Here is a 67,901-nt window from a genome sequence, read left to right as displayed (position 1 = left end):
AGAATTACAAGGTATGGTAGTTTGTAGAGCAAGTGCCTTTAAGTGTCACTGTCTACAGCAGGAAAGTGGTGTTAAGGGCTGTTTTATTCTGCTATGAATTTCAGAACAATGTTACATTGTTCTTGAGCATTACTTGAAATTTAAATAATTCCAAGTGATTTGTGTGAGCAACTGGTTTTGTGTGATAGTCATGGTATCTGTCAAACTTTGTTCCCTACTTATGAGAATAACGAGTTAGAATGGGAGAGAAAGAATTCCTGATGGGACTCTCATCTCTCCTGGGACTTCCTGAATGGAGTTATTCAAGCACAGATGACATGGGCACAAGAATAAGTGATGCAAACTGGCCATGAATAAACTTACACTGCTTTCTAATCACAGGTGATATAAGTTCTGGCATAGCCTCCAGCTTAATGCAGAAAGCCATCTGCTTTCAAAGAGGAATTTTTAAAGTGTAGGGGTGGGATAAGAGAAGGTAAGGAGGTATATCTTCTGCCCTACTTGCAATGACATCCTGTGTTGGAATTGATTTTTCATGCAGTAGTCTGAGTCATGATGTAAAGAACACATCACCATGTTCTATGTCAGCAACCCCCAAAGCAGAGCGGCGTGTGCTCTGGTGGGGAGCTTTACCTTCATCAGTGACCAGGGAATAAGGTATTTTTTAAGGATTAGTGTTATAGGTTGAACTGGGGAAGCCAGGGTTTTAAAACCATGCTTCTGTGTGTTGGGTGAGCACCTGTGTCTTCTGCTTGGCTCAGCAGAGAGGTTCTGAGACAGTTTCTTGGGTGTGTAGGATCTTGAAGACAAGGCAGGTAAAGAAATAGCTGGTTTGAAATCCTCCCATTGATGAGATGGGACATAAAGCTCTGAGCAGCATAGTGGCATCAGACTCTTTCTAGCTGTGCATGAGGTTCCCAGAGGAAACACATTCCCAATTCACCCTGGGGAAGGTGAGATAGTGGTGGAGACTGCCTGTGCCAAATGTGGTGGGGACAGGAGGTTGGGCACCTCTGCTTTGGGGGTTACATCTGCTGCACAGTCCTGCATTCAAACAGCCTTTGGAAGGAGATATTTTTATTATTTCACATAATTGCTCCAGAAAAAGGTCTTTCCTTCACCTTCTGGCTGCTCTTCTGCTGACAACATTGGAAGAGCATCATCTGAATAATTAAAGCATCTCAGAATCCCAAATCAAAATAATGTCAGTATTTGAGGACTGGAGATAGTGGTCAGGTTTTATCCTTGGACTGGTGTGTAGTTCAAGTCCCTGGAGTTTGCTGCAACAGTGTGAAAACATAAGTGTATGTATGCCTTTTGTGGTATATTTCAAACATCAAATAAATAAGATATAATCATATTTCTTTTATGTGCTTTTAAAGGTCCTAATCCCTGAAGGAATAAAAGAAATTATTTGGTGGATTAATGTAAACACTTCTTTATACACTCAGAGTTTTTATGTTTGGGCCAAAATATTTATGTTTTCCATCAGCAGAAAAACACATAACAGATATCTGCCTAATATTAATCATCTTTATGTAAAGAACATCGTTCATTTATAGTTACTGAGTATATATTGTGTGATTAAGCTATTTTAAAACACGATGAATGGCAATTTTACTTCTATTTTGCCAATGAGGCAATTCTTATACTCAGATGATATTTACATTATAAATAGCACAAGCTGACTGCATTAATGCTAATAGAATCATTTGTTATTGCCCGCTCAGCACTCCTCCTGGAAGCTGGCTTCATTGGATTTAAATCCAGCCAGTACTTTTGCCGAGAAGGTATTTATGTGCCTTTAATATCCACTCCATGCTGGCAGTGAGAGGAGCTGTGTCCCCCCACATGTGAGATTCACATAGAAACAGATCAGCATTTTTCATGACTTAGAGTATTTCTGTCTTCCTCCCCTCTCTGATTTGAAATGTGGTTTTCACATTAAACTTCTAAATAAATCTCAGAGGCACCTGTATGATATTTCCTTGATCATTTTAGATACCCAAATTTCTGTGTGAGGTAAATCAGGTCATCTGGCTCACTGCAGTCAAAACAGTTTTCTTTCCCCCCTTCATACAAACAGTGTTTCCAAGGGAGAACTCCAAGTCTAATAAAATGCTGTGGTAGTGAGACAAAGGCTGCTGGGTAATAGTGCAAAGTATGCTGCTGGCATGATTAACTCACCATGAGCTCTCATCATCACAGAAATACATTTCTATGCTGGAATTCATTTCCCCACTCAGTCCCTTCAGCAAACAAAACACTACTTACAGCATGAAGGCTGAAATTACCCTCTCTTGTATGAGTTTCCAGCAGTGCTTAAGGCCATGTGACATCCCTGATGTGAATGGGAATACAGAGAATCCCAGTGCCAGATCATGCTGTGGACCTCCAGCACCATCTGGCACTGTTCCCTGGCTTGTGGGGAGTGGGAGGTTGCAGCATCATCTCAGCAGCTTTGCTTTACTTCTCCTTGGGTAATTCCGTCACACACACACTCCCACAGAGCCACATGCATTAAAAGCACTCCGAGGAGATGTTGTGGCCCCTCTGGGGCAGAGCTGCTGCTTGTGCCAGGCCCTCAATGCTCCTGCTTGGTGTTCCCAATGGGCTGCTGCCTGGTTCTGAACTGAGGAAGAACCAGCCCAGCTTTGGGACCAAGGTGCTCAGTCCTTTGTTTCTCCTTGCTGTTGAACGTGTGGCTCCAGGCTCTATTTACTGCTCGCCAGCCAAGCCCTGTTCTCAAATGCTAATTTCCTAATTCTTTTTTTCCTGTGGCATGCATTACCTCATAATGTGCCTCCTTCACAAACACTAATTAACTTATCTTGTCGGATGACCTTGCTTCCAGCCCTTCTGAGGCAAAGAGTGTTCCAGCATCCTACTGGGGGCTGGCCTGAGGCAAGCTTGCTGCAAGGGCAGGAGAGGGGAGGAATCTTGCTCAAGTGTGTGTGCATCTAAGGAGCCCCCCATAACCCGTCAGGCAGTGACAAAGTCCTGCCCTGCCTGAAGTCAGAAGGAGATGCTCTAACTGGGTATTATTCCCTGTCCTTTCTGACATCCAAGGACTGGGACCACAGCTTCTGCTTCTGGTACTTTGGGTTCAGTATCTCAGTGAAACAAAAGGGTTCATCTCCATCCTCCTTGTAAATCCTGCAGCCTGCTCAAAAGCATGAGCACAGTGAACTAGATTTATGGTGGCAGAGGATGGCTTCTCCATTGCCTGGAATGAGACCCCAAACAACACAGCAAAACCAAAACGAGTGAGTTGAGATCCTAACTTTCTGTTTTCAAGTAACCTGCTTTATTAATTAGTAGAGAAATAAATATGAAGCAGACACAGTAGTGGCTGTAGTCACAAAGGGATCTGTTCAGGCCACAGAAGAAGATAGCAATGGATGATGTAGACTCTCTGCTTCCTTATGCTACCCTACAGAGGGAGAAGGGCAAGTTGGGTCAAACATCCAGGCAAGAGCTGTGTGACATGTTCCCTTTGTCCCTGAACTGCAGAGGTCAAGGTGTGTCCACCCTGGGTTTTTGCAGGTCTTATTCACTTAGTGCTTTCTGGTGTGAAAGGTATGAAAACTTGACCTTTGTGGCATAGCAGACAGCTTGGCATGATACGATCAGAGCCATGGTGCAAAGCACCATCCCTCTGTAAAGGGAATATGTGTGAGCAATAATGGGAAGGACACTGCAAATGGAAAACAGCAACCCTGAAATCAGCAAAGGTGTGGTGGTGTGCTCCTGCTCTGTAATGCTGTGCATACCAGAAACCCATCCTTGGATTATAGGGCCTCTCGCATTTGGACTCCAGACACTTCTCTGCATTTAGTATTTATTTCTATGTGCACAGATGCAGAGTGACAGTCAGACTCTAATTATACATCCCTATTTAGAAACATACTATTTCCCAAAAGATGGCATTTCAAGTGTCTTGCTATAGTAATTGGTGGTTTTGGTCATTTTGAGATTACAGATGTTACAATTATCACATATCATTTTTCTGCTAGTTGGAAAAAATACATTTATTTTCTTTTGGAGAGAGAGTGATTGGCCGCTTATTTATATATTTTGGCTTGTTATGCTGAGGAAAAAGGACATACAATAACACAGGGTCCCATTTCACTTATTCTATCTTGTCTTAGGGTATGCATTGGCGGCTGCCACTAACCAAAGGTCCCTTTCAGGTGTTTCAAAATTTCTCCCTCAATATAGCTTATATACAATCACCATACATTTCATAATTAATACCTTGATATAGTTTCTTTTAGGGTTATTTATTTCTTAATTAAACCTGCCATTTTTCTAACACTGAATCAAACTTGATGTCCTTTGCAATTACATCTCTAACCTCATTTGTACTGCAGGTAAACTTGGAGGATTACTTTGTCATAGAATCATGGAATAGTTTGAGTTGGAAGGAACCTTGAGGATCACCTAGTTCTACCTCCCTGCTGTGGGCAGTGATGCTTTTCACTAGACCAGGTTGTTAAAAGCCCCATCAAACTGGTCGTGAGCACTTTCAGGGATGGGGCATCCACAGCTTCTCAGTGCAGTGTGTTCCAGTGCCTCACAACCCTCACACTAAAGAATTTCTTCACTATTTCAATTTGAAATCTACCCTTTTTGAGCCTAAAGCCATTTTATCAAGCAGCATCTCTAACCTCTCTAATGTTATTTTTTAAAGCTCTGTTAGAGCAGCAGTAACAAAATACCCTTTAAGTTGTTGTCTTTGTTCTTTAAATCATAGTATACAATGGAGCTGAGATGAGAGTATGTGGACCATCATTCCATGCAACATTAGATTGCTCTGGGGGTAAGTTCTGAGCAATGAAATGTTCAAATAAATAAATTGCAGCCCAAAAAATCCTCTTATCCTTCTACTGTGTTATTCTGTTCTAAACCTCAGCTGACTTCACGGTCACAACTGAAGTACCAAGATGTCTCCAAAGCAACAATTACCATGTTTTTTGCAGCTGCAAAACATGGTTTTTACTTTTGTGCCACTTCACACTGCCTCACAATTGCCTTCATCCCTTCTGTACCCACAGTTCATACAAAATCTCTGGGAATTAATTTTTCTGTGATATGTACATCTCTTATAAATTTTGTATCTCTAAACACGAAGATACCTGCATCATCATGAAGAAAATACCTATACATAAGCAGTCAGGCTATGACATATTTTTGAAGAGGCTAGTGGAGATTTCAAATATTTTTAATGACAAATCCTTGGGATTTAAGTAGAAATCTAGCACTTTATTTAAATCCATTAATTTTAACATATTGCCAACCTTCATAATTTGTCATTAAAGCGTACATCATAGAGGCTCATCTGTCCAAACATTTCAGCTGTGGTTTTGTTGCCCATTTTATCACTGCCCAGCATGTACAGCAAATTTTAGAAGCTTAAAAATTAAGGTTCTTAGAGATAGGTAATACTAGCTCTTGTCATAAGACCTAAGCAACTGTTTTGAAATTGTGCCATTCCTTGACACTAATTCCAGATAACTCCTGGAGACGGTCCTTTCTGCAGCCTGCAGTGAAGGTGTGGAGGTGTTAAAAAAATAAACAGGTAAAATACAGTACCCCAGCATTACAAAAGGTCTCCCAGTTTCCCTCCCTTAGCTTTGAAGGTGATGAGAGCTTGCTGTTGTCTTTGTGGAAATGCAGGGCTAAGTGAGCAGGTGTGTCTGTTCCCACACCACTCTTGTGGGAAATTGGGAGCATTTTCCAGGGACTCCCAGATCCAGTGGCTGTTGTCTGTCTGCCCATCCTATCATTGGCTCTGTGGGATGAAGGTTACAGGGTCCCAGCTGGGACCCATGGTACTCCCCAGTTCATTATTGGGGGGTGTCCTGGTTTTGGCCAGAGGAAGCTGTCCCAAAGCTTCTTCCATAAGCACATCCCAAAGAGCCTCTTTCAAGTGCCTCTAAATTGGGCTGGAAATTACAGCTGAGAAAAACCTCTAACACGGACTCTTGTGGGCTGTAACCAATGTCAGGCAACATGGGGAAAGATGAAGTGGTGAGGGCCAGCCTAAGTCATACAGCTAGAGGGCAAATCACAGCAGTACTTCTGCATCTGGGGCCATACAGTGAGCCACACCGAGGAATCCATCTGCCTAAGAGAATCCATTGAAGAAGGTTCACTGAAGGCCTGTATCAGCATCATTTTATGGCCCTACAAAAGCTGTGGAGGCACCACTGAGGAGGTAACATGGGGCTGGGATTGCCGAGAGACAAGGCAGAGCAGGAGACAACAAAGGGAGCTTTTGTCAAAAGGCAGCCTGGCAGGCAACATAGCTGATGTTGTTAGTATGTAAATCAGCTGATAAGTTATGATAATCATCAACTTAAAATGTGCTTTTAGTAACCCTACACATCTGTCTAGTATATGCTCAAGCAGTTTGACTGTACCTCAGCTTGTGACTGGCGCAACCAAGCCTGCCAAGGTGTATTACACTGGGAAAGGGTTTGGGATTACATGTTACCAAGTTAAGAGGCAACCTACGAAAGGGAAGCTAATCTTTATTCAGAGCCAACTATAATTTGTCCAAAATAACACAGGTTTTAAGTTCTTAAGGCTCCTGGGTGTTTAATTTATTTAACACATTTTAATAGCTTGATGGTGCATTAAAATTCAAAGATTTTCCCTTCCTCATGGTGATGAGGGTCTGAGAGGAGATTAAAAGTTAGATCTGAGGCCATTGTTATGTAATTAGACTTGTTTGCCCTTTTGTTAGCCAGTGCAATTGCTCCCTTGCACCTGTCCATGCAGTGTGATTTATAATTCAGCACAGAATACACAGGTTTTCTTGTCTCCACGTAATTGCTCAAATTTTTATTTGTCAAGTATTGTGGATCACAAGCATTTTCAGTTCTGCACAGGCAGGCAAATGCTGCTTAAAATAACCCACATCCTGCAATTCTTCCCTCAGGAGCTTATCCATGAACATTTTCAGTGTACCGATTAATGAGACCAACTTGCACTCATCTAATTAAAATATTTAAAGGAATACTAGACAAATTCAAATTGTCTGGGTATGTTCTTCTATGTCTTAGCTAACTCTTGTTCATCTTGATAAAAGATGGTGAGGAAATCTCAATAAATCAGAAGTCTGCTACTGTCTAAGTCAGGAATGCTCTTCTCCATTGAAGGAGACAAGCTTTACCAGGTAACAGATAGATGTCAGATCAGACCAAATATTATGAAATAAGCAAAGAAATCGGCAGCAAAGCTTTTATACAATGCAAGCCAAAGAAGTATCAATTTCAAGAGGATTAAAAAATAGAAATAATTGTGTCTGTCAAAATGGTCCAAAGGTATGTGATTCAAATGGAGACTGGGAAGACCCAGTGTGAGAATGCCAGGATTTGACATGAAACCCTGTTAACCCACCTTGTTTTGTAGTGATAAGCATGGGAGATACTTGGTAATGGGATGTTAGAGCAGGCAACAGGTACTCCCCATTTCAGCTGCTCATATGTGTATCACACAGATTCTTCTTGACAAAGTCAATGGTCTCTCTTCATCTGCTCATCATTTTTGATACCAACTGCACTCTTAAACCCAGGACTAATCTATTTATTCCTAGGAGTGTTACAAAATTCATGAGGGTGCAGAGTGAGCTGCATCCAAATGGGCCACTCAGGATAATAGTTAATAAAGAAAAACAGTTCGTCTACAACTATGATTTAGGAACCCCAGTATTTATATATATGAATATGAAATCAATGGGTAGATATGTCTCCTCTGCTCAGGACATGTAAGCAGGTAAGGGATGAATACAGTGACTTCTTTTGAAACTACATCTCCCAGAAATACATATCAATATCCTGACTTTAAAATAAATGGATGTGCCTCTTCATCCTCTACAACCTTTAGCCTCTTGAAATTCTGTGATCACCATCCCTCTGTGAAGCTGTGAAATGCTGACAGTGACCTTTTGGAAATGGGTAAGAGGAAGGCTGGTTTCTGAGTCTATAGAGGCAGGCTGGAGCTGAAACACAACTGCTGATCCTGTCAGCAGCACCCATGTCATGTCCCAGGTTACAGAAACAATCAGGAGCTTCCTGAAGCCCGAAGCACCCCCTTGGCAGAAAGTAAAGTGCTGGACAAGCCTTCCTGTGCTGCATTTGCAAGCAGATTGTACAGCTTTGCCCCAGTCCTAGTAACCTTCCTATGAGGATGGGCTGGGTCTGAGGGGGGGCTCCAGCTGCTTTCCAACAGCCAAGGCAAAAGAGGTGAGGCTGGAAAAGCGAGTGGTACAAAGAGCAAGAACTAGACTTTCTTATTGGGAGGTTCTTCCTTTGTTTTAGATATACATGTAAATATTTGGTACCTGTAGTAAGAAAAGGTACTGTGGGGTCTAAGAGTGGCTTTCAATCCCACAACTTTCCTCTGATTTTCCTGCTAAGACAGAAAAGTGGCATATGGATGGGAGGTGTTTCTGATGGAGTCAGTAGTGATCAGAAGTAGGATGCAGCTGCTCAACAAAAACATAATTATTTAATCTCACTATCAGGAGAAAAGCCTGGTAAGACAATACTGACCAAGGAGGGAAAGTTTAGGGCACTACAGATGAATGCTGAGTGGGAATGAGACAAGCTGCTTGGAGATCCCCATGGAAGGAGCCACATGAGATGACAGTGACATCCTGGTCTCACCACACCTCTGGGGGCTTCTAATCATCCTGTAGAGATATCCACTCTGCAGTGCAGCCCTGGCACCTGTGGGGCAGGGAGGAGGCAGGAGGACCATTGAAAATGTGGGGTTTGATCACAGCTATTTGAATAGGAAAGTGAAAGTACTAATGATCCTACCAGGTTTGGGAGCTTGAGGTGAGAACCTCTGCCCTGTTACCGTGGCTGGTGGGACACTGAGCCTTTGCCACCTGCTGCTGGCTGAGCTCCCCTGCAGCCCCTCAGGCTGCCCTGGCTGGGCTTTCCACACTGCCCATCCAACCGAAATGGGTGGGAGGAGGAGAAGGGAAGGGAGAAGGAAGACGAGAAGGCCAGGAGAGATTCCTTGAGGAGGAAGTGCAAGGCAGGCAATGGAGTGATATGGTCACAAATGAGCAGGCAACTGAGCCACATGCATGCAAAGTGCCTGGAACAGCTCCTGTCCTTCCAGATCAGGAGAGGCTGCTCTGAGTGATGATTTTGCCACCATGAGGGGGACATGCTAAAGAAGTTTCTCTTTAACCCACAAGCAAGGCACAAATAGTTTCTGGTGGAAAACAATATTAAAATTGTTGATTTTTACAGAAAAAACCCCAACATCATTAATCAAACAAATGGCACTCTTAGGAACTGAGCAGTGTGGGGCTGCAGATAAATTGCAGGAGTTGTCTGTTCCCCCTATATCTTTTAGCATTTCAGAATGGACATAATACCGAGTTTTATTATTTGCCAGCCCGGTAGCTTGGACTTGAAATGCAATTAAAATAGCACTTGAGAGAGCCATACATTTTAATTAATGGCCTGCATTGCTGAGAAGTTGGAAAACAAAGAGAGCATTGCCCACTAGGAATGAATAAATCAAGACGGATGCATTCCTGGCTGTCCATACATCAATATGACGACATAATCTAGTAGAGCAAGAAACCCATCTCTGCTGTAATATCGCTTGTTTTGCTTCAAAAATTCAGTGCAATGGGCGTGTATGATAAGAGGAGTGCCAGTTTAACAGCCTCAGGTTTTAAAATTGGGACAAAATATATCTAAGGGAATGCTGTTCTGCTGCAGAGCTCCAAAACCAACAGGAGTCTCCACAAGATTCTGCCTGTCCAGCTCTGCTTCTTCTCCTTTTTGTTTCCAGATCCTGGAGCTCTGGCCCTGAGCTGCCAAACCTGTAGCTAAGATGTAGCAATCCCAGGTGTGGGTGACACCTAAGAGTGGTGTGAAAAAGGTGTGAGCACTGTGGTATAAAGTCTGGGATTTGCTCCAGCTCAACACCTTCGTTCTCTCCCAAAAGCAAGGACATTGCCAGGAAATATCTTGGCTAATCTCTGCTACTCCCAATGGCACTGCTCCCGTGGACAGTTGGGAGGCAGTGGTTCTCTTTTTTTTGTATAAAGTGTGAATGTGTAAATATATGTGTGTGTATTTATGCCAAAAACTGGTGCCAGACATGCTTTAAGCATAGATTTGGCCTTCCTTAAGTATTTTACATGATGATCATCTTGTACATAACATTTACTGAGAAACATATTGAAACACTGAAAAACAAGCAATGCTAGTAAGTTTTGCTAAAGAAAGAGTAAAATGGGAAGTGGTTCACATGATATAAGTTACAGAGACTTTCAAAAGTTTGTATATCCACTCACACATCACATACCAGTTATGATTTTGGCTAAGGATCAGGAGCTATGTAGAAGAGATTTCTTCAGCTTTTTACAGGGGGAAAACAAAACTGAAGCAGAAAAAAAAAAAAAGGTGACACACATATTAGCAAAAGCAGAAATGGAAATAAGAGACAGGAAAAATGAAAACCTGTCGACATTTTAAACCACATTTAGAGACCTTGTAAGCACAGAGTGCAGAGTTAAAAATTTGAAGAGGGCAGTATTTTTTAGGTAAATCTGTCTTGAACTATGGAAATACCAGGAAAAACTACCAAAAGAATGGCACTTATGAAACAAGATAAAAGAGAAAATTGGCTGTTGTTAGTATGAAATAATGAACCTTCACAGAAATATGTTGAGCTGTCTGTCCCCTTTTTCATCTCTTTGTGAATCTGCCTTTTTTGGACAAAAATGTGGGCAATCTTTGGGACTATAATCAAACAGCAGGCTCTGATCTAGGAATCTTCAGCAAAACACGGAAAGGATTGGGATGGAGAAATGAGAAAATGCCACTTCATTAGTCAGTAGTTCTTCTGTATTCAAATGCTTTAGACAGTCTTGGTTACCTAATCTTTAAACACAAGATTAAAAATTATGATCTTCAGAAAAGGATCAGCAAACAAATGAACACAGGGAAAATCACTTCTTACTTCTACCTCGAGCTAGAAGTAGCTGGAGGCTTTCCATTCATGTTGAAAGAGCAGTCCAGCATTCAACACTTGTTCTGTCATGGATACCCAGCAGAGCACAAACTCACCTTTCTTCCACCTTTGCAGAAGTGTGTCCTCCCCTGAGCTGCATCCCAAGAGGGACACCAACACAGATCAGCCACATCCAGAGCCAGGGACAAAAAGGGGTTTGAATGCTTGTGCAGCCTTTGGTAAGACTGTGCACTGGTAGAAACCATCTCAGAGAAGAAACTGCAAGGTTCTGGATATAAGGAAATATCCAAAAGCTACCAGGAACACCCAAATATTGAAAGAATCATGGAATGTGCTGAGTTGGAAGGGACCCATGAGGATCACTGAGTCTTACTCCTGGCCCTAAGCCATCCCCAAGGGTCACACCATGTGCCCAAGAGTATTGTCCCAATGCTTCTTGGACTCTGTCAGGCTTGGTGCTGTGACCCCTTCCCTGGGCACCCTCCACCCTCTTTTATGCAACCTAAACCTCCCCTGACACAGCTTCAGGCCATTCCTTCGGGTCCTGTCGCTGTCACCACAGAGAAGAGATCAGTGTCTGCCCTTATGTTATACCCATTGTTTGAGATGTATGGATTTTATAGTGGGCAATTACCAACTGTCTGTTTTTCTCCTTAACCCTGAAGATAAAAAATCAGATTTTTATTTGTGTTTTGTTTTTTTGTCTTCATATATTCCCCTCTTGGAAATACCCAGGCAGTAAGTTACCAGTGCTGGCTGATGGCTGATGGGACAATGGACTCTTCCTGTGGCCATTGCTTCTGCAGCTCACTCACACCACGTTACTGAGCAATCCAGCACTGTCAGCCCATTTAGCACAAGTGTCTACAATGAAGTGCCAGAGGGGCTGTGGGCAGGCATAAGCATCCCTCTGCCTGATCTACAGGTCTCAGCTAGTCAGGAGATAGAGACCTGTCCCAAGGAAGTTGTTGGCACACACATTTTTAGAAGGGGAGTTACATGTGCACTTGTTGGAGGAACTGGGACAAAGTAAAAAGAGATTTTTGCAGCCTGCCTTCTATCCCCTCTGCCTTTTCATTAAACATGACTGGAAAACATTTCCCAAGTGGAAAACACTTTTCTGTACTTTTTTTTCCTCAGCATTTAATAGCTGTTTAAAATTGCATCACTAAGGCTTTTAGCAACTGGTAGTAAGATGTGTCCACTTCCATTTATGCCTGGGATCAGAAAAGGGTGGGTGTCCATTAATCCACACCTGTGTATTCACTGGAGAAGAAGCAAAGATTAAGTTTGTTGCCTTCAGGGAAGTCTTCTTGAGTGTGCAGATTTCCTCCTGCCAGAATCTGAGCAGAAAGGGAAATATTGTGTTGACACTCAAACCTGTGCAACAAAGTCCAGACAGGCACCTTACCAGCCCCATTTCATTTTCTGAGGCATCAAAAAGCAGGAAGGAGGGAGATGCACATGAAAGATGATTAATGCTGAAGCAAAGGGACCTAATTAGAGTGAAGGCAGGGAATCTACATGAAACAATAAGACACTGTGTAATTACTAAAATAACTAATATGTTGCTTTATAAACCATGACGAGCCACACATTTAGTGTTATTCTGTATTCTGAATTTTGATTGACTAACACAGTTGTGTCTTTATTGTCAATTTTTATAGCAAGACAAAGCAAATTCAGTCAATCTGAGCCTCCAAATCTACATACAATCATTGATGCCGAGGAGAGAATCCTCTTCCCTATTGATCAAAGAATGAAGGTGAACTTGAATTTCCAAGAACTTGAGACAGTCTGGATGAGAATTTCCAGTGAAAGTGGCATGAGCTTTTGGATCGAGTATCCAAGGTGACATACAGAAAATAAAGATATGTACTTACTAGACAGCTTCTTTTGTCATCTGTCCATACTGCTGTGGGCATCAGACCTGACTGTGTTCCACCTTAGAGCATCGTGCCACTGGCCACCTTCTGCATGTTCCTGGCCTTGCCCTGCCTGTTCTGCAGGTGAAAATCATCCAGGAGCATAACTGGTAAAGAAATGACAAGTACACACAGCCAGTGTGCTAGAGAAATGGGGAGATTTCATTATCCTGAGCTAAAAGTAGATAAAACCTATTCACCCACAATTACCCTTGGCCATACCTTTGCTTTATCCCTGAGTTTTGAATCTGATCTGAAGGTGTATTTCAATAGAGTGTTTGCAATGGGACAAAATGGGGACCAAGGTAAATACTGGTGAGGGGGAGAAGATTTCCTGTTTTCTCATTGCTAAGGAGGATTTCAGGGGTGCAGGCAAGCCTCCTGCATCCCCCCAGGACCTTTGGGCTTGGTCCTCTTGACCCATGGCAGAGAATCAGAATTTCTTCACCATTCTGCAGACAAATGTTAAAGCAGTCAAGGCTTGGGCTGTCCCCAGGAAACTTGGACTTTTGGGAAAAGAAGAAAAAAAGGATGCCAGGGTGATTTAAGCAATGCCCTGGAGGACTGACCCATTGCCAGAGCAGAGGATCCCTTTGCAGGAGCATGAACTATGTCGGTGAGACCTGAGGCTTTCCTGTGGGAAAGTTCAGGGCCTGAACAGGTTAACTCAGAAAAAACATATTAGATCTTAAGAAATAGAATTGGTGGGCAGCTCTGCTTTGTGAAACAGAAAGAATACCCAGCACATGGCTGGATAATCCTGTGATATTTTGAAGAAATTGTGCCCCCTGCTGATTTAATTAGTTTTTTTAGCCTCAGCTCTAAACCTGGTGAGAGCATTCAAAGATACTGATTAGCAGTCAAGGTCAGTAACTCAGATGTCCTGCTGGATAGTAAAAATCTTCTCTTTCAACACTGAAATAAGATGCTTATTATTGATTTGTTAGAAGCAGAAGGCAAAAGATGAATGGCATATCCTTGTACGGCCAGCATTCTGAGGCCATGCCTGGCATTTTACATGTCCTTTGTAGCATTTAATGGGGAAAAAAAGAGCTTGGAATAAAACAAGCAGAAATTTGTGACCAAGGATTTGGTGGGTTTATAAAGCCTCTGTTTGTGTCTTATTTGCATGGTAAAATTATCTCATTTTCTAGCAAAAAAGGATAGCCATTGACTACCCATTTAAGCTGATAATGACTGATTAACAAAAAAAAATAAAAAAAAAATAGATCTCTGTGGAACAATAGTCACTGCTGTTTTATGCGATGGGTGGTTATACCACAGTATCCCACTTCAACTCTCTCAATGGCCAGCAGTATGAAAAAATGCACTTTTTTTTTCCCAGGAAACCTCTTCTATGCCAAACCAACTTGCACAGAGGTCACCCCAAATGCAGAACAGACAGCAAGAGAAGGAAAGAAAGGAAGAAATCCCAGCAATGCTGTGTCACAGGTATGTGGATTGCACTCTAGCCAGCCCCACATCCAGCAGAGTGGGGCTGGATATGAGCTCACATTTCCCAGGAAAGGGCAACAAGCCCCCATTTCCCATTGTCCCATTTCCATCTGGGGCCACGGGAGCTGTGGTACAGATATGGTCCGGATGGATTTAAGCTCGTCCAACACTTGGTTCTTCTAAAGCCCTGCTTAGAAGAACCCTGCTTTCGGTGCTGCCCTGAGCTATTGTTAGTGCAACCATCAGGGACATTTCCTTTCGGCTTCCCTTTCCCAGCCGCCAGACCGCGAACTGTCTCCGCTAGGAGGTCATTGAGTACCCTCTAGTGGATATTTTGGAAAATCTATCTCAGCTCTTTATTGGCCCCTGGAGCCTCGGCAGCAGCCCTCGGGAAAGCCTTATGTTTATAGTTAAGGCACACAGGGGATGGATTACAGAAAGCACAGCACATGCAAACAGTTGCAAACCCCTGCAAGAGCTCCTTCTCTTTAGTTAAATCAATCATGAAGGGCAAACATGATTAAAAATCAGTACTTCCAGACAAACTGCTTGATTTTTTTTTTTTAAATCTAATAGATGTGTTCAAGGCCTAAAATACCTGTAAGGAAAATCAATCTGCCCATAGCATTCAATTTCAGTTTTTGGATTAGGCTGAGATGGCAATGGGTCCCTGACCTGTGGCATCCAAGGACAGGCTCCTGGGAGGAGCAAGAATATATCCCTACAATTGGTTTCATTACTCTTTATTTACTAGCTTTATTTATCATCTGGGTTTTTTTCCTACATTAGTTAGTGCATTTGCTTTTTGCTTCTCATGATCTGTATGTGGTGGGTTAACCTTCCCAAACAGCCTAAATCCCTCCTGGCTGCTCACTCACTCACACCCCCATCCTCAGAAAATGTGTGAGAAAGGTCTTGTGTCACAGGAAGGACAGGGAGCTTGGTAGCTTGACAGTTAGCATCACAGGCAGACTACAATTGGTGGAGGTGGAGAGAAATATTTTAAGTTATTGCCAATTAAAATAGATTCAGGTAGTGAAAAACAAAGATAAACAATAAAACAATACCTTTCTTCTCACAGGCTCAGCTTCATCCCCAACTCTTCTACTTCCTTTTACCCCCCAGGCTGCATGGGGAGATGTGGGAAGGGAAGCTGGGGTCAGTCCATAGTGGCTGCTATTTCCTCCTCATGCTTTTCCCCTGCTCCAGCATGGGGTCCGCCCTGGGCTGCAGGTCTTCTGCACAAACCTTCTCTGGTGTGGCTCCTCCTCAGTGCAGTGGATATGTGCCTCAGCTCCTGGAGCACCTCTTCTCCAGCCCCTTCCTTCTCCTCCTCTGCCCTTGGTGTTCCCTCTGCTGTTTTTTCTCATTTTTTCCTCCTCCCCTGCCCATCCACAGTTATCTGCTTTTTCTAATACAGCTTACCAGTAACATTTTCACTGGAGTGTTGAGCAGCATCAGTTTCTGTTTCCATCATTTGTCAGTCCAGTCTTGTCGGTCAGCAGTCCTGTCAGTTTGTCTTGAGCTGATGTCAGACTAAATGTTGTGCCATTAGCATGCTCACCTTTATGCCTTTTATCAGTGGCTTAATGCTAATGCTCTGTAAGACTTCAGGAATTTCCCAGGTACACCAGGATGTTCTCAAAATGAAGATGAGTAGGTCAATTACATTGCTGGCAGATTTGCCAGGCCTCCTGAGTATGTAGCAAGACTTAAACCTGCAGATTCTTAATGTCCTCACTTATAACTTAGCAGCTAAAAAATATCACTTCTTTCATTATGCTTGAAAATACCATAGTGCTTCTTTCTAAATATGTAAGAGAAATCTCTGTTTTTCTGTCTGCCTTTTCTTACCCTTCTTCTTGGTAGGATGTCACTGCTGCCTGCTGTTTTTCAGGTTTCTCTCAGGCTTTCCCCTTTGTATGTCCCATTTCCCTTCTGAAGCACAAGTTCTGTGCTGGTCTGTTGGATATTTCATAAAGAATACAGACCTCTGTATGCACAGCTTAAAAGGCTTTGCGGCTCTCCTGGTGGCATGTTGTAAATTCGCCTCCTTTTTAAACATCTTTTCTTGTGGAGCTTTTGGCCATGGCTCCTGGAGTTGGGCCTCATATGCCCTGTTCTTATGCCAGATTCTGAAGTTTCAATTTCTGAACCATCCTGGTGGGTGAGATTTTGTTTTTGTTTTCAGAATCCCAATTATTCCCAGAAAGTAGCTGGCTCTCAGTTTGTCATGTTTTAAAAGAAAACCAGACTGTCTCTATGTGCAGGTAGGTAACAGATGGGCCAGCTGAGCCTCAAACCCTCTCCCTAATCTCTTATTTCAGATCCTCCAAGGTTCACCCCCTCCACTAACAGCTGAGACACCTCCAAGCCCTGTCTGCCCAGTCCCTGGGTTAGTCAAGGTGTCCAAAGAGTGAATGTTTGGAAAGGCACCTTTTCAGTAATGAAAAGGGGTTATCTGAGAAGCTTCTTGGTCATTAAAAATTGGTGCTGGTCTGAGCAGGAAATTGGGTCAGAAGGTCACCAAAGAGATCTCCTGGGCTATATTGTTCTATAATTCCATGCAAAAATATGGTATATCACTTAATAAACTGGCTGAAAGTATTAAAGAGGCAAAGATAGGGTACAGGATGAAACACATGACAAAATTACATTGTTGAAAAAACGTTATTCTTTTAAATTATATTTCCTGAAGTAAAAAGTCTTGAGGAAGTGTGTAACCATTCTCTAAAAATGTTCTATTCCCTAATCCAATGATAATTTCAGTTGCTTTGAAGGTTTTCAGTTGATGACAGTCTGCAGGGCTGGTGCCCAGGGATGCACCCAGCACATGATGACGTACATTTCTTTGTGGGCTCCTGTGTTACACAGAACCTGTCCTCTCTGGTAAGTGAGACACTGATAACACTGCTGTTTTGGAAGCAGTGACTCACTTGCATTTGCTAATAATGCATTCAGAAATCTCTGCCATTTCCGGCTGGGTTTTAGCCAGGGCTCTGAGACACCTACCAGACACTGTGGGGCTGCAGGAGGAAGTTGTCCAGCACCAGCACATGATAAAGGTGCTTTTCTAAGCAGCAGGCCTCAAAATGCACACAGCCTTGGCTTGTCAGAGAGCTCTGTAAGTGCACATCTCCCACCTGTGCTGCCTCTCCAGAGTTACTGAGTCCGTGGGTTTGGCTGTGAGAGTGTAGTGGTCAATATGGGAGGGTTTCTTTTCCCTTTCACTTACTCCACTTTCTTGTGGCATTGGAAAACAGGATGTATGGTGTTTGCACAGCGAGGTTTTGGTAGCAGGGGTCTGTTGTCCTGTTTTTTAAAGTTTTTCTAAGCCTTCTGATGTTTACATTCTTGTAATGAACTTTCTCCCACACTTTATGTAAATAACTTATTGCTTTGCATTCTTTTATGGAGGAGGAGAAATTTGATGGACTGTTGCTTTGTCCAGTGTCATTGGAGAGGTGGCACTGGCACCCTCCAATCCACTGTTGCTTTTGGAAATCTATAAATGTTGGAGTCAGAAATTAAATGTCCCTCTTTTTTGCCTTGCAGAGCTGCGTGTCTGCGTCATTTTATTTTGTGTCCTATAGCAACAGGAGTCTACACCAGTGGCTTCTGTGAGAAGTTGCTAGAAGCCTTCCCCATGCCCAGCAGAGCCAATGTCAGCCTGCTCCAAGAGGGACCTGCTGCTGGCCAAACTGAGACCATTGGTGACCATGGTAGCTCTGCTGCAAGAACACATTTAAGGAGGGGAAAATTTACTGCCCAGGAGCAAATTTTGGCCAGAGAGGAGTGAGAATATGTCAGAGGAACAACTCTGCAGACACAAATATCCATGAAGAAGTGGGGGAGAAGATGCTCCAGGTGCCAGAGCAGATTCCCCTGCAGCCCCTAGTGCATACTGTGGTGAGGTGGCTGTGCCCCTGCTGCTCATGGAGGTCCATGGCTGGAGCAAAGATCCACCTGCAGCCCCTGGAAGATCCCACACTGGAGCAAGGGAAGAGTGTAAGGAGCCCCGTTTTGAGGAGGAAAGAGAGTTAGAAATCATGTGATAAATTGACTGCAGCCCTCCTTCCCCGTGCCCCTGTGCCACTGGGAGGAGGTAGAGGAATCAGGAGTGAAGTTTAGCTTGGGAAGAAGGGAGGGGTGGGGAGAGGTGTTTTCAAATTTGTTTTTATTTTGCATTTCCCTACTTTGGTGTTAACTAGCAATAAATTAAAGTAATTTCCCCAAGTTGAGTCAGTTTTGCCCAGGACAGGAACTGGTGAGTGATCTCTCCCTGCTCTTATCTTGACCCATGAGCTGTTTATTGCATTTTCTCTCCTCTGCCCCAGCAAAGAAGGAGAGTGACAGAGTGGCTTTGGTGGGCACTGTGCATCCAGCCAGGGTGAACCCACCACCAGGGATGTGCCAGCTCAAGCACACAGGCTATTTTACAGAGCAAACAGAAGTGGGGTTTTCCCTGTGTGATTTCAAGCATGAGCAACAAACATGTATGGCAAAAAATAAATTGGCTTAGCCAGCGCTGCAAAGGGTGTGAGCTGCCACCCATGGTAATTTCAGAGTGATTCCTGCAGACTTCCCCTTTGCAAAAGGTCTTTTCAGCGAGTCATGCTCTCATCTACTGATGTTCCTGGCTTCTTAAACCACACCACTAACCCTTTGTCTTGGACCCAAAATTTTCAAATTGCTTTTAAAGGGTGCTTGTGCGTGTGTGTGTGTGTGTGTGTGTGTGTGTGTATTTGAAAGACAGGCAATCCCAGCCTGTACCCCAAGAGACAGATCTGGCAGTGGAAAGTCACCATCCTCCCTGGCCTTACTCACCTCCCTCATGCTTGCTTCTCCCCTTGAAGGGATGGAGCGTGTCCTCCCTACCCACAGGCACAAGATGAGACAGAGCTGCCAGGAACTCTCCATCTCTTCCTGGGAAGAGATGCCTTGCCCTTTCCTGATCAGACTTATGATACTGACTCAAACAGAAAGCCAGGATGAGCAGGCACTTCCTCCTCCTGCTCTACTGCTGGCCAGAGGAGGGAGGCACCATGTTTCCAAACTCTCCTTCTTCTGTATCCCCCCCATACTATCTCAGATGCTCCCCATTCAAAAACTTTCAAAATTTTTTCTAAAATGCACCACCATTTTTGGTTTTCATTAGCACCGATGGCAATGATTACTTTTGAAGAGGCACAAGGAGCTCCCCATGTCTCCAGGCCTGCAAGTGAAGCTGCAGGCACTGGCATGGTGGGTGGCAGTTCTTCCCATGGCAGCAGCCTGTGAAGCCAAGCTTTCCCAATACCTCCAGTGACTGATCCACTTAGGAAAGCAGCTCTTCTGGTTACATTAACTCTTTAATCCTTTTCTCTCCCTTTCCAGAAGTGACAGCTTTTCTGTTTGCACCTCCATTGCATCACCACTCCCCTCTACAGCTGCCCTGCATTTTTTTTGCCTAACAGCATGTAATTAATCAGCTCAGGTTTATAATAAAATATGACGCCCATTTAATAGACTGAGTCACTGGTAGAGCCAAGCAGAAAGAGCTGATGGGAAGGATGGCAGGGGAGATAACACAGGGCTGTCAGCAGGCCAGGGGCAGGCCTGCCTTGCACTGCCAGTGCTCTTCAGAGGCAGTCTGGGCGACACCAAGACCAAGCCTGCTCATGTTTCCCTGTTGCTTGGTGAGGCTCTGGCATGTTTTCCTGCCCGAGCCAGTGCAGCAGGAGCCAGACTGGTCGGTCCTTTCCATAAGAGGGGGGCATGAGCTGAGGGTTAGGCTGGGAATGAGGAAGCACAGAGAATGGGTGAAGTGGAGAGGTGATTGCCAGCCCTGTGGGGACACATCCTCTGGACAAGGTGAAGGGATTGGATCCTATGTGCTGATAAGCCACCAATCTTATCCCTGAGCTGTTGCTGGCTTTTCAAAACACTTCCATATGTAGTTTTTTTGTTGCTGGCTGTGGTAATATCACATCATTAATCTTCATTAGAGGGTGATAAAATACTTACATAAAACACCTCATAAAACCAGCTGATCACTGGCATTGCACTATTCCAAGTGCTCTGGAGTTTCAGGACAGAGGAGTTCTGTGACACTATAGAAATCTCCCTTCTGTGGTTCAGAGACAGTCAAAGCTAAGGAAGAGCTGTTGTGCAGTTGAGAAAGGCTTTTGGGCCTGAACATAGGCAGCTAGACTGGTGTATCTGGGAATGCTTGTGAATAACACCAGAAAGATGCTGGACATTTTACAATTTACTTTGCAAGAACTGTAGAAAAAGTAAAAAGTACAGCACGATGATTGGGAAGGTGAGTGTCTGTGTGTGTACATCTTGACATACATAGCAAAAATAAACTCTTTCTGGTTTTCTGGCTAACACAACTGCTGCTATGCTAGAAGCTTTTCAAGCAAAATGGTTTTAACTCCATTTCCAGTAATTATGAATATTTCCATGTGACTGCTTTTCAGCTGTTTGTTAGAAAATGCTTACCTAGACTTTTTTAATGATGTAAGCTAATTACATCCCAAATTAAAAAAGACCTTATTAATGAATAAGATACAGGGATTTGGCATTTGATTTCAGCATTCAGCACAATTCCTGTTTAATGCTGTGCAAACTGATTCAGTCTCTTATCCCAGACCAGAAGCTGCAAAGCCGTGACGGTACAAATCACGCGTTGCAGCACGGTCGCCGCACTAGAAGATTCAGGGTGCTCTGGGCATGGGCAGGAGAGCAAAAGCTCTGCCAGTTCTCGGTGTTTCTCCACACCACCGTGTCCCAGGAGGCAGCAGTGGCTGCAGGATCTCATTTCCAGCCCCGCAGTGTGACAAGTCCTGCACTGAGCCTGCAGATGCAGCACTAGCCCTGTATTAGCCTGCCACACTGCAGAAAGAACAGGATCAAAAGAGAGAGTCATCCTTACCCAAGTCCTTGCAAGTCTTGTTTCTGGTGGTTTACCAGGTATTCCAACCACTTTGTAAATGTCTCTTTTTTTTTTTTTTTTTCCCCCTTGGAAAAAAAAAAAAAAATTAACAAAGAACTAGGGCTAACACAAATTACCTACTGTGCTTTTTACAGTTGAATTAATAATCTCCTTACTTTATAGCCCTGCCAGGAGGGATAACACTATTGTTAAGGCATGACACCACATTGCAGAAAGGGTGTCTACTCAAAACTTCTTCAGTCCTCTCATCCTTGCCTGTAATTCACTGGAAAACATACAAAACCTCTCACAGCTTGCACAGTGGCCATTCAAAGTAAACTGTAAGTCTTCTTATGGTCTCCTTTCCCTGTTAAGGTAAGGCATACCCCAGAGCTAAACAACTGAGAGTGATCTTTTACCAGTGTTGAGGAGCTCTGGAAAGATCATCTTTTGCTTTTGTGGTAGGTACCTGCCAGAAAAGCCATTTTAAGATTGCCCATCAGTTAAAGCTCTAAAGCCGTGGAGGTGGAGCTGCAGAAACGCCCTTCCTATTGATGCCAGAACATTATTTAGCTCTTCCTTAGAAAACATCAGCAGTTAGGAAGGGCTCCAAGTTTTCCCAAGGAAACACTGTAATGAAATGCATCATCCAGCTGTCTGTGCCTTCACCACCACTCACCTGTGTTCATCCCTTCATCCTGCAATCTGGTGACAGCTCATAGGTTGTGCAAACCTGCTGAATTCAAGTGCCACCCAAAAAATGTTTTGCAAGTAGATGCAGTTTCCAGCTACGGAAATCTTCCCTTTCCCCACTAAATCACCTGGAACAGATATTCAACATCTGCTATTTTTATTTATTTACATATTTAAATTGCTCCTCAGTCAATCCCATAAGTCCTCAAAGGTACACCAGACCCAAGAAATAGGACTGACCACTCATGAGAATCTTGAAATTTTAAAAGTGGTTCAGGGCTGAGTATTGTTATGATTTATGATTTCTTATTCTTTCAACTTTCATAGGACAGCAGGGCCATACCACTGGGAGTGGATTAATTCCTCCTTGCCAATATAAAATGCTCCTTTTGCTATGGAATTTCCAGTTTCAAGACCTGAAATTCTTGCATAAACATTCAGATTGCATTATAACAGCTGAAAAAATAAATTAAGAAATATAGTTAATTAGCCCACCCTCACCTCTGATTGAGTGTATCATCAATCTCTCCTCTAAAGCATTCTTCACTACTGTAATGGCTACTTTGTCTAAGCATCAAAGAGAAACAAGCTCCAGCAGGGAATTAAAAACCTGATACTTATTTTCTTAATATAAATAGCATTAATAAGCAAAAATGAGGACATTTCTTAATTCAGTTGCTTTAGCTATTGAAAAAGAAGAGGGCACAAAAAGAACAGTAAGTAATATCGTCAATGAGCAGAGCTCAGGGATTTGTCTTTTTTTTAACTTATTCCTAAATGCTGAAGAAAGACATGACAAAGTTGTATCGAATGAACTGACTTTTAAAACTTACTTAAATCAGGAAATAGAACACAAACAATCTGTTGATTTTTTTTCATTTATATTTCTGAATTCTTAGTTCCTAAACATAGCTTTGGCAGCTAATAATTTCTATGTCCTGGCCTAGTAACTGTGCTGAAAAAAAGCTGTTAACTATATTGACTTTGTGGCAGATTATGGAATCCTTTTAAATTTCTAATTTAGATCCAGAATGGACTGCTCACCAGGTCACAATGATGTTGAGAACTAATCTTGGTGTCTGGCATTATGCTTATAATGGGAAATTTGCTCAGTGAAGGAGGCACTGCACAGAATTCTGCTGCTGTTTTCACAAACAAAGAATTACATTGCCTCAAGATGTCATGCTGCCAAAATTGCTACGCCAAAAATTAAATTGAGAACAGAATCTCAAATTCTTTGTCAGGCTGAAGCATCATATTGTTTTCAGCATCTTTGCAATGCAAAAGCAAGTAGACCGCTAATGCTTTGTGCATCTCTGTTCCTAGAGCACGTTTCTACTCCCCATGAAAACACGCATCAAGAGGTAACGTGAAGAAAGTATCAAGAATATTTTTGTCAGATGAAAATACCCACTTATTCTCCAGTCAGTTAAAATTCCTAACAAAACACATTACAAAGTAAATAGATTCCTTCTACTTAGTGCATCTCCTACTGAGCTCAGCAGCCATCTTCTAATACTTGCCCTGAATTGCAGAGAGTCCAGTGCTGCTCCCTGGTAGCCAGTGGCTGGACCAGAGTCAACTCAAGGTGTTTGAGAGAATGAAAAATTGTTTCACTGCCAAAAACGTGCTGAAATGTATTTTGAAAGGCACCCTGTGGGTCTGAGTATAAAAAAATTACATTTTTAAAAATTACAAAATTACAAATTACAAATTCTTAATTTGAAATTGAAATTGTTCAGCTCAAGGATTTTAGTAAATCAATCCCTCTGTAGCTTTCAATGGGCTTCAGACAACACCTCCTAGATCCAAGAGATTTTATAGACTTGTGAGACAGACAATTTATGCCAAGTGCTTATTAAGATGGTACTACAGGGGATTCCACAGTGCTGGTGCAACTAGAGACATTAAGGAGAGTTTGAGTTACAAGCATTGCACGTACAAGTCTCATATCTCACCCCTTATCAAAACCAGACTTAATAAAGTGCCATAAAGCCAGAAAAAAGTCACCCATGCACTGGTCTGCAGCACAAAGGGGAGCTTTCTCAGGCAACACTGTGTAAGTTCAAAATATGTTGCCACTTCTAGTATTTTACTAAAGTAATTATACCTTCATTGTAAAGTCTTCAAAAAAACCCCAAACAAACAAACAAACAAACAAACCCCAAAACTAATGAAACCAAAACAACAACTACCAAAAAAAAAAGTGAAAAAAAAGGTGGAAAAAAATTAAAGGTTTTGGTCCTTATTTTTTTATTATACTCCAACTTTCCTAGTGTGCAATGTGAAGTCTAGATGGTAATTAAATTAATAAATTCTGTTAGCATCATGGACTGCCCTTGGTGAAATTCTCACTGAAATAAGTGAAACTTCACCTAGAGAATACCAAAAAGCATCTAAACTCACAATGAGGGATTTTACCTCTACAAGAAAACTTACCTGACTTTAAAGCATAAATACCCAAAAGTCAGATTTATATAAAAATCTGATATTTATTAAATTGCCATCACAGAAGAGCTCAGTATAAAATCTCTAACAAGGTGATTTTGTAGCACAGCAAACTCTCTGTTTCTCACAGCCAAAGCTCTGGTTATGAATGCACAGTGTGCCTCCATATCATAGAATACGAAACTGGAGTTTGTCCTTGTAGCCCCATATTTGCTAAGCAGGAAGACATAATTTAATAAAAACTGTCCCTTCTATTAGTTTCTTGTATCCAGAACACCCAGTTTTGGGATCATTAAATGAAAGATATTGTTACTACTCAGAATGTGCAGCTGCTGTTTGGCATTTCAGACTGCATGAAAAGACAGTTCACATGCCCCAGTGACAAATCACAGCAGTAAACTATTCTCTGAACACATTACAGTCTTCACCCAAGGAGCCACTCTAGCACAGCAAAAAGACATGCACAGAGGAAGTGATTGAAGTAGGCAAAGAGGAAAAAAGGGGAATTTTTCAGTAAAGAGCTACCTATTACCTAAAAATCTCATTTTCTGAGTAAATCCCAACAATGTGGTGGTTTTTCCTATTTAATTGAAGCATTTCCAACATGTTTGGTTTATGTCAAGAAACTAAGAGCTGAAAAGTATTCTAGGCTCTTTACAAGTACTGCATCCAGGGACACATTTTCTGCAACTCTGTACCTCATGCTGTCAGCAGAAAATGTTCCGACACCCCCTGCCAAATTTGATGTTTTGAGAATAGGTAGAACAACAACAAAAAAAACCCCATTCCTCATTGGCCCAGGGACTTCTTCAGTGCCATCTGCCAATTGTGTGGAAACCAGGTCAGACACCAATTTCCAGGTGAGAATCTGTTGTTCAGTAAGGAAAATTCCTATCAGGCTGGGTAGACCCAGGCTGCAGTACCCTGTGCCCAAGAGCAGCATTTGAGGTGCACCCAGAGTACCAAATGATGCCAAGGACTTGAAGCCCTTGATTGTAAAACACCTCAAAGTTTATTTCAACATTTTACTTACTTGCAGATACTATAAGATCTTCCTATGACATACATCCCACTCTGGAATAATTTAGTAAGCAAGCACCTGACCTGAAGACACATGCACAAAAAAGAAAGCAGCAGCAGAAGCTCTGCAAAAAAAAATTTTTAGCAGTTATACATCAATTTTCAGCTTTTTTAGGACTTTGTGTTACTGCAAGAAGCTACTCAGAAGCTCTGAAGATTATCAATTAGAAAATACAGAGTGAGTCCTGCCAATGCAGGAGCATGATGTTCGTAATTACTTTCACTCCAAGCATTTGTAGTTAGATAAATCACTCTCAAGTGTCATTTAAGACAAAGCAAATTTTCATGTACTTCAGAGAGTACTTACAGCATCTGTAATGAGTACACAACAGTAACAGCTACAGTCATTTAACTCCTGCAACATCTAGGGGCAACAGCAAAAACTAGAGGAGCAATTACCTCATGTTCTCCAGCTTTTGGCCCAAGTTGTTTCTTGTATTTCTCTAGTTTTCTCCCATAAACACACATAAACTCCAAAAAATACTACCATAACAGTGGTTTTCTCGTCAAAAAAATTAAGGTTATTCAACTGCAAGAACAATAGGTCTCTAAAGATAAGGAGGACAGAAAACACTTTGAATAATTTCAAAAATCAAAGATTTCTTTTTGTTTAGCAGACTAAACCCTACCTGATTGATTTGACAGATAGCAGTGATGCCATATGAGCTTGCATCGATTCCCACCTACTGAATGAAAATGCAAACAGCTTTTCCCCCAAAAGCAGCACTGGCTGTGTGGTGCTCTGGCAGGAACTGCTAGCTCTGTTTTATAGGTGCACTAATCAGGCCCTGGATGATCAAGAGACATAAACTTACCCATCAATAAGTATCTTTGTAATTAAGTCAAATGTGATGTCACTGACATGTCAGGCAGCCAACAGAAAAGTGTGCCTACATTCATCCTAGGTCACTTCCAGGTGACCTAGAAGTCCCAAGCATAAAAAAAGACACTGAAAGGCACTAGTCCATAGAGGAACTGCCTTCATAGCTGCCTTTGAGTATATGCTCCATGTGTGTGTCTGAGTAGCCCACGTTCACCCACATTCAGTGCTTTGAGCTGAGCAAGAGAACAGGTAATAAAACCCTTCCCCCACCAAACCCCAACTTCCCAGATGTTAAGAAGCAAGTGATAAAAAAAGAACATTGAAGTTCAGAGGATCCAGTCCATTCTATCCAATAATCCAATAAATCTGATTTGAACATGTTAAAATTATTTTTATTACTGGCGGGGAATAGAGTTGTGAGAAGGATGCCTGCAGAGAGAGCCTACCCCAGCACATGTCAATCATCTAAAGGACAAATCTTGTTCTGAACACAGTGTATTTTCTGATTCCAGGGAGGATGCAAGCAGTGGATTGAAGCAATAGCTGAGAATTGTGCAAGACATAATTGACCACACCATATTTTGCTATGATGGCAGGCCTGATTCTCTACTACTTGACATCTGGAGTAGCTATTTGCACTGAGGTTCTAGGAGTGCAACACAGGTGCAACTTGATATTATAAGGCTGATTACAGAGATCATACTTGGCAGACAATGAAGGAACTTACTGTACCCAGCACATGTAACCACAAATTGCATCCAATGCCAAAAGTGCTCCAGATTCCCTGGGATGAGAGACTTCATTAACACCACACAGTGTCCAGCAAATGCTAAACTTCATGGCTAATTGTATTCCTAATTGTTAACAATTCCAAGACCAAATAAGGAAACTTAGGGGATTTTTTTGTTTGTTTTAAGTGGGCATCCTATTTTCAGTTAGTTCCCTAAGGGTGATTTCAAAGTCACTCTACTATTATTTGGGGATAATATGCAAATTTAGGAAGTTCCTGTAACCTTAAAAGAGGAGGATGTGTCACAAAAAAATGGTTTTCTCAAAGTCCTGGGTTATAAAACAGATTACATCACACAATCTGCACAACACTAAAATTAGCAGGAATCCTGAGGCAAGATGGGACACAGAAGAACATACTGCAGAATGTATAAAACCAAACTCAAACAGCATGAAAAAAGTAATATTTATTTTTAATGTTTACAAAAGCATGAACACCTTATGCAAAAGCAGCACCCTGAACCATACATTTCCCTCAATCCTCCTGGGATATTGGCAGAAAACAAGTATTTTCTCTGCTCTTTAGTGCTCAGCACACTCTGCTGAGGTAAATGGGAACCAACCCACTCATTTCCATGGAGCTCCCTCTGCTTGCATTAGCAAAGGGGCATCAGACTGCAGTGCAATGAGATGTCAAATGGGTGTCTTGCTTTAGGTATCAAATTAGATTAGTCTGTGTTTCTAACCAAGATAAATACACTATCCAGATAGTTAATTAGCTCCCCATTCTCTTCAATTTTGACTGAAATACATCTCAGCCCACATTAGCTTCATGCTTTATGCACCATGAACAGTTTTATTCAAGTTTTTAAGAGATAGCCAGTGCTTGTAAGCTATTTTAGGACTGAGATCTTGCATCACAAAAGCTATTTGTACTTTCTTACCTCCCTTCCCAGCACATGCAGTTCAAGTGTTTACTCTGAAGAAATGTGCCCTTTAGGTTAACCTGAAAAAATGTGCAGCATTTTCATTTTGCCTTCACCTTTTTCTCCTGATGCGAGCTGGAAGTAACTGATGGTCCTGTAATCAAATAGGCCACGCTTCTGAACTTACAGGGAAACATTTGTTTAATAGTTGGACTCAGTCATCTTAATGGTCTTCTCCAACCTAAATGGTTTTATGACTCTATGATTTATTTTTAGAAGTTTTCTGTCAAACAGAGAATATGATTGCAATGATTTCAAAGACTCACCTGGAGCAAGTTACTCATACTAAAATGATCCCTACCATAATACAGCATAATTCCTCAGCTACGTTAAGTTGAGATCTCTCCCCTCAGAATCTACAACTGATGCCTCAAAATATTTATTACATTGGTAGAAATGGCTCTGTCTTGTCTGCCATCCTATATCTAGAATAACTGACAAATACTATTTATGTTTGCAAGACTGATATTGGATCTGTGGAAAGAAAACTGCTTCATTTTCCTGCTGGAGCTAGGAATCATTCTATTAGCTCCTGCCAAATTCACATTCAAGAAATATAATTTACTTCACATATTGAAAGAATCTGCTAAGAACCCATACATATATACACACACACATACACTATGTATGTGTACACATATATACACACATGTATAGATAATTTGTATTTAATTTTACACTGAAAAAGTGCTAAATAATCCAACAACTGTCACTGCTAGAGATGAGGCTAGATGAAATGGTATTACTTATATGGCATCAAATAATTAGAGACTCTGGTCCAAGAACTTCAGAACTCTTAGCAAAAAATTAACATTCGTTGGCAAAAAAAGAGAAGTTTCTAATTGTTTGAATTTAATTTTTCAATAAATTGAAAGATTTAGAAGAACAAAACCCCAATAACCCTGTAAAGAATAATTCTACTGCAAAAGATTGTATAATTTGAATTTCAGAACTGTGTATAGAAAATACACATTTATACATACTTTCATAGCAAAATTTTAAGCTTCCTTAGATTCAAAGATGACTCTAATGGATCTGTCAGTATTTCACATGTGCATTATTGCCTATATTTTGAAAAAAAAAAGCTGTACAAGTTGAGCCCTGTATTCTGTGAGTCTGGCTGCATAGTCAGAAACAGAAATATTGCACTCAAGGTCATGCCTACAAAAATGCACATTTAATAAGGCCATTATATTCAAGATTGCAATGGGACTTGAATTACATGAACAATCAAATATAAATAGACCTAGGAAAGTCATACTGCAAAAGATGTCCTCAAAACAGCAGTGTTCCAGTAATTTTATAACTGGGGTTTTTTCCCCCATGAAATGGCAATCTCTCAAACCAGTTTTATGCACAGGGCCAGACAACATGATGTGTATGTACACATGCATTCTCACAATGAGTTTTTCATGTTTTTTTAGAATTTAATGATTACCCCAGAATTTGATAGTAGATTTCTACTCAAGTTCTGTCAACAATGTTCAAGTTCCAATCAACTTTAATTCCCTTCCATGCATAATGAAGGAGAAAAATTTTTGACTTTCAGTTATTTAAATATTTACCATCATGCAAGACATAATTCTTAAGAATTAGTCAGAAAGTGTAGCAAAGACACAATTGAACCTGTACTGGAATACTCCCCATATGCTGTTTCAGAGCTAGATCACACTAAGAGTATCAGTTTAGCTGATCTGGCTTGTTGAATGAATGACAGAGCAAACAACCAATCTAACACAATTCAAGGAATGATACAGACTTTGAAGTTAGCTGCCCACATCCCATGGCAAATAGAAAGAAGCTACCTTTTAATCAAAGTGGGGTAAACAACCTTGAAATTACAGCAGGATAACTGCATTCACACCAGTCACTACCTTGGAGTAGCAGGTGTGCTGTAAATCTGCTCTTAGTTATTTACTCCTTTAGCTACTCCAAAGTTACTGAGCCAAAGTTACACAGCCAGCATTTTGGCTTGGTTAAGGGTAGTGGCATCTGTCCAAGAAGGAAGGGTAGATCCCCATCCCTCTTCCCCATGCCACACCACGCAAATATGCAGTTATGCAAATGCAAAAAGCATCATTACAAAGGCTGCAAGAATCAGAAGACACAGCAGATAAGAAACTTAATGGTCACATGCATTTGAGTTCAGCAGAGACAGTTTTTCACAATTCTACATTCTGCCCAAAAATCCAAAGTGGTGGTGATTAGGGATGAACCACCTCCCAGCTGAACCAACTCCAGCATTAGGAATTATTTTTTAATACAACAGACTATATCCAAAACTCTTTTTCCTAGGACCTGTTTTCTGGGTTTAGATTTTTTTAAAAAATAGAAACAAGACAAACCTGAGAACCAGAATATGTGACCTGCTTGCATATTATAAGCAGTCACTGGATGATTGCGATATAAAAACCTATTAACGTGTCACTCACTTTATACTCACAGTTCCGTGTACTCTTTCTGCACCAGTGGTGCCACTTGCCAGATACACGTTTGTTGCTACCTCTGGATATGTTTTTGACCAGAGCTGGGGGGGGAATGCATTTGGACAGTAACAATGCAGCTCTTGCAGTGATGGCCAAGGAACACAGTAATTCAGGATATAGTTTCTAATTCCACCCATCTTCTACTCATTGCATGCTAAGCAGCTCAAAATGTATCTCTTAGTAATCACATTATTCAGAAGGTGTATAAATCTTTCCCTATTTTCTTCACAAAAGGAATGGTAAAAAGTCCTTTATGTAATATGTAAATGAAAATCCATCTAAAAGTTTCTACTTATTTTAGCAGTTTTGACTTACAATGGTGGCCTGTCTATCAGCAATACTTTGCCGGCAAGTGTCTAACAAATAGAGTTTTGACAGGTATCAAGCAATAGCAACGTTTTCCAGGTTTTATGTTTGCTGTATTTAGTACTTTTAAACCCAATTCTCTCTCCCAATAAAGTGATGGTTGGTCTTGTAGTTAGCATGACTACTCATGCACACATTTCTAAATAGAATTACATGCTGTTTTCTCTCCACCATAGCATTATCTTACCATTTTGAATATTTTGAGTCAGTGCCACAGATTTAATGCAGGTCACAGACAACAAGCAGCAAGCCTATTTTTACTGCTTGCTTCAACCAATATATTTGTTCATATTTACACATTCTTAAAATGTACTCTTGACTTGGCTCTACTAAAAGTACCACTCCAAAATTTCAGTTTACACTGAAATGATGACTTGATCAAAGGATACCACCAAAAATCCCTTTTACTCCCACAGGGAAACACACACTCTCCTGAATTAGTACTAACGGATATTTAGATTAGAGGACTCCATATTTCAGAAACCAGTTATTTAATGCTCAATATTCTTTTCAGCAGATGAAGAGGTAGGTATATTTCCACACAAGAAAAATAAAACAAAAACCAAACTGTAACAGATACTCAATTAAATCAAGTAATGTCTGAAAAGTCAAACACTGTTCTGACAGCACATATTTTGTCTGAAGGTACTCTCCAAGGAGGAGAAGAAAAGTTGCACATTCTGATTAGATAATACGTCATAATTTGAAATTTAATAATTTTCTGGAAAGAAAGCACAAGTATTCAAATGCTACTTCCTTTCCCTCCCCCCCACCCCCCAAGAAATGTGGGTGCCAACAAAACTGCCTGTATCAATGGTAGTAATAACTTTTGGACTGCTAAACATGGAATCAACTGCAATTCTTCCTTACATTCACCAACACCAGCAGTCTACAAGTTTACACAGAGACCATATGCATGATAATTACATAATTACAATAGAAATTCAACTTTAGTGTTGTTCTTAAAACAATCTTCATAAATAATGAAAATATCTGTGTTCTAGCTCTTCAGTAACCTAAGGTTAATTGGTACAGATAGTGTTTTTTTCTTCCTTTTATAAACCAAACTGGAGGTTCCTCACTGCCAACAATGGTTAAGGCCTGGATCAAGTTACTCTCCTTTTGCTTTTCCCTTTTTCTGCTTTTTTCCATTTTCCACCACAGCATTATTTTCTGGTTTGCTTACTCCATTTGCAACAGCACCATTTGCTATTTTGCCATTCTTTACAGGTTCCTTGGGCAGCTTATATGTCCGATAATAGAAGTTACCAAACAGGAAAATGAAGGTGATAGCATAGAAAATGACACCCCAGTGCATCCATTTAGGGAAAGGACAATCAATATAAATAGACATGGCTGTGTGGCCAATAGTCACATGGAACTGCACCTGAAAGACAGAAAATATAGAATCAAAAACGTCTGGATGTATTCTGTTGGTCTGAGCACATCAATTTATACCAATTCATTAAGTAATGAAAACAGCTGAAATGGGAGGTGGTAGGAAAGCTGTATTTGCCTGTCACATTCATGCAGACACATTTATGCTTGACCAGGAGCATCACATTTATTGTAATATCTGGCATCAGCTCTCAGAAACAGGACAATGAGAAGATAATGAGCAATCTGAATTTTCTCTATTTTGAATGTGCTTTTGTTATTCAGTTGAAACAACCAGCAAGGAAGCATAAGACTTTAACGCACACAACCCTTATATATGCTGCATATGTTTTTTCAAAGCTGAATAAATGCTTCCATCTCCAAGAAGTACTCTAATTGAGGAGTGTCAGACAGAGAACTTTTGTAAGGAGTAGCATCTGATCCAAAGCTCTGCAAATGCAAATCCACACAGAGGCAACACTTTTTATCCCAAAAGGAGGAGAATTACTTACCAATTGCAATATGGTCAAATATCGTTTCCACCACAGGTATTTCTGAAATTTAGGGCCACAAGCTGCCAATCCATAATACATGTACATAATGACATGAATAAACGCATTCATTTGAGCTCCAAAAAAAGCTGTCCAGGAACAGAAGGGAAGACCATCATGTCATTTTGGAAAAGAGGATTCTTTTCTAGTATTACTTGTATCATTATTTTTAATAGGAAAAATTACAAAACACAGGACATGTCAGGATTCCATCTCCAAAATATTGAATAGTATAATACAGACCTGGCTGTCAACATGTGCTGACACAAACAAATGTTAATGCAAGTAGTATGTCACACTTCAGTGTAACTAGTGTCGTGGTTTGAGAGCCAAAGCTTTTTATAAGACTTTTGTTTAACAAACATAAGTGACATCTATTCCACATTAGTTGTTGTAGTATAACTGTGAATGTTTTTCTGAAGAATTATCAAAAGCTTTATTTGACAATTTAAAGTATAAAGTACCATGCTCTGAATTTGAATCTTTTAAACTGTATTTAAATGCAAAAGGTTCACTTTTCAGCAAGAAGTCAAGAAACTCACATGGAAGTCTGATTAAATAGGGCAAAAAAAGCCCATACGAAGCATGACTTGACTCATGTTTATAAAAACTTTAAGGCATTGCCAGGTGACTTTGTCTAAATTAATAATCATTCGTTTCTTTATTTATGATTTAAAATATCCAGCATTCTTAAATGTGTCAGTGTATAGTATAACATTTTCCAGAATGATCCAAGTTAGATGCATGTTGACAGTTTCATTTGCATTAAGATCTCTTTGCTTTGTCAAGATTAGCAGCCATTTAACAGAAACACATTATATTTTGTTAAAGTATTCTTACACTGACAGAGAGGCTCAAAAATGCTCTAATGTATAAGATTAGGGCAATACAGACAACAGCTGCAGACATCAAACAGCTCAGATGCCCGTGTGGTCTGGACCAGTTGCTGTAATAGGGTCTAGTTTATAATAGACCTGTCTATGTAAGCAATGTGCTATCAACTAGAAAATAGAAGAACACAGATCTATCCGCATTTATGCAGTGCTGCTACATAAATGAAGAAAAGCAACTGCTGCTTTTCCTTTTGCAGGCTCTAGAAACTAAGAGGCAGTGCTAGAACATAAAGCTTGAAAGAAATTTGGAAATGCTTGTAACTGTTGCATTAAAAACTGCAGATATTTAGCAGGAAAATTCTGAAAAGGCAACAAGGGAGTGGGCCTTCTGAGATATCCAGGGAATTTCTAAGCAAGACTACAAGTAACCATCCAGTCTCCAATTATTTTATTTTATAGGTGTGGTTGCAAATAAAGATCATTAAACATCTGGTTGAATGACCTGCTTCCTGCATATTATGTGAGAGAAATTGAAAGGCAGTCAAGAGACACTGAATTTACATATTTCTTCCTTGCAATGTAAGTGGCCACTCAGTACTAAATACCTATAGTAAATGGGAGCATAAACCACCCATGCATTAAGTGTTAGTGTGGTTCAAAAAAACCAAAAACAAAACACCAAACCTAAAATATTAGTTTGGTGTTCATAATATGGTATTTTGTGTTTACTAATATAGCACACATCAAAGGAAAGAGGGCATTTTCCCTGTACCCTCAGCTCTGCAGAGCTTTTAATTTGAGATAAGGCTGAACAATAGGAACAAGAGTACAATGTTGGCAATGAAGGGTGTGGCAAGTAAAATAAACAAAAATAAAATGATTTGATGGAGGCTTTAGAAAAGAAGCAAGGGGAAAAAAGGCTGATAATGAATTTAGACTTGTGTCATTATGAATAGGTTTTAAAAGTGAATTGACAGATTTATTGGCTCACCTCCAAGGGAAGGTTTTAGAATTTTATATTTGCCTCTCAATAAAAATAAAAACAAACCTCAAACTCATATACAATGCCAAAATAACATCTCCATTGTCTTCATTAAATTTGCACATAGAATGTGGCCCATAATTAGATTTTGCAGCTCTCTGTATCTGCAAAAATTCAAGTTAAGCAAGATGCATACATCTTTCTGTTTCCCACAGATACAGATACTTTCGAAGGCAGAACTTCAGGCTTGCAACTGATGCCCATGAGGAAAAGAAAAGAAGTTTTGCAATTCATTAGACTATTGCCCTGTTATCTTTTCCTCCCCCATGTTTCCCACAGAAGGAGGCCGTATGCATTAATAAACAGTTTTGTATATTATTAAGTCAAGTCTATAACATTTTCTTCTGCTGCTCCCAAACAATAATAATTCTCCCTTCTGTCCAGTCAAAAGCATATGAGAGGAAGGGAACTCACCTTGTCCACCTGCAACCCACTTAATACCAATCCACCACAAGGTGAACATGGTGAAATGGTGATAGACATGAAGGAAACTAATTTGGTTAAATTTCTTCCTCAGGATGAAGAATACTGTATCCAAATACTCGATTCCTTTAGAGACATAATACCACCATAGAGCAGCAGCTATCTGCAATGAAAAACAGAGACTATGTAAGTTTGAGTGATTCCAAGCTGAATGGAATAAAGTTCTCACCATCTAGCTACTGTAAGAGAAGGACACTGCTTCCTTCCCTAAATCTTGGTTAAATGTTGAGGTGGAGTCAAACATCTGACAGTATGAGAACAACAAAAAAATACTCCTTTCATCTGTTCTGGACATGGAAGAAGATTATGGAAGAAGATTATTCTTAGCCTGTTGCTTTCAAATCACATCTGTAAAAAAGAGCTGATATAGTTAAAAGCTCTGCCATATCTGAACAGTTTACCAGTTAAGCATGGGAAGTTTGCGTCCTCATTCCCTCCTAAGCTTTGCAGAAGTCTGCCACAGGGCTTCCCCCTCTAATGAGGCAACACTTTGATGTGGTCAGAACAATGAGGCAGAAACATGATGACAAAATGAAGTTGCAAAGGTGAAACCTCCAGTACCACAGGCATATGGGTTGAAAGATATCAAAAAAAGTTAGATGCAGCAGAGATTTCACATTCCTTATAGCAACATTTCCCCCAGTTTCTTCTGGCCTGCTCAGTAACTCCCTCTGTAAAGCAGCATTCCCCCAGTGGCTCTCTGCTATTCAGGGAGTAGAAAAAAAGAGACCACAGGAGCCATACAAACTGAACAGGTATCATCCATCTACCCAACAGGGAAGTGCTACACACCCAAAATTCTTTTTCTCATCCACCCATCACAGCGCATCTTGCCCAGGATGCAACACAAACAGGGCTTCCTGCTGAAATTAGGATACTGTCAAAGCAAGTAAAGCCCAGAAGCTCTGTGTAGAAATATGCTAATGCTATGATATGGGAGTATGGTGGTGGTGGGGACTCCCTCCCAGATCCCAAAACATAGCAACAAGTCTCGTTTTGGCATTGTAAGTCATCCAGCTTGTTATGCAAGGGTGGGACCAGATGGTGACTCACACTGAGAGTGGAAAAAAAAAAAAGAGTTGGAATTGGTACCACCAGCAAGGAGAGCAGGCAATGTCACAACACACTATTTGTAAGATGTTGGCCTTGTCTTTCAGGACTCAGTTGATGGTAAATGAGACTTTCTTAACTTAATATGGTGTGAAATAACCCCACCACCTCCTCAGTCCGCAGGGAAGACAGAAGATAAAAGAATTAATACAGAACAGCTTCTCTTCCCAACTCCACATATACTTCTTGGGGAGAGAAGGGGAACCATAAAGAGCTGTAGAGAGCAATGCTATAGCCCTGCATGGTGTTTTCCTCCATCTCTCCAAAGCAGAAAGCAGTGAGAAAAAACAACACCTCTCCACAGACTAAGTTTGTCATAGCCATAATTGGTCTGGTGAACAGTTTAGGAGAAATTACAGCAGAAGCAAAAATGCAGCACAGGAGAAGAGTGCTGCATATCTGCATTGCAGGCTCTGCAGTTTCCCAGAGGGACTGCACATCTTACTGATGCCAAACTGCAGCCTTCTATGTTATATATCCATTAATGAACACCCTTCTCTCTCTCTGGATGTGATTTAGCCCACTTCACATCTTGGGAAGAGGAGGCAGATTTTTTCACTTTTATATGAAGAGATATTAATATCTAAAGCTGGAGAGAGGCTTAATGACAGAAAAGTGACTCCCAGTGATCTTGGAGTTCCCAGACACACAGGCAAGCTGCAAGAATAATTTTTATATATATATATATATATATATATATATGCATATATTGCTCAATATCCAGTACTGCCTCTGGGACAGGTAGTCAGGTATTTAATAACACCCACATTAAGGTTTGTTCACACCCAATGGGTTAGCATAACAGTCCAGCATCTCTTACAGGTCTTTGCTAAAGTTGTACCTCTTACATAAATTGAGATAAGCATCTTTTCATTTCAGAAGTTGACAATAAACACTTTGGACTGTATAGCCATAAAATGACAATCCAGCACTGAAATACTTTAGCTCTTTGGAGGTCCTCTCTTCAAAGAAACTTTTAGAGAACCAGGAGGTCAGTCATAAGCAAACTGCCATAAAATATTTTTTAAAGTAAATGGACATTTTTGTTAATGAAATAAGGGACCAATAAGTTAAATAGCCCATAAGTGAATAGCCAATTTACTGTGACACAGAGCAAAACATGAAAATCCTACGAAAATACTTCTGTCTTATACTCAAAGTGCCACAAGTTCCGTATATGTTCTTGGACAAGTCAAATAACACATCTCATTGCTCTTTTGAATTGCACCTAGCAGAGAAAGCAATTGCACTCCATGGGTAAAAATAATCTGAACTTTTGACAAAAATGCTTCCCATCACTTTAGAAAAACAACAGGACTCTTTGAAGGATTATACCTGCTGATTTTGTGTTCCTGTAGATTTTTTTGCCTGTCAGGTTCTTTGCTCTGTTACTATCATCAAATTTTCTACCATTTACTCTCAAACCTGATAGGTTTTGTGTACTGATGATCTATTTCAGTACTTCTAGTGACTTCTACAGATGTTTTTATCATTAGCTTATAGAAAAAATGAAACAAATGTCAAGTCATTTGCCTGAGGCCATGCATAAAGTCAGTGAAAAAGGGCAGAAACAGAGAACAATATGCTGATATGTAAGCTATGTCAGGAGCAGATGGCTATTAATTAATTAATTAATTAATTAAATCTATTTTTCAAAGCACCAAAAATCATGGCCTAACCTTTAGCCTTTGGACACTGTATGCAAGAAAGATTACTTGAAAAGAAAAGGAAACGCATTAAAAAGGCACATCCTTGTAATGAACAATACTAGTCACAACTATATATTTTCTGGTAATTTTCATATGTACCAATCTAAGTCTGTTAAAACACCAGATGGCACAGAAAGATTACATTACAGCCTAGGATTAAGAGGGTCAACAAGAGGTCCAATCCCATGTCTCCTGCCTGCTGCAGGGTTTTTGACTGGAGGATTCTGTTTCTGCAGCATTTTTTCTCATTTTGGGTTGGAGACATTTATCCATTAAGGGATGTGAAGGGACCCCTCCTTGGAAGGTCACAGCAATGTGAAAAATTAAAATAGCTTTTATAGTGAATTTTCAGTTATAGAATTTTATTTACAGAACTTGTGAAGACAAGTTTACTGAATTTTAAAGTATATGATGTCTTTTTCATAAGAGGAAACTACTCAAGCTCTAGACATAAATATTAACAATGCAGAGTACAATTACAATACAGTAAACAACCATTGCTTGGCTTCATGATTACAATCAGCACACTTAAAACAAGAACCAATTCACACAAGCCCATATTCCCAATTCTTCAGAAATGCAAATAAAATAGATGAACTTTGACCTGGTAAACAAGGACACACAAACATAAGCAGAGGGGGGAAATGACTATGGACAGACACCAGCATACATTAAGTTAGACAGTGTTGCAAAATCATTCACTTCAGATTCTGAAGCTCCCAAAGGAGTACTACAAAGCATGGATTTAACATCTCAGCCCTTTGCACTTATAATTTTGACTCTTAAGCTATAACCAAAAAAGTTTTTGCAAGTTACATCTGTAGATCCCTCTAAATACTTTCTAAGAGGTTTTCTACCCCCTTTTCTTTCTGTTTACTATGAACATTTTATTTTTTTCCATAACAAAACCACTCAACTTCCTGCCAGCAGTCAGTACAGTGGCTGCCCACTACATTCAGCAGATAAGTCATTCACAAAGGAGTTTATTTCAGCAAATGTTTCGGCAACGGGGGAATTTAATTTTCATCCCTGCCTGCTCCAGCTGTCCATTGTTTCTTGTAGAACAGTCAGGGGAGCCTGAATGAGATTAACATGTGTAGGTAGGTGCAAAACAGTAAGCAGGAGGACCAGCTTCTTCACATTTTGTGTAAACTACCTTCACAATTAACCATCAGTGAAAGCCAGAAGATGGATATAAAGTTGAAGAAAATATACAGACAAATACATGGAAAAATATTCCCCTAAAAACTGGCAAAACCGAAGAGGCTTTGTCTGACTAGAGAGGTCTCTGAGCCCCAAGTTGCTGACTTGCTAAACTGTACAGGGGAAGTGCCAACACCTGCCCTTACTCTGCTCCCTTAAAATCACTGGCTTACTGTCTTGGTACATGATGTGGGTTGGAGAGGCAGAAAAGGATATTCTCTGGTATCCAGGATAGCCAAACTTGCTTTCTGGGAGCTCTCTGTAGTCTCTTGAAGGACAAAGGATGGTTTCTTGACCCCTTATTTTGATCAGGAGCTTTACACAGAGCAGACCACTCAATGTGATGGCAATATCACAGTGGCACATTTCCAAAAAACCAGAAACAGGGCCCTACCAATGCTCCTATGCTGCCATTTAGACTACTACATACAATTAATTTCACATTTTTTAACATTTGTTCCAAATTTCAAAGCCCCAGATAAAGTCATATATGAAGCTCTGCTTTTCAGAGCATGTTCCATAATGCCTTCTGGGCTCACTGCTGTTTCCATGTGAACTAGTCCCAGTCTTCTTTATCTGAGCAACACAGGATTTATTTACTCATTCCCTTGCAAATATGGTCATTGCATTTGAAATTGATTCTACTGTTGCAGTGCAGCATTTCTCTGCAGAGCAAACCTGGTGCCAGCAAATGCTAGACATTTAGTATCTAGAGCTATTAAAAGGACATGAGAGATGTGCTAAAATACTCATCAAGTCTATACTCAAAACTGCTAAAACATTTAAAAATTGCTTTTGTAGGTTTGTATTATGAAAGACGATGGTGAATGAAATCTTGAGGAGGTTTGGATTGGGTTGGTTTTTGTTTTTTTTTTTTTTTTTTTTTTCTGGTCTGACAGTGTCAGAAACCAGCATACCTTCTAAATCCAGAGCATGACATACTGTAAAGCAGGACAGAAAGGTATCCCAGAATCCTCAATTTGAGAAAGCACACTTGTGGAAAGTATAATTTTCTACTTGCAACTTATTTACCTGAACTGAGAATTCATTCAAAAGAACTACAAGAAAATGATCAAGATAAGAATCATAACTGATAGCATACTATAGACTTGCTGCAGCAACCTGAGACAACTCCATTTTCCCTTCTTCCTCAACTCCCTCAGTTGCAAACTGAACATGCTACAACTTAAAACTTCAGGGATAAATTTTATGCAAATCCACAAAAATGGCAAATAATTTTATAAAATTTTAAAAAAAGAAAAAAGTCAGGAAGTCAAAAGAGTAAATATTGCTAGAGCAATCCTTCCTATCTGGACACATTATAAAGCATAAATACATTCTTCAGGTCATTTTGCCTTTAATTCATTGTATAATAATGCTGTGTTTGTCATAACAAACAAAATGGATGATAATTCTTCTGAGCAGGTCTGACCTCTCCACTGCCTCCCACAAATAAGTGCACCTAAAAGTAAGGCTAGTATAAAATTTAGCTAGTATAAAAGTTCTTTCAATATATACCACACCAGTCCTCAATGTCATTCAGCTAAGTGCAAGAGCATTCTATTTTGCTAATCTGGTAAAAACTCCAAACATGTGAAGCACTTGCTATACTCTGCTAGATCTTGTTTTCCCACAAAAATTTTAACAGAATCATTCTAGTGACTGCCATAGTGAGAGCACTGTATTGGGAAAGGTGAAAGATTGCCAGCTGCAATAAGGCCAATAAAATTCTACACACAGAGCTGTTCTGCAGTATCAGCCATTATAAACAAGGTGTAAGACTCAAACCTTTTGCTCTCACTATTGCCATGTGCACAAGCTTTTACTAACACTGTCCATGGACAGCCACTCACAGACAAACATTTTTCAAATTACCATAAACATAACACATTTTCACTGCATTTTCAGGGACATGTCCTAATCTGTACATGGAACTTGCAAGAATAGATGAGTGATTCTCAGGTGTCAGCTCTGCTGGAAGATAAGGTTTAGTATGTGAGGTAATCAACAGCATTACGAAAATGAAGAAGGAACTGCACTTTGCTTTTAATTTGGGTGTTTTCCAAAACCCAGATATTTGAAATCTAAGATTATACAATGAAATCTACTGATAATACATTTGCCAAATGCCAGCAAGGCCTCATAAAACCAAACATGGGTAAAGGAGACAAAGAGTTGCCACACCAGGATGGGTGAAGTGCAACCACAAGATAAGATGACAAATCTCACTTGCTTTGATCTAGCCAGGACACACCTCCTTTACTGTGGTTACCCTGGTATCCAAACTTCAGCAACTCTGGGAAGCAAAAGATGTACACAAAGTTTACCCAGCATGGTACAACTGTGGATGAAGCCAAGGATGGTATCTTTAAGACTCCCCTTACTTGCAGCAGTCAGATGCAAGCTAGCACAAATATGCTGATGCATTTTGATTAAACCTGCCATGTAGGATGCAGTCAAACCTGAAGTGGCCTGGGAAGATGTAACGGGACACAGCCATTGCTGACAGCAGCTGTGGAAACACTGTTTTCAGAAAAGGCTTAAACCACCATGTAGTGCTATATATTACACACATTCATATGCAAACACAAAAAAGAAATACTCACCCTAACTTCATAAACATTATCTGAATAATCCACACTCTGGCAGACATAGCTGTACCCTCGAGCTCTTGATGACAAGAACAACTGAAAATATTAAAGCCATAGATGAGGGGAAATATAATACATAAAGCACATTTATAACAATTATCAGCAAATTTCTTGCTACATCAAACTTACCAGAACAGAAACACTTAAAATATTATTAACCCTAAGAAAATTATTGAAGAAAGCCAATATTTAATACTAACAACCTATTGTTACAGATTATTTATTTTTTTCTTGTAAATTAAAAAGTAAGTACTAATTTTTCCCTGTATCTGCCTAGATAATGAGAGCCTTGTACAACAAATTCCAGTATGACCTTAAGCTATTTGGACACTAATATTCTTTCTGATGGCTCTAGCTTCAGAAACAGAAAATACCTAACTGCTTTCACTACAACTGACAGAAATGCTATTCCCAGTATGAATTCAAGCAACCACTATTCAAGAGACAAGAATTGGATAATTTGGGTCTACAATTCTTAGCACAGTATAACAACCAAAATCCAGAACCTCCCCCCCTCACTTTGAACAGCGAAAGCTGAATACCCACTAAACACAGTGAGGGAAAAAGGATGGAGAAAAGTTCCCCATTTTGGCCAACAGAAAAGCAATTGAAGTGCTTCTGTTGAGCCTCTTTGTGCTCAGTTAAGCACATTGCAAAAACCTGGACAGGAGAAGACAAAATTGACATTTGAACAAGTTCCCACTGGAAAGAAGTACACTTGTCTAGCATTGTACAAAGTTCAAGTAACACTGATCTTGACATTCATAAATGTTATGATCCAAGAATTTTAAAGCCACGTAATCCCTCTATTAAGGATCAAAGAGAGAAAGAAGTGGAGCAGACATAAATTGGAGTGATAGAAAAAGATTTCAAAAAACCTGTCATGGACAGGCACTGACTACTCTTACCACTAACCTGACTTCCATCTTATTTACAACATACAAAACCTTGTGAACCTCTGGACTTGTTTGCTGCACGTGTGTTAAAGGAGGGAAATGAAAGAACTGTCCACAGAAATTATTCTAGAAAAGAAACTGAACTACTTCTGCATCATCTAATTCCATTTACAAACTACTGTAACTAACTGGAATTCCAGTGTGGTCCCACATGGGCAAAAGCACATCCAGTACTAATAGAGAGGAGCAGGGAAAGTTTAATTTGCACTGTTACAGAAACCAACCCATCTCTACTGTGACCCACTGGATAACTCAACCAAGGTTGAGTTACTGCCTTGGTAAAAGGCAGTAAATTGACTTCACCAGACTGCCCTGAAGTAGAATATGAAATTCTGTGGCAAAATAGGGTCTATTCCATTGTGACTTCTGCAGGTTCTAAGCAAAATTTATGCGAAATTTTGACCTAAACTTGAATTCAGTGTATGAGTCTTGCACTAGACTCATGTGCTGAGTGCTTTATGACTTTACTAATTAACATAAGCTCCCACAGATGAACAAAAGAGCTTGGCATCAGGATGGTTATTTAAATAACTTTTAAAGGTGTTTCACATTCAAATTCTGTTCTTAGCAATGTCTGGAAACTTTACAATCACTCACAAAATACAAGCAGTATCATTTTACTCATAACAATTACATTAAAACTGGTGAGAATTACAATTGTGGCACAGTGGTATTGCAAACTTTGGAAGCAGAAATTGCCTTGTTACAGGGAGCCACTGAAACTTGAACACCTTCCTGCTATCAGTCTCTACAATCAAGAAAAGACTTGCTGGAAGTGCTGTATCCATTGCCTCAATGTCCATTGAATAACAACCTACCACTAGCACAGAAGAGGAAACTAGAACCTCTGTGTAAAAAGTTATGAGCTTTCAGCGTATCAACAACAAGTATGTATTTCCAGTCCCACTCAGTTTTATGTTAATTAACTTGGAAATGCTACAAACACATATCCTATAAGAAACATAGGTCTGAAAATTATTTGACTGCAAGTTTGATATCATTCAGTTTATGGATGAAACAAACAAGTTTCTTTTAAAAGAATATGTGAAAAAGACAGGCATTGCAGTAACACTGCAGAACTAATTTCAGGAGTTTCAGTTTTAACCTGCCAAGATGATTTGATTTAATCTCTTCCTTCAACTATGCTTTCATATCAGCATTAAAGTCTTTTGTACCTGTCACACTACTTAGTTGAATAATCCAAGAAAATAGTTTAGACAAAATGATGACTAAGGTGTGATGGTTAAATTTTACTAAACCATGTCTTAAAGAGAGGCCAAAACAATTTATGATTAATGATTGTATGCTAGGAGCTCTGGGAAAGGGGTCAAAATGCAGATAATCATCAGATATGCCATTTTTTCCTGGCAAAAGTACAGAACAGACCAGGCAGTTCTGCAATGCTGTAATTTTAAATGTCTGTTCATTTGCTTATTTCTGGAAACAGATTTTGAAAATCTATGATCAGAGGTGTTCCAGGAAGACAACTCCTGATGCAGTCACAGCAGCATAAACTTAGCATCAGCCTTATTCTGTACAGTGATCCTTGAACAATAATTACCAAACTGTTAAGTAATCCCAGCTAGCTACTGCTACACAGCTGTTCCACTGCAGTGCTACTATTCCTTGCCACTGTCCAGAAAATCCAGCAAAGGAAAAATGCAGCAACACTGAGATTTATTACATGTAACACACTCAGAACATTGCAAACCAAATTTTAGAAGCCTGTATGCTTTTATTTAAAGTTATAGCTCACTTAATTTTTATGCTTAAAGATAACATCCAGACAAGATACTTTTCCTCACTACAGACAATGGATATTTGAATTTCTAAATATTATAAACACGTTGAAAGAGTAAACAGCTCAATTTCTAACAAGATACGTTCTGATACCCTTTAGGATTATTAAGATGAAAAAAATGTATCAGTTACAGGTGTTAAATTTACAGATTTCAGTCTCTCCAGTATTTAGACTAACAAAAATCTAAGGAGAACTTGGAATACCTCAAACACAAATTCTCTCTATAGATTCATTTAGTATAATTATTCTCAAACAGAAACTACCTATTTATAGAAATACTCACCTCAAAGGCAAACTCATCTTTAAAAGTCTGCGCAAAATATTGACTCTCGATAGACATCAAGAACATGCAACATCATTTTCATTTTGACATCCTCACACCTCAGTAAGAATTCCCTCTTGCAAGGGGGCATACACACCTCTTTGAAAATGAAGAAGTTGAGCAGAACCATCCCAAAGTTGTAAACAACCAACAGGAAGCGCAGCTGGAAGGGTTCTCTCGTCTTCATCCACTTGGGGCCCAGCCAGACAGTGAGGAGATAAATAGTGCTGATGGTCAGTGTTGGGAATGGAGACTGCATCAGGGGCCAGTCATCAACACGTTTGTCTGGGGAGCCAAGCAAACAGCAGTCAGCAAGGTCTGAGTAAAATATATTCCATCATCACTTTAAGCATTGAATTTGTTAAGTATTATTTTCTCCTGGAATAGCTGCATCAGATAGTGGAAACACAATGCACTCATTCTTTCTAGGAAGGCTAAAGAAAAATAGTTTTTTAGAAAAAACCCTACTATATCACATTACCTCACAGAGAGATTCATTATGTCATTCAAGCTCTCTTGTCCAGTTCTACAATCCAAAACACTAAAGCAAACAGAATCACATGAACCCAAACACAAATCAACCCACTAATTCCCCAAACAAATTTTGCTTATGATGAATACTGGCTGCAGTGGCAATATAACCAAATATTCATCACCATTGCAAATGACAGATACACAGATTTGGCAAAATACTGACAAAACCAGTAGCTTTTATTAGTTTAAAATTAGGCACTAGAAAGTTTCCTATAGAGTTTATACAGGTTGTATGATGATGACCTTCTCTACTTGATGTAGGTCAGTCTCATGTTTCAGAGAGAATGCTCAGTGTTACCAGAAAACAACCAAATAAAAGAGTTCTAAAGGGATGGTTCTAGTCAATCTGTGCTGCCATATGGGAGCACAGAAACAAAGGTTTTATTTACAGTCTCCTTCAGTCACTCACAGCATCCAGTCACATTACACATATTTCAGAGCTGAGAATATGCTATATTAAGTTCTAGATCAGTATGAAGAAAGCAGTGTTAGCTTGATGAACCAGTGGCACCTAGGATTAGAAGACAGCTCTGCTAGAGGAGGGAAGCAAGACTGCAGTGACACCTCCTTGCTTAGTGCCTGTGCTGTCCCATGTGTCACACATCCCCCCCTGCCCTGAAGGCTATCAAATTATAGCAAGAGATAAAAGGTAACTACTTCAAAACTATCAGAACTTCAGATACTGCACAGCCCTATGATACTAACTGGATTATTTTCCAGATGCGTAGGCCAGTTACAGTTCCCATGGAAATCACATCACAGGGCTCCTTGGGAAGCTCAAACATCTGAAACACCTGCCTTCAGTCAAGTGTGGGCAAACTCACAAATGCAGCTGCCAGAGACTTACCTAGAGGACAAGTTTCTTTTAGAGAACTGTAAGTCAAGGACCATGAAAAATCCCTATACCATAAATTAATTCCTGATTCTAGGCATACAACCAGCAAGTTAGAAAATCCTTCTTATCAAGAAAATGAGGAAAGTACAGAACACTGCTGTCATTACTTCTCCCTCACTTCTTTTGTGTTTCCTTTGTTGTACTTAAGGCCATAAATTAGAACCTAATTTTAGGAGCAAATTTACTGAGGCCCTCTATTTCTAATAACCAACAAGTACTGTGATCTAGGGAAAGAGGGCATACAGAACACAGATTATTCTTACTTCCAGATGATTTAATAATAATTGAACTGCACATTTCAAGATGCTAGGAGGCCGAAAAAGAAATGGAAAAGCAGAAAGAGAAGCCTAACGGCTTCCATTCTGTTAATGCCAGAAGAGAAAATTCATCCTAATGCATGGAAACTCCAAGAAAGGGCATTGATGCTGCCAGATGGGATTCAGCTGTGTGGCCACAGCCACCAAAAGAAGCCAAGGGCAAGATAGGGCAAGGATTACAGGGAGAAGCATCAAAAAAATCAGATAGATCAGCTGTAGAAACACAGGCAATGAAAGAGGACCTGAACAGAGTGAGAGAGGACAGTCAGCACTCAACTTTTCATCAAGCTCCTGAAACCACAGAGAGTATCACCTACCAAAGTGAAAATCACTACTGCTTTGCAATTATTACACTCTTATATGCTTTACAATTTAGTTCCTTATTGCCTTTAGTGATTGTTCTACTAATCTGAATTTAAAACCCAAAGATAACACACAAAATAACCAAACCAAACAAACCTCCCCCCCCCCCCGGCAAAAAAAAACAAACAAAAACCAACCAAACAAACAAAACAACAACAACAACAACAAAAAACAAACAAAAACCACCTCATCATCTACCTGGTACTAAGTAGTAGGCAAGGACTTATCATGAAACAAGAAGAAAGGTGTCAGTTCAGAGACAGCTCTGGGAATTGCCAACGAGTGCCATGCTTTAGCAAATCCATATCTCCCTCTATTGTAGTGTACAATGAGTTAAGAGCAGGTGAGGCAAGAGACACAGGCGCTTTTCCAGGTTTCTTAGAGTATTGAATATAAAGAGGATAAAGAGAAAAAGGCAGCTTAAAGAATCTGTCTTCTATTTTCTAGCACAGTGTTTCATGATAATTTTACATACTAAAGTGGCAATACAAAGAAATGTGAAAGAGGAAGATTCGAATTTTAGCCATGAGGTGAATGCTACCACCCACTGCTGAAAACAGGAACCCATGACTGTTCCAGATTTCTTTTTGTGTCAGGGGACAAACATTTCTGGACTTCTAGATGGAAGAATAAGGATTCACCAGAGGGTGAAAGGAAAGACTAAGGGACAACTTATACTAAAACCCAGCTGCAAGTAGGCTTTGCCTGACACCTCAGCAGTACTGTGAACAATTCTTCCACCTCCTTTCCACAAATACTATAAATTGAAGAACCTCACTGGAGAAAACCAAGAGATGAATTTCATTAACTCTGACAACTACATAAGAGCACCTGAGAAGCTGCCCTTACTCTTCCAAGCCATGGTTTCAGCATGTTACTTTCCCTCTCCAAAGGGTTTTTGGACCATGAGCCACCACATCTCAGAGAAGTCTTGAAGTATTTACAGGAAAAACATATATTACTGATGTAAATCTTGAAACACACTGCCCAGGGTATCCAACATTGCCATTCTGGGGGCCTGACCTCTCCTAGGACAAGTAATTACAAACACAAAATGCTTCTATGAGTGGGAACACGGTCAGAAATTCAGTTCTGGAGTGCATCCTGGCCAAAACAGTAGAGCAGTCTATTCTACTGGGCTAACTACAAACACCACCTTATGTTTATTTTGAGGGCATCTAGGAGCTTCTGCATATGATTATTTTTAACTAGTACTGTGGCATCAGGAAACATGATGCTATTACTCCCTGAACTTTTTCATCACAGCATCTCTCCTGGATAATGCGAAGTAACTTGCCTCATAAGTCAACTCCATTCTTATTGCACAGAAGGTTATACAAAACCAATTTCATTTCAGTTTACCTGTCAAGGGTGCTCATTCGTGTTCTACACAGAAAACCCAGAAAAATGCAGACCCTTGCTCCAAACTTCTCAGATGGTCTCTTTCAAAGACAGAAATTTATCTTAAGTCATCTGCACAAGTGACAAACATTCCAAGCTACTTCAACACCTTCCTCCTTCCCAGCCCCCAATCTGTTTTAGCAAAACCAGCATAATTTTGTGTCCTACTTACTAGCTGGTGCTGATGACCACCAAAGATTTCTGCAAATTACAGAGAACTGTGATAGCTTAAGGAGACGTATATACAAGTGCATTAAATCCTGCAGTATTTCACACGGAATAGGGACATTTAAACTTCAAAGATGAAATAAGCTTGAAATAAAAAGGCCAGCTCCCTGAATTAAAAAAAAATCCCTCCAACTGCTGTGAAGCAAAAAGACCAATGCCTTTACCTGATTAGAATTGACAGAGATTGACTGAATCTTTCAGGGGATTAATGCGTTTGTCTTTCAAATCCCAAGACCCAGATTCTAATTCGATCACAAATAAAATGTCTGCTGTGGTGGCACAGCCTGTAGTACAGTGCTCCTCTGGTAGGGTGGGAAAAGTTTTACAACAAATACTTAGGGTTGCACTTTATAGCAAAAATGAATCCAGCCTAGACTAAGGCATCTACTAACATTTTCTTGATAGAAAATAACTGTTATGTAAGGAAATAGGAAATATGCATATAACACAAGGCTTTCCTGGCTTTCCCATTTTGTGCATATACAAAGTTACACCTTGCAAAGACAAAAACCAGAAGAACTCACATTTATATATTTATATGTAAGTATATTTATTATTATTTAAATATATATATAAATAACTGAAATTGCCCATAGGTACCTACCTTTGCAGGATGTAATTTTTTTTGTGGGGAAATTAACAAGGAACACACAAATAGGCCCCTTTGGTTTCTTCATTCAAAGCAAGAAGAGCAGGAGCAGTGAAAAGACCTGAACGTCCTGCCTGGCAATGTCCAAAGAGGACATAGTTAACCTACACTGAAATATGGATGGAAAGTGAAGATGAATTTCAGTAAGTAAGGCTGCAGTGATGGTGTTCTAGCATTAAAAATCACAATAAATTTTTGAGAAACATACTGTAATTGTTTTAATACGTAAGCATTTCTGTTAAACATGGTTCAGCATTTCCTTTCTGATAGAAAAGATTTTAGATGGTTAAATTTCCTGCATTTTTCTTAGCCTATAATAATTTTTTTTCTTTCCCCTTGAAAAATAAGCAAACAAATCCATAGCGCAGTCACTTTGACATTCACCTAGAGAAATCCTGAAACAGTACAATGGTGATTATCTTTGCTTTTAAAATCAGTTTCAGAGAAAATATTACATCACTAAAATACATGATTATTGCAATTCCCTGTGTTCATGCTAGGTTCAAAATAAATACTTATAAAATCTTCAGTTTAACAACATGTATTCCTTAGCTATCAGGTCGGTGCTCACTGATTTATCTGGAGAGACTTTCAAAGTTATTAATAGCTATTGATACTATTCTCAGCGCAAAGACACTTACAGTGCCAATCCAGCACATCCATCTGGCCGATTACATTTCTAAAGACACTGCAGAAATGACAGCGAGCATTTAAAAGTGGTTCTGGGAGAGCTCTCTGCAGAGCACCTCTATTTTAACAAAAGTACTCTCAAAGCCAACCTGAGGTTTAGGAAAGATTTTCTTAAACAAGTCAAATTTTGACTCCACAATAGAAGGAAGGCACAGCAGTATTACCTAATTGGAGTACTGTTCTATGAACCACAGTGTTTTAATTATCTAAGGATTTCCCACATCTTGTTTCACTACCTCTACAATTGAAATAATTACAAAACAAGAGCACATATCATTAAAAAAAAAAAAGAAGAGAAATATAACTTCACACACCTTAAAATGATTACCAAGTTTTCACACTAGACCCCTTCAGTGATTTTAGTGCTTTAGTGACCCCCTTTCCTCCCCCTTTTCTTTCTGGCTACAGATAAATATAGAATATACTTCTCTCCAAGATTTTTATTAGAAATACTGATTCAATCATGTTAATATTTACAAGTGAATACAAGATTCACTCTGGCTACACAACTACTGCAGACTGGATCTGTTGAAAGTAAACTTGAATAAGCATCTACCTGATTAGACTCTATGCTTTTAAACTAAACTGAGTAATACATCAGAATAATTTGAAAGTAGATTTACTGTTAGCAGTTTGTAGAAATTCCAAGAAAAAAGCTCAGTCTCTGACTTACTAACACCACAGAAAAACAACAGCTAAAGCTATAAAATTAGCCTTTAAAACAGTACATGACTACATGGGCTGCACAGTTTGAGACCGAAGACTGATAATGAAGTAGCATTGCAGAGTGAAAATTGAGAGGTCATATATTTTTGGATGGAAAATCTATAGAATTAAAAATTTTCTATTCACTTACTATTATTTTAATAGAGCTGTTCATATGGCCCCAAATGAATTTTTCTCTTAGGTTGTCATTGCTTGAACTAACTTACCTGCTTTGCTATTGATTATTCATTGCACAGATTGCACTCTATTCCTCAATTAGTGGAATTACAGAATCATTAAAGTTGGAAAAGACCTCCAGGATCATCTAGTCCATCCTATGTCTGAACACCACCATGTGAATTAAACCATAGCACCTAAATGCCATGTCCAGTCATTTCTGGAACACCTCCAGGGACGGTGACTCCACACTTCCTGGGGCAGCCCATTCCAACGTCTAACCACCCTGTTCAGTGAAGAAATTTTTCCTGATGTCCAACCTGATCCTCCCCCTGCACAGTTTGGGCCATTTCCTCTTGTTCTGTTGCTAATAATCTCAACTTATAAAGTTTCTTTAAACTTTACAGGAGAAATCCTGTAATAGCAGATTGAAGTTACTGCGTGAATTAAAATTATATCCCCACAGCCTCATCCACGTTTCAGGCAAAAGAAAAGTCCATCTCTTCTTAGGAGAGATTGTGCAGACATATTGCTGCAGAAAAGCAAAATGACTGGGACAAAAAGAATGGCCAGTTTATGCTTCTTTCTTATCTATCATACTTGGCAATGTCTGCAGTCTTCTGGCACTACAGGTATTTCTAAGGAGTTTGACAGGACCTGTACCTAACTCAGAAAGAATCTAATATCATCTACGATGATACTTCCATTAACACATGTATAGGCCAAGAGATCTTTCTTAGAAGAATTTCCCATTTTAGTACAGGATATGTCTTTTCAGAGGCAGCAAGCCCGGTAGAACATATAGCAGCTTGCTGTAAAATGTTAACTAGCATAAAGTTGCTGTCTGCAGCCAAAGAAATTAGGATTAAACTTTAACTAGTTCACTATAATTTTCTTTCCTAGACCTATCTTTTTTTTTCCTTCCTCATTTGGGTAGTTCTGAACAGGTTATCGAGTCACTCACTCACTACTTGTCTTTTTTTTTTTTTTTTTTTTAATTTTCCTTAAAGAAATGCTTCATCTCATTCACTTGCAGTCGTATTTTCCTATCACAGAATCATCTTCATGGCTCATCTGTGTATATTCAACAAACATTTAAATTGGCCTTGCACTGGTTTCTCAGCAATCAGTCAAGTCCCTGCTGCTTTATGTCACAGAAAATTCTGTATTCTCATAATGTCACAGTATCAGTGGTGGTAATAACTGACAAGAAAACAAAGATGTGAGTATCAGAGAATCATAGAATGCCTTGGGTTGGAAGGGACCTCAAAGATCATCCATTTCAAACCACCCTGTCATGAGCAGGGACACCTCCCACCAGAGGCTGCTCAGAGTCCCATCCCACCTGGTCTTGAACACTTCCAGGGATGGAGCATCCACAGCTTCCCTGGGCAACCTCCTCCAGTGCCTCACCACCCTCCCAGTAAAGATTTCACAGTAAAGAAATTCTTCCCATGTATGGTATTGATAAAGCTAAGGATGACATGCACAGGATGCTGTAGGGACAAAGGTTCCCAAAACCTGGGGAAAAAGCATAACGGCTGATCTGGTTTAAGTAATATTTTTTTTAAATTATTTAGTAGATCAGTAGAGAGAAAGCAAGTTTTTCTTAATCTTTGATAATAAGGGTAAAAATCTGAGTTAAGTACTTTGTCTATCCTTAAGCTTTAACTAGTCAGGAACAAACTAATTAGTTCAGGTCAAGAACAAGAGACATCAAAATGTTTTGGCAAAGCATTGTCATTCTAAGAAGCCATAAAACATAAAACTAAGCTTCAAGAATAAGAGTATTCAGCCCCAAGCACAATGAATAATGAGAGCACATACCGCAAAAATCAAAACAATGAAACCCACATATTCTAAGTTTGCTGTACAAAACCCTGTTGTGGTCAGAAATGAGAGATGCCTGCCCCAAAACCAAGAGGACTATGAGGCAAGACTAACAGGTACCACCTGTAGCCAGTTGTGGCTTTGTTTTGAACTTCAGGGCTTTGTAATTGACTGCTTAGTCTTTTTTAAAGCTGTAAACAGCAACACAAAAACAAAATGCCACACAGCTAAGAGCAACATCTCCTGCAGCTAATGAGCACCTGTGTAATGTGCCTGTGTTTCATAAACTCCCATTAAAGTAACATGAAGGCCAAATCCCAATTTGCTGTTAAAAGGCCATGTGTATTTTAACTAGCCTTCCCATCACTGTAATCTTCTCAGGACTCCTATCACTCAGTCATTAATATCATATTGCCTTTGTGCCTATATACAGCAATTACATTATACACGTGTTTCAAGACAAGGATAGTTATGGAATTACTATGAAGTTCAGGACACATGACAATTTACCATCAAGTCTCAGGATTTCCAAGTCCAAATATATTACCTTGCTCAAATTATATTTATCTCCTCCATTGATTATGATTACTTGTGGGGACAGTACAAATGATCTGCTTCAAGTAGTAATAAAAATACAATCCTCATTGAAGCTTACACAAGATATGCAAGATACAAGCCCTTGAGCTATGAAGTACTCTTCTGGTTGCCAAATCTTCTTTTCCAAACATCACAAATGCAAGATGCATTCCCAGTGCAGTGATGCATGCATGCTTTTTCTTAAATATTATAAGTTACGGAGTAAACAGACAAAAGCACACAAAACCCCCAACCCAACCATACAATGTAATTTTATGAACTACTTGCAGACTTTACGATCCAGCATATGTCTCTGTATTTATAAAGCAATAGAAGTACTGCACAAAACACACTTTATAAAGCTTTTCTTCTACTGAAATTTTTATTTTAGTATACTTTGTATACAAAAATACTTTTGTATTTTTTGCCAAAACTATTTTTCATGTCACTGCTTCATACAAAAGCACTGGGGTTTGGGACTATGAAAATAGTTGTAGAAGTATCAGTAAGCAGTAATGCAAACACAGGATTTATGCACATTCAATGTTGCAATAACAGATTAGACTGTTGGCCCACCCAGAGTTTTATAATGCTGAAGGGGATGATCACAAGGTATGATGACCTCCCCCAAAGACAGATACTGGATTCCTTCAATTTAAACATAAGTTCATTAAAAACGTGAAAGATTATTAATGTCAGTTGAATAATAAGTCTGCAAGGCCTTATCCACTGTGGAGTCAAGTGTTACACACTCAGCATACACGGGACAGTAAATTCAGCACTGACTCATGTCTAACACCCTGGAAGGATAGTGATGTTTAACTACACAGCAAATATAAACAACCTATGTTGATGCTCTTGTAAAACAGTTATTTGGGGTTGTAGATGAACATTTAGAGACTTTTAAATGCAGTGCTTGAGCATGTATGAAAACCAGCAGTGGCAAGTGAAATCTAACTAAGAATAATACCAGAAAACTACTGGGTAAAATTTGCAAGAGGCAGCACAGAAAGCTCTCTGATAAACTACCTGGTTTTCCTGTTTGCATTATCACAAGGATGCTCCTCATCACTTTGGTTTTACAGAAGGATGAATGAGATGAGAATTTTGTTTTGATTAAAAACTACAAAAGGAGTTACTGAAATGCATTAGCGCTTCAAAGTTCAGAGGCAGAAGTAAATTTACAGTTGTGAGATGCATTAGGTCTTCTGTTAGCTTAACACAAATACATCAGTCAAAGCCTCCAAGGAAAAACAAAACTCTAAAACATTTAGAACTTAATTCCTCAACATCCCTTTAACATCAGCAAAAATGACAAATTGGAGGGCTGAGGAACCAAGCACAAAAAAAGACTAATTTTGAAATGCAGATTTTCAAAATAGGAACTGAATGACAAAATGTTTTTGACCCAAAAGTGATGAAAAGAATGATCAGTGTCTGAAGCCTTCATTCACTAATACACAGTAGCAAAATCATCAGTTTGGAAGCTATATAATGTCCATGTCCAAACAACTGCTACAACTGAGTCCTTTCACTTCCACAGTTGGGTTACCTTCCATGCTAACACATGGCCCCAAGGTTCCCTAATGGTTTCAGCAATAAAGTTTCTCCCTCATGGCAAAAAATTGAGGGATCACTGAAATGGAGATTGGACAGAGTAGAAAAAAACCTGACCTAATTATCAAAGCATTTTAGGGTACTCTGTGAGTATTTCTACTGGGCTCATCTGTTCCTGGTAAACCACTAAATATTAAACTGTGGAGAAAATATGATTGTGAAGTTCCTATTTACAGCACAGCTAGTCAATTTAACTACTAAGTACCTTTTTTTTTTTTTTTAATTTTAACTCAAACCATTTAAAAAAAGGTGTTACAATGATATTCTAAGAATAAGAGGGCATAAAATCATGTCAGAGAAAAGACTTGCTGGCTCAACAGAAAAAGTGAAAGACATGAGTTATAAATTCACTTCTTTCAGCAATATTCTAAGAACATTTAGAAAGCAATAAAAATTTTTCTTATTGGTCATAACTGGGAGAAGCAATCAAGGAGATAATATCTATAAGCAGATAAAAAAAGAAAATAGAAGAACACTATAGTCAAGCATGTAAACTAAGCACAACATATGCAAGAGCTGGAAGAAGACACTTTTTAGATATAGCAGAAATAGATAAGAGGAATAGGATAATATGATGAAAACAAACCAAACAGTCAAGAGTTCATGACTATGCTGAAACAGAAAGTGAAACCAGGGATGTGCTGGTTTGACCCTGTCTGGAGGCCAGGTGCCCACCAAAGGTGCTCTGTCACTCCCCTCTCAGCTGGATAGGTTACAGAAGATAGAAGAAAAGGGTTATGAGTTAATCAGAATCACAGAATGGAAGAGATCTTCAAGATCATCAAGTCCAACCCATGCCCAAACACCTCAAGTAAACCACAGCACTGAGTGCCACATCCAGTCTTTTCTTAAACATCTCCAGGCATGGTGACTCCACCATCTCCCCAGGCAGACCATTCCAGTACTTTATCACTCCTTCCATAAAAAACTTTTTCCTAATATCCAACTTCTATCTCCCTTGGTGCAGCTTAAGATTGTGTCCTCTGGTTCTGTCAGTGGTTGCCTGGAGAAAGAGACCAACCCCCACCTGACTACAAGCACCTTTCAGGGGTTGTAGAGAGCAATAAGGACAGGGAGAGGTCACAAACTGATTACTGTCACAGACAAAACAGATGTGACTTGGGGAAATTACTTGAATTTATTACCAATCAAAATCTGAGTTGTATAATGAGAAGTAGAACAAACCCAAAAAGCACCTTTCTCCCAAACCCTCCCTCCTTCCCAGGCTTAACTTCCCTCCTGATTCTCTACCTGTCATTGCCCTGCCAGTGGCAATGGGAGATGGGAAATAGGGATCACGGTCAGTTCACCACATGCTGTTTCTGATTCTGCTTCTTCCTTAGGAGGGGGAGTCTTTCCCCTGCTCCAGTGTCAGGTTGCTCCCACAGGAGAGAGTCCCCCATGAAATTTTCCAGCCTGAGTCCTTCTCACAGAGTGCAGCTCTTCACAAACTGATCCAGTGTTCGATCCTTCCTGCTCCAGCACAGGCTTCCCATAGGGTCACAGCCTTCTTACAGCATCCACCTGCTCTGGTGTGAGGCTCCTCCACAGGCTGCAGATGGATCTCTGCAGCCCTATGGACCTCCACAGGCATCAGGGGCACAGGTACCTCACCAGGGTCTTTCCCATGGGCTGCAGGGGATCTCTGCTCCAGCACCTGGAGCACCTCCTCCCTCGCCTTCCTTCCCTGACTTCCATGTCTGCAGAGTGGTTTGTATCACATATTCTCACTCTTCTCTGCCTGCAATTACTTCTGTGTTATTTTTTCCCCCTCTTCTTGAATATATTATTGTAGAATCATAGAATGGCCTGGTTTGGAAAGGATATTAAAGATTAGCCACTTCAAACAACTTTATCATGAACAGGGACGTCTTCCACTAGACTGGGTTGTTTAGAGCCCCATCCAACCTGGCTTTAAACATTTGCAGGGATGGGGCTTCCACAGCTTCTCTGGACAACCTACTCCAGGCATCTCACCATCCTCAGAATAAAGAATTTTTTTCCTAACATTTCTAACCCAAACCTCCACTCTTTTAGTTTGAAGCCATTCCCCCTCATCTTCTCACTACATGCCTTTGTAAAAAGTTTCTTTCCATTTTTCTTGTAGGCTTCTTTCAGATACTGGAAGGACACAATTAGGTCACCCCAAAGCCTTCTCTTTTCCAGGTTGAACAGTTCCAATTCTCCTAGCCTTTCCTCATAGGAGAGGTGCTCCATCCCTCTGAACAACTTGGTGGCCCTGCTCTAGATTTGCTCCATTAGGTCATTGTCCTTTTTGTGCTGGGACCCCAGAGGTGGAAAAGTGGAGAGACAAGAGTGGAGTAGAGGGACAGACTCACCTGCCTCAATCTGCTGGCCATGCTGCTTTTGATGGTGTCATTGTTGTCACAGAGATTTTATTACATCACTGACTGGCTCAGCCTTGGCCAGCAGTGGGCCCATCTTGGAATGGGCTGGCATTGGCTCTGTAGGACATGGGGGAAGCTTCTAGCACAGCCCTCCCAATACCAAAACCTTCCCATGCAATCACAATACAAGGGAAGAATCCCATGGTACAAGCAGACACAATGCCACAGAGAGAGTGAACACTCCAGAACAGGAGTTAAGGATCAAACCACTGAAATTATTCAAGTACCCAAAGAAAGAATTTGAGTTGCAGGCACGCAAGCAAAACAAAACCAAGAGCTACTGATGCCCACAGGCATCACTATCTTGCATCAAATGCAAGCCAAACTGAGGTAGATTATTCTCCCTCACCTTCCATGAGAGAAAGGTAATCTAGTTCATGCTTATCTAGAGATCCAAGCACACATAAAATGAGTTAATACAAACCACATTGCACTCCATTTATCTCCAGGCTTGCCTTGCAGCTACTTATTGCTTTGCCTGCTAGCTAGGGTGCAGTACTCAAAACCCCAACAGGGCTAACACCTAAGTATTGCCAAGCCTGAATTTCAGAGCTGCCTTCATTTGCATCCTTAAAATTCCACAAGACTTTGAAGTTCATACACTCAGAAGCACTTGAGTTTGACAACACTGAGCTTAGTTGTACCCACTTGTCACCACACAAGATCCAGGAACTGTATTCAGTATCTACATCCTCCTAAGTGAGGTGTCAGTCAGACCCACTCAAAGTGTTCCTTATGAAGCGCAGTGGTAGCTCCAACTTGGTTTCCAAATACAGCTTGAGAAAGTCAAGCCTTGTCATATATTTACTAGTCAGAGAAGTCCTACCTTATGGATCAGATCTGTCCTTAAAATCACACTGTCAAACTTCTGGGCTCCAGGAACACTCCACTCATATGAACCCTCTTTAAAAGCCAAAGCTGTGATTCTTTTAATGGTCAATTCTTTTTAGGCAAATGAACTCTCATTTAGCTCCAGTTTTTCAGGCCATTCCGGCATTTATTCAACCCCACTTGCCTTACCTCAAAAAACTCTTCAGTACACACAACAGCCTCTTCTCCCCACCTTAGCCCTGCATCCTAGCAAATTCTTCCTCACAAAGTCCTCTCCATATCTGTTTGGAGTATTTTCATTCATTCACCTTTTATCTAAATGCTCTCTAATCAATCAAGTAACTCCAAAAACCTGTCTGGACCAGCAGAGGAAAAACTGGAGTCTTGCCTCACCCACTCCTCATGACTCCTGATCTGCAAGACCTTAAAAGGAACTACATCCAATGTTCCCTAAGCTTCTTCTACTACCTGTCCTTGTGCAGCCTTTGACACTCTTCCCTGGCTGCACAGGACAGCAGCACAGCTGCCTTGAAGACAACCTCCTCTGGTGGTTCACATCTACAAGCACAGCCCTGCCACAGCCCTCCTCACCCTGAGCACAGCAGAGTGACAGCTACAAACACTCCTGTCAAGGCACTCCAACCAGAGACAGCCACCTATGAGCAAGAGTTCAGCCACTATCCCCGATCAATCTGTGTAACCTTGGAGTCTCCAGGATGGCTGCATCTGCTTCATAGCAAGGTATTTCAACTTCCCAAGAACTCTTCACCAATGGTTGCAGTATGGGGCTCCAGGACCACATGCTGATTTACACTTCATGATGCCTCAGCTGAGAAACATGATTTGCTTAGAACTCTGCAACAGCAATTTGCCATGTGCTGAATTCTAAACATCTAGCCATTTTGCCTTCTGCAGTAGGTACTAAGGTCATGCAATCAGCTTGGTTAAATTCTGTGTACAGCCATTTCCCCAACTTTTCCCATGGATTCTCCTTTAAGAGTATTCACAGCAACGTATTTCCTTCAAAGATTTCAAGACATGCTACCTACACAGCTTTAGAATGAATTTTCAAATATTCAGTTATGTTCTTGTCATTTTGTCTACACATTTCCTTTTCCTTCTGGAATATGCTGATGAGTGTTCAAACAGAAGTTTGTCTTACATTCTTGCTGGTGCTCTTTGAAGGTTTTTTCTGTTTCATTTCTTTACTGGAGCTGAGATTTGCATATCTTCCCTACAACTTCTCCTTTTTCCTTTTAGGAAAGAGAAGTCTTCCACTCATAACTCAGCTTCTCATCCATAGAGTTTATTTTGCTTGATCCTACTCCCTCATGACAAAGGTCTTGAAGCTTGCTGACCCAAGGCGTCTAAGTAGACATTTCCCCTTCACTAATGTACTTTTTCTGAATGATGTTTCCATTTCCAAAAATGTTTGGTATCTGTTTAGTTCTGACTATGTCTTTTGAGTTGTACAATCTGATAAAATCTCCTGATGATGAAATGGGGGTAGAATTTCCCTCAATCAGCAAATTGCTTTCAATACCAAGCATTATATTTTTTCTTCACTAATAAATTCCCTCCCTTCACTAACTGGCAATTAAATGTCAAATGAATCAAATAAACTGGATGCTCCTATTGCTCAGTTTAGTTGACAGCAGTCTCATATGATCTAGGCATTAACATTCTTTGCTTCCACAATGAATTTCTCCAAGTGCTGCTTCCACCACAGGTTTTTTCTTTGTGTTTCTGCCACAAGACAGCCAGCCCAGTTAGACAGCTTTTTCATTTCCAGTATGTTTCTCCCTGTCTAATCCTTGTGTTTTACTCAGCCATGGCCACAGACTGAAAAAAACTGTTCCCTTGAGAAGAATGTTGTATTTGCAGGACAAGTATAGTGCCAAATCACAAATCTGATGCTCAACCAGCCCTCTGAAAGTCCAGGAACACATTCTGCTTTGTTTCTGTGAAATAGACTTCATGAACCTTAATCTCACCCTTCATTCTCTTTCCTCATCATCACCCTCTGAAGCACTTTCACTGGGATTCTACTTGCCTCCAGCTTTGGCACAAATCCTCAGCTACAAGGGTCTACTTGCACTGAGAGTGTTCTGCTAAGCACCCAGTGAACTTCTCAAGCATAAACACTCAAGATCCTTTGGTCACACTTGGGTTCTCCATGGGGGAAAGTACAAGGGAAGAAGAAACATGTTTTGTTCTGTTTCTGTTCCCTGGACTGAAAAAGAGTACGAACCTGAACTTCTTGGGCAATTTTTAAATTAGTCCCAAGATCCCTTAGCAAAAGTGGTCATGGCAATCAGTGTTCTCAAGGAAGCTGCTCCACTGGTTCACCTTTTAGGCAAACAGCTGTAAGTTTCCCATCTTCACCATCCTCACTGCCTTACACTTCTGACCCAACTGGTAAAACCTACAATTGATGTTGCTTCTGAACAAGATGCTAGGTAGAACACTACCCTACCACTAAAGTGAAAGTTTGCATCTCTCTCCTTTCCTACTGATGGAAAAAGTCAGTAATCTTATTAACTGCAACAGCTGTAAATAGTTGCTGTTCCAAAGCAGTCCCACGTGGCCTGGGATGGCCCTTGTCTCCTTAAACTCTTGAGCTCCAAGAACAATCATTCCCACCCAAAGTCAGTAAAGCCTTCTGTTCCTTAGCTCAGTACATTCAAATTAAGTAGCTCCTCTAAATAAATATTTTTGTCCAGTGTTTCATGAGTCTTCTTTTCAAGACACAATCCCCTACTCCCCCTCCCCGACTGACAATGGTCTCTTCGCCCACATTTTGAGATTTCCACACTCTTCTTTTCTGATTGTGTCCTGAGTTATTCATCTTAATAGTTCCCCTGCACTCAGCCTGGAACCTCCCTTTAAGTCACTTGCTCAGTCATCTAATCATACCCTTAATCCTTCCTGGCAAATCCAACCCCAACCAGCTACTCGAGCTGAGAGAAAGAAGGAAGCCCTGCCCTAGCCATTACATGGAACTGGTCCCATGCCCTTACAGAAATAAGGACATGGAATTCCTAGATCGTATTTCCTGATAGTAACTGTTCCTCTGACCAGCTATTTTTGCTCTTGATGACCGCTAACAACATGTTTTTGACCCTTCTATCTCTTCTTGAAGATTATGGCTTCCTAAATTACGTCCTTCAGCCTCCTAGGTGAATATATAGTTACAATGGATTTTGGGCTTTCATGTAAGGGGGTCTGAAAAGTAGTCACGGGTGGAGAGAAACAAAGTAGCTTTTCAAGAAATGAACAAGCAAAAGCATCAAGTTAATGCTGAAAATGTATTTGATAATATACTTGGGGGAAAAAGTCACAGAACACTGCTATTATTCCCAAATGCAAGACTTAAAAAACCAAAACCACAAACAAATCAGATTTAGACAGCATGCTTAATGCTAAAACAAATTGTAACATCAACTCAAAACCATTTAGGCTCATTATATACTTGGTCTTTTGGGGTTTCTTTGGTCTCAGAAAGGTCAGTTGCTTTTTAAATAGCACAAAGCAAGGAAAGGAAAACTATCAAATCTTTAATGTGTAAAAATAAAGCAGCACAAGACTCAGTGGGATGTTCTGGCACAGTTCTACAGAAGTGTCATCACAGGAGTCCGAGGCAGCAGGAGAAAACACCTGCTGGCAAGACAATCTTGCTGAATACAGAGAACAGGGCTGAAGACACACAGGTGTTCAATAAAAAAATGGAAGTGGGAAATTGAGAGAATAAGTGTAGGAGTAGTAGTGGGAATAAAATTTCTTCACATTTTGTTGTGTAATTTTGCTGTGTAGTAGTGTTTCAGTATGATTTATTGTGTAATGCTATTGCATAGCATCATTTGTTGAGCAACTTTGCTGCGTGGTATAGTTTTTTATTTAATGATATTGAACATTAGGCAATGGTGTTGCATGCCATAATTTGTGTTTTCTGTTGAGCAACATTACTGTCATGGCTCTTAACACAAAGGTGAATTGCATGAATTCATAACAGTGCTGAATTCACAATTTTAACATATAGAATGGCTTGGGTTGGAAGGGACCTTAAAGATCATCTCCCTCCCACCACTCTTCCATGGGCAGACACACCTTTCACTAGGATTTCAGAGCCTCATCCAACCTGGCCTTGAACAATTCCAGGGATGGGGCACCCACAAGTTCTCTGGGCAACCTGGTCCTGTGCCTCATCACCCTTGCAGGAGAGAATTATTTTCCTATTATCTAAACCTACTCTCTTTCAGTTTGAAGCCATTACCTTGTCCTATCCCTACATGCCCTTTTAAAAAGTCCCTCTCCTGCATCCCTTTTAGGTACTGGAAGGATGCTGTATGTTCACTCAGAGATGGCAAATGGAGACAATTATTTTTGTCAGAACAAAGAAAAATGCAGAAAAGCAGCAAACTGAGCAGGTATTTTTGCAGAACTTAGGGCATTAAAGATTATTTCACTGAACAGCCACACAGCATTGCCTCCTGAGTAACACTTTCTTATCCTGAGCCACCTTGTAACTACAATGTGATACACTACATGTTTCACCTATCCCTACCTGACTGTAAAAACTACAGGAGAACCTTGTTCCACATACTACTGGGTATAAATAAGAACTGTAATGTGTTTTTCATGTGACTTAGGCTCTACTCAAAACTAGCCTTGCAGGGACCTGCTGTAATCCAAAATCGGAACAAGAAACTTTCCACGAGATAGGACTGATTACTTCATTACAATGGAATCCTGCTCTAACAGCAGTGCTACTGAACTTAAAGCAAAAATTAAAAATATTACTTTAGTAAATCAATAAGACTTACACATATTTTAGGGGCAATAACAATGTCATCCTACTACTGCTTAACATCCTCCAAAGAAGCAGAAGAAAAGTTTGCTCTATGTATAGTATCATAGTTAGTTACTTATTGTTACATTCTTTACATTTACTTAATTTTTCTTCTTTTTTTTCCCCTCAGATTAGTTTTGCTTATAATAGACATGGTCTATTGACAGACTTAAATAACATTTTTGAATTTCAGGAAATATATCAGAATTTGAAGTATTTTTTCAAATAAATCAAGTAATCTATAAGGTTATCTTTGTACCCACATCTATTTCTATATCCATCTGAAAACGCTATTGATTGACCAGAATAGCATCTCTTTCATTCTTTACCTGGCAGTCTATGAACAATTGTATGTTGCAAGAGTCAGAGAGCAAACACTGGTAGATTACAATGCAGTGCTGCTGCAAGCATTTTTATTTGCTCTCATATTCTGGCAGTTTTTAAAAACAGAAGAGAAAAATACACATGCAGGCTCAATTTTTAAAATACAGCAAAATACAGAAGGTATGAAAAGGCAAATTGTGAAAAAAGTGAGCTCTTTCCATCTATAACATAAGATTAATTTGTTATGTGGCAGATGGCAGAAGGGAAGGGGGGTGGAAAAGCAAAGACTGCTGATGCAGTGAGCTTCCCGTCTGTAATGAAGGCCCCACATTCCCACCTATCACACTGCCACCAAACACATCCACATTTACATGCACACCCGTTTTACTCTGGGTTTCAAAATAGCTAAACCTCATCGCTGCGTGGACAACGAAAAAATGAAGAAAACATCCAGAGGAGTAAATGATCCTTCTGCCAGCTGCCCGTGGCTACTCACAATAGCAGCTGTGAAAGCGACTCCTTTCATTTGACACACGAGACAGAACCATTCACGCTGACCAATAACACTGCCAGAGCTACCGGCCGCTGCAGCAAGGCACCACCTCATTTGCTGTCCCAGCACCGCAAGCTGCTTTTGCACATTTCTCCGTATTCCGAGACATTTACTCTTCCTTCAGCATCTGCCACATTGCAGTCGTGGAGTGCCAATACAGCAGTGGAGCACATTGAAAACGGAAAACAGCAGGACTGACCCAAACACACTTAATATAAAATGACAAGCTGCTGCAGCGGCGGTAACAACCATTTCCTCATTTCTTTTGCTGAACTCCAGGCGATGCCGACGCGGGGCTCCCACCTGCCGCAGGAGCCAAAGCCCGCCTGAGCTCCGGCACCACTTACCGGAGGGCCTCGCTTACCTCCGACATCAGATCCCCGTATGACAAGCCCGAGGCACGCCGCGGCGGCAGAGAACGGGAGGAACACGGCCCTGGGAAGCGGATTTCGCTCCGTCCCCCCGCGGGCGCCCGGGGGACGCGCTCACCTTGCCGCGGACCGATGCCCCGCGCACCCCGGGCCGCTACACGGGATTACGGCAGATAAACAAACACCGCACCGAGCGCACCCGGAGGGCCGAGGAAGGCAGGCGGGGGTGAGGTGGGGGGGGGTCTGTCCCCGCCGCGGCCCCATCCCGGGAGCCGGAGCGCTCTCCGCGTCTCCCGGGAGATGGAGCCATTTTGAGCCGCTGCGCATCAGTGCCGGCGGGCGGGGGGCGCCGGGCACGGCGATGGCGGGGCCGCGGCCGCCCTGGCGCGTTACCTCGGATGCTCCAGGTCCAGCGGTAGAACTCGAGGGTGTCGTTCACCACGCTGGACACCAGGCCCATGGCGCTGGGGGGCTCGGCGGCGGCGGCACCCATGGTGAGCAGCAGCAGCAGCGGCGGAGCCGGCAGACCTGTCTCGGCGCGTTCGTCCGTGCCTCTGCGCCGGGGCTGCTGCTGCTGCTGCCCCTTCTACAGCCGGGGATGTGATTTAAATCTCTATCTCTCCGTATCTTCCCTCCAGACTCCGCCTCGCTCCCGTCACCGGCTCCCGTGCCCCGCGGGCAGGGCGGAGGGCGCGGAGGCGGGGGGCGGCGCGGCGGCGGCCGCGGCTCCGCAGCTCGGTGCTCCCGGCCCGGCGCTCCCGGCTCGGTGCGCAGCGCCCGGCGCGGTGCGGGCGGGCGGGGGCGTCACGTGGCCGCCGTCCCGCTGCCCCCGGCGGCGCCCGCGGAGCGCGGCCCCACGGCCCGGCCCGGCCCGGCCGCGCAGGCGCCCGCGGCCCCCCCGGAGCAGGTGCGGGCGGCGGGGACCGCTCCTCCTCCCGCCGAGGGCGTGCGGGGGGCGAGGAGGCGCGGGTTATCGCAGCCCGGCTTTTTATGTTCAAATAGGGGTTTTGAATTTTTATTTTACCAGAAAGGGGGGAAATTAGTGTTTCAGCCAACTCCTATCTCCTTTCTTTCTTTTCTCTTTGTATAAGTTTGGATCTTTCTTCTTTTTTCCCCTCTTGCTACCCCTTGACAGACACGCCGAGGGTCCGCCGTGAGCGATGCTGGTTTTACCTCCGTCTGTGCGTATCAAGGCTCTTCTGCTGCTTCCAGGAGCCTTCGCTAAGGTCCCTTCGCCTCCCAGTACGGGTAACACCAGCAACCGCAACGGGACCTCGCTTCCTCCCTGCCCCACCACCCGGTGGCACTTCCCTGACCAGCCTTCTCCAGGTGCCACCCAGCTGCCCTTCGCACACCCCCCCTTATCTCCTGGACCAAGGCCCCTGTGGTCGCTTCATGGAGCAGAGAGATGCAGCTGCCTGGAGTGTTGCTGGGTGCTGCAGGAGAAGCATCCATTCTGCACCCTGTGTTTCAGTCCCAGCAAACCCTCTGTCTGGTGTAAAGGCACCACCTTCTCCTCACACCCTTTGCTCCTTATCTCCTTCTTGGCAGCTTGTCTGTGCCGTGATCTTGCATAGTGCAGATGGATGCACGACACCCTTGGGAGCGAGGGGCAGGAGGGGACCTGCTCCACCCAAGCTGCAAGCTTTCCTCCTAGCAGGCAGCACATCAGATGGTGTCTGCCTCTCCCTCCTCCAGTGCAGCAGCACCTCTGTCACTTGTTGTCACCTGGTCTTGGTGAGCACAGCTCGCACTCCTCCTCCTGGGTGAGTCACCCCGGCTTAGCTCCTGCACTGCTCTGGCTGCTGGGATCCCAGCCTATGGACAGGAGAGGCACACGGCCATCACTAGTTACTGCATGGAAGCAGAGTCACTGCACCACAACCAGGGGGTTGGCAGTAGGGATCGCCTACACTGGGAAAAGGAAGAGGAGCTATGTCAACACCTGGAGGCCTCGATGGACAGGGAAGTCCAACCCAATGCTGGCTGAAAGCTGGAGTGAAGCAAGGATGGCACATGCGGATGGATGGACAGCTGCTACTTCTCTCACATGAAAACAGCCAATCAAAATTCTTCATGAATTACAGAGACTTGAATTATGCCTTATTTTGATGGTGCTGATAGTGGCAGAAGGTCTGGTGAGAGCTCTGAAATGGATCTGTCACTGGGTAGGGCAAGGTGAGCACCAACCTGCTTCTCAAGTTGCAGGCAGACAGTGCAGTGTTAGCTGTGCTTCCTGCGCCTCCAATAGGAGAAACCACTGGAGTGCATTCCTGGACATTTAGTATCTTGATATGTGGTTAGCATTGTCTAAAGCACAGCAGCTTCAGAACTTTTTGTAACATTGTCATTTGAATCAAAAGGAAATCAGGAGATTGGGCCATAATCCTCCAACTGGCCGTTTGTGTTGGCCACATGCTTGAACAGAACGGCTACTGAGTGAATCAACATGACAGAGGTTTGCACTTCCCTGCCCTGTTGAGCAAGATGTGGACTTAGGAGAGTGCCACCAGCACAAGGAGTGAAGATCCACAGTCTACCAAAGAACAAAAAAGGAACAAGACATATTAGGAATGTGAATACATATTTCTGTTAATAATTATTTATATTATAGCTTACATAAATTTCTTTATTAGAATGCCTGTGGAAGTTTTTTTTCACAACTGACACCAATAATTACTGTTTATAAAATGTTTATATCATCCAATTTACTGTTTCATCTATTTCCAATTAGGTAACTTTTCTTGATGGCAATTTAATCCTTTTTATTAGCAATATGATTGTACATAGATAATTTCACAGAGCCATTAAGGCTTGAGAGCAGCCACAACTGAGTTGCAGAGTTTGGACAACAGGGAGAAGATGAACTGTCTAACCAGAGTAACTTCCTCTGTGCTTTAAGATTGCCTTAAAAAACATGCTGAAATTTATGGCTAATTATTTTCATTAGCTTAACTTTCAGCCTGCAAATATGTGGACATGCTTTTAAGATTAGGTCTGTGTCTGGGCTTCCAAACACATCCTAGCTAGTTTTCTACATTTGTGCACCCAGCAGGGTATGCTACCTTAAGAATGCTGAGACCATGTCTTCTACTCAAAGAGAGAAGAAGGAGGAAGGCATCCAAAGGCATAGTATCAAAATATCCTGCAAAGAAATCTCCAGCATGGTCATCAGAAAATGCCGAGTTTTCAATATCATTAGTTGGTCAGTGTTGTAATTTTCTACTTGATAATCTACTCATTCCTAGAACCTGGACCTCTCAGATGGGCAAATTTCTGCTAGGAAAAGGCAGGTCTGTGGCAGCTGACTCCAGAGGAACACACACATGAATTGCCAGCTGTGCTCCGGCCATTTGCCCAGTGCTGCAGGGTGCTTGCGCTGGCAGCAGGCAACTGTGTGCTTTGGGAAGGGTGCAGAAGGTAACGGGAAGTCGTGGGATAGGTGGCTCTAGGAAGCTCTCCTCCCAGTTCCCATTCCAGATATAAGCTGTGTGTATTTCTTCCAGATATTTTTGTAAAAAAACCCCAATATCTCATTTCAGAGCTGTTTCAAGCCATTTTCTGCTTCTTAATGAAACAAACAAATAGCAATAGAAATGTTACAGCTCACAATGATCGG

The 67,901-nt window shown here is 41.0% G+C and overlaps 1 protein-coding gene across 2 annotated transcripts; it reads right to left on the bottom strand.

The window, feature by feature from the left end:
* Positions 1-27,540: 27,540 nt before the first annotated feature.
* ELOVL4 (ELOVL fatty acid elongase 4) lies at positions 27,541-64,909 on the bottom strand. 2 transcript variants are annotated; one of them, XM_059468706.1, is made up of 6 exons: positions 64,676-64,909; positions 45,062-45,249; positions 41,841-41,921; positions 35,144-35,315; positions 32,816-32,943; positions 27,541-32,313 (listed from the first exon to the last, which is right to left on the bottom strand). In XM_059468706.1, the coding sequence occupies exons 1-6, from the start codon at positions 64,773-64,775 to the stop codon at positions 32,038-32,040; spliced, it is 945 nt and encodes a 314-aa protein (XP_059324689.1). In that variant the 5' UTR covers positions 64,776-64,909; the 3' UTR covers positions 27,541-32,037. The 2 variants fall into 2 exon arrangements, with proteins under 2 accessions (XP_059324689.1, XP_059324690.1); XM_059468707.1 differs by lacking the exon at positions 64,676-64,909 and adding an exon at positions 64,276-64,422.
* Between the last annotated feature and the right edge of the window lie 2,992 nt (positions 64,910-67,901).

Source organism: Ammospiza nelsoni, chromosome 3 (assembly GCF_027579445.1).
Source record: "Ammospiza nelsoni isolate bAmmNel1 chromosome 3, bAmmNel1.pri, whole genome shotgun sequence".
NCBI lineage: Eukaryota > Metazoa > Chordata > Aves > Passeriformes > Passerellidae > Ammospiza > Ammospiza nelsoni.
The sequence above is the reverse complement of the archived record's forward strand: the minus strand, read 5'-3'. Positions and strand labels throughout refer to the sequence as shown.

Excerpts from the sequence above, each read along its gene's own strand:
- ELOVL4 (XM_059468706.1), bottom strand. The coding sequence starts at position 64,775 with ATGGGTGCCGCCGCCGCCGAGCCCCCCAGCGCCATGGGCCTGGTGTCC. Across the intron at positions 41,922-45,061 it reads ACTTCTTCATTTTCAAAGAG|TTGTTCTTGTCATCAAGAGC; the intron begins GTGTGTATGCCC and ends TAATATTTTCAG. Across the intron at positions 32,944-35,143 it reads GTGGGTTGCAGGTGGACAAG|CTTTTTTTGGAGCTCAAATG; the intron begins GTGAGTTCCCTT and ends GTTCCTGGACAG.